We start from the raw sequence: 72,089 nt of genomic DNA, 5'->3' as shown, positions 1-72,089 counted from the left end.
ACAGTGGGGTTGCTTTGTGAAGTAATACTCACTACCATCTAAAAAGTGCTCACCCTCATAAGAATGTTAAGTCTATAATTACATAACTTTGCACGCTGATGTGATTTGTGCAGTAGTGGTAGGACCAGGTCGGCTCATCTGGAGTTGACTTGTGGTTTCCACCTGTAACAAGGTAAATGTCCACATCTCAATCATCTTACTGAAGGGGTGTATCAATACATTGTCCAACAACAGGGTGGTGGCTGAACAATAGACCCATCTGTGCTATTCATTTAAAGCACCAATATTCCACTTGAACAGCCATGGCTTCCCCATGGGAATTCTGGGAGCTGTAGTTTGATAAGGGTGCTGAGAGTTGCTAGGAGAGCCCTATTCCCTGCACAGAGCTACAGTTCTCAGAGTGATTTAACAATCAATCCCTTTTCCGAGGAAACTGGCACAGTGATCAGGCCTGGCTGTGGAGCCATCTCAGGATCCCATAGCTATATAGCTCAGTTGGTAGAGCATGAGACTCATCATCTCAGGGTTGCACTAGATGGTCCTTGTGCTCTCTTCCAGCTCTACAGTTCTATGACCCTGGGCTAGCTCCACAGGCTGCCAGCAGCAAATATTCTGCCAGTGACACCTGCACCCAGCTGCATATTTGGTGGACAGAATGAGGAGCTCCCTGCCAGCTGAGTGGTGCTAGTATCACTTCATGAGAGGAGGTTAGGAACGGAGGGAATCAGTTCAGTTTTCATTCAAAGAGAACCTACCTAATTCACACATTCCAAACAGTATGTGAAATGAAACACAGTCATCCTTCAAAATTCACATTTCTCCAAACTTTACAAAGCAGTGGCCCCAAACAAAGGTTAAATCCTGCAGTTGCCTGGCCTAGGTTTGGACTGTGCCATTAATTTCTGTGGGGCTGTTCTTAACATGACTTGACTAAGTTCTGGAATCAACTGATTACAATCTCAGGAGGTCATTGCATGTGAACTGCCTGCCATGGTGCCAGGGCAACACAGAAACTGGTCTTAGCTTAACAACCATTCCATGGATTTTGCAGAATGAGTAGGTAGAATATTGGACCATCACCACTTCAGACTGCAAATATTGTGAATAACAATATGATGCCAATTTTTTCCAGTGTACGTAAACAGATCCCAGTATCAGGTGAAATAGGACGTCAGGGTGAAGGCTATACTGAAGGTTTCTCTCTGAGGTACTTGTTTACTATATTAAGGGAAATTTGCACATGGGACAATTTACAGATACAACCCCAAGCTACAGTCTGAAATGGTGCAGTCTAGAATCCTGCCGTCTCAGTCTGCATGATGAGTAGTAGGGCTCTGAGTTGCTCTCAAACTGTGTGTGTGAGAGAGAATTCCATTGACTGCACTGCGGCCAAATATGAAAAAGGAAATGAACGGCTAGAGTGTTCCTGGAATTGTAATATGGATATGTGGATAGCAGCTGCAGTGTACATTTATTTTGATAAATGAGATTCTCTTTCTGGATTAATCTTCTCTTTACAAGGCTGAAGTGAATTGTTCCTCAGTGCTATCATGATTTTAGATGAGCAAATTAAAATTCCTTATTGAATCATTTATATTGGTCATTTTGTTTGAATTTGCAATAAAACCCTGTGTGGGCCTAATGTCAATTAATTGTTTTATTTTAGATGTATACCCTACAATATTCCCTCAGGCCCAAGGCTGGTCACAGCAAATTTTTGTTTGCTTTGCTTTCATAATACCTCTGAAAGACAGATCACTATTATTCTCATTTTACACACGGATCATAGCATCATAGAATTGTATAGTTGGGTGGGACTCTGAGGGTCTTCCAGTCCAATCCCCTGCAATGTAGGAATCTCAACGAATGCATTTATGACAGATGGCCATCCAAACTCTGCTTAAAAACCTTTAATGAAAGAGAGTCCACAGTCTCCCAAGGGAGTCCATTCCATTGCTGAACAGCTCTCACCATCAGAAAGTTCTTCCTGATGTTTAGTCACAGTCTCCTTTCTTGTAACCTGAATCCATTGGTTCAAGTCCTACCCTCTGGAGCAGGAGAAAACAAGCTTGCTGCATCCTCCATGTGACAACACTTTAGATATTGGAAGATGTTTATCATATCTCCTCTCAGTCTTCTCTTTTCCAGGCTAAAATACCCACCTCCTTCAACCATTCCTCATAATGGTTGGTTTCCAGACCTTTGGTCATTTTGGTCACCCTCCTCTTTAAATGTTGCAGCTTGTCAATAACTTCCTTAAATTGTGACACCAGAACTGGGCACAGTACTCCAAGTGTGGTCTGACCAAGGCAGAATAGAGCAGTACTATGACTTCTTTTGATCAGGATGCTATACTTCTGTTGATGCACCCTAGAATAGCATTAGCCCTTTTTTGCTGTTGCATCACACTGTTGACTCATGTTAAACATGTGGTCTACTAAGACTTCTAGATCCTTTTCACATGTACTACTGGTAAACCCCATATTATATTTGTGCATCTGGTTCTTCCTGCCTAAGTGGAGAACCTTACATTTGTCCCTATTAAAATTTATCTTGTTAGATTGGGCCCAGTTCTCCAATATGTTCAGGTCATATTGAATTCCAGTTCTGTCTTCTGCAGCATTAGCTACCCCTCCCAGTTTAGTGCCATCTGCAAATTTGATTAGCATCCCCTCCATTTCTTCACCTAAAGATGTTGAACTGAAAAAAAATGAATATGCTCCATGCCCACAACGAACATATGCGCAACATTATTCATCACAGACAAGAACAGGGAGGATGCATGCAGAGCAATTGAATCTGGTGAACTATAGGGAACACATGTCATACAACATTGGGCCCTGGACAGAACCCCGTGACACCCCACTTGTAACTTTTTTCCCATCATGATGAAGAACCATTTGTGAGCACTCTTTTTTTAATAACCTTTATTATTTTATTCACATAATATACATTCTTTACAACAAACAACTCCAAAATAAACAGACAACTCCAAAATAAAATCATATGTAGCAAAACCATAAGTCTCATGTTTTCATTTACATTGATCTCCTCTCCGATACATTTACTTGATATTTCTTGCTGTTTTCTGCTTTCCTTATAGAATCTTTATGAAAATTTAAATCTCTTAAATCCTATACCAATCTTTAACAATTTCAATTAATCCCTTCAGCTCCCTCCCCCACAGCCCAGTACTTCCCTCCACCTGTGTGCAATCTTCTTTACCTACTATTATTTTTGTTATTGCTGTGCTATTTACTTTATTTGTTATACCATCCTTAATATATTATTATCCTGTCTCCTTGCACCTTTTAAACTTTTGCATATTAATTTTTAAGCTCCAGCACTGACTTTTTGCATGTATTCCTTAACACATTCCCACTCTTTATTAATTGTTTGATTAGAGTAGCCTCTAATTGATGCTGTTAATTTTGCCATTGCCACGAATTCAAGAAATTTGGTTCTCCGTTCTAATAATTCTGCTGTTTTATCAGTTTCCTCATTTTTTGCCACTATAATTCTGGCTGCTGCAGTTGCGTAAAGGAATACATTCCTTTTATCCTTAGGGATGTCACTTGATACTAAACCCAGCAAAAATGCCTCTGGTTTTTTAAAGACTGAACTCCTAAATATCTTTTTAAGCTCTTCATGTATCATAATCCAGAACTGTTTTTTTGTGAGCACTCTTTGGGTTCAGTCAACCAACCAGCTACAATCTGCCTAACAGTTACCTCATCCAGCCCACATCTTACCAGATTCTTCAAGTTGCTGTAAAGTGGTGGTAGTGTTGATGGTTGTGGTAAGAATCATAGAATCTTAGCATTGGAAGGGACTAAAGAATCATCTAGTCCAACCCCCTGCAATGCAGAAATCTCCATTAAAGCATCCATGACTGATGGCCATCCAACCTCTGCTTAAACACCTCCAAGAAAGGAGAGTCCACAATCTTCTGAGGGAGACTGTTGTGCTGTTGAACAGCTCTTACTGTCAGAAAGTTCTTCCTGGTGTTTAGTCGGAATCTCCTTTCTTGCAACTTGAAGCCATTGGTTCGAGTCCTACCTTCCAGAGCAGGAGAATATACTGTCCAGAGCTCCTTGGAGAATAGGTAGGAGTTCTGATTTTTCAATGTAGTTTTGCAACTATAATCAGAACTCCTGTTAGAATAAATAAGTTCCGTTTTAAATACTGGAATACTAAATAAGATGGATAACAATGTGTAATAGAAAAAGAAGCATGAAATTAGGTTAAAGGTGTGTGAAAGAAAGTAATAGAAGTGGAAAGAAATTGCAATTGAGTAGATTGGAAGTCAAACACAAGGGTGGGGTGAGGGATGGTGATGGGAAAAGGAAGTATCTGTGGGATTGAGTGTGGGTATGTTTGAACATTTTTAAGGACTGTATGAAATATATGTTTGTATATTCGTAACATGTGTGTATTAATGCTGAATTATTTTAATAATAAAAACTTGTTGGGAAAGAAAGAAAGAAAGAAAGAAAGAAAGAAAGAAAGAAAGAGCTGTATGTCTTTCAATCTGTGAGTATGGTCCATGCACAAGTAGGCTGTGAGAGATTTATGTACATGCTTAACTCTCCCATTATTGTGTCCAAGTGCAGGGAAATATCCCCATCCTGCAGATGGCTTTTTATTAGCATAGCTCAGTGACCGACTATAAATAGAAAAGAAATAGACATGCAGACTGAGGAGAGCAGTCTGGGATTTTTCCCCGGCTCTTTCTTGCCTGTGATTTCCCCTCTCCCCCCACAATTGATAAATAGGTAAAAGCCAATTAGAATGTTAATTTGTTGTGCTAATGTGCTACAGTGGGATGCAAAGGAAAGACACATGGACTAATGCGGTGAGCCAGTCAATTTGAATTAACAGTTCAAGCTACCTAGGGAATTCTCTGGCACTGAGGGAAAAAGAGAGAGAGAAAGAAACACAATCAGTGTGTTATCAAGGTTGACATTGAAAACGATGCAATCACGTTCAAGTGTCCCTGAAGGACCAAAGCACTGAATAAAGATAAAAAGTCACACTCTACTCTTTCTTTTATCACTCGGGTCATTGAGAAGGGAGGTATATTAATAACCGATGTGTAAATTTCACTCCAGGGTCTTCTATTCTTGGTTTCCTGATGCTGTTTGCTTGCGTGTGTGTGTGTGTGCATTTTCCTCTGAGTTATGTAACAGCGCTGGGTAAACATAGAATAATATGTGCCTTTAGGGTACAAAAGGGTTTTTCAGTGCTGCCACAATGCAGATAAATCCATTTAACCGAACACAACTGGGACCTGCAACAAAATGTTACAGTGCGAAGTGTCCCAGTCAGCCAGCCACATCCTCCCCCACAACTCTCATCTCCATGCCCTCCTGTTTCTGTGCCCTCCACCTCAGTTGTCATTATTCCGTGGCCACTAAGAGAGCTCAGTGCTCATGGAGCTTTTGTGGGTTCCCCTCCTTAGGGTATATAACTTTTGTAAACCTTGAAGCTCCTCTTGTGGATGGGTGATTATATAACCATTTGAGATACATAAGGGTCCACACGCACCTCTGAACCTTGGAAACAGAGGGAACAAGTGAGGCGAGGCCCTGAAACAAAATGTTGAGTGTCAAGTGTTTCTGTTCAGTTGATTTTAAAAATACCTTCTCCTTGTACAAACTAGAAAATGGCTTGCACAGAAAATGAAATGGTTCTCTCTGCATTTTTATACCTATATGTGTCTTTTTCCATGTTTGCCTTCCAGCGACTACATTTCATTCCCCCTCCCATCTGGTGTACGGGGTTTCACCCCACTTCTTCCCCTTCCTTCCATGGGTATTGTGCATGATCAGTCCTCACTGGGCTGTTGCTGTGGACACCTCTCAGCTACAGAAGTTCTTCCCCATCTCTTCAAACCTCGGGGCCTCCTGAGTCTGCTGGTGCCTCCCTATTGTGAATTGCTGCTTCCATTTTGGCCACAGTGCATGACAGCTCTTGAATTGGGACTGGGACATGGGGTTGTGATGGTGTTGAAATGCAGCTGCCATCTTCACGATTCTCCGACCGTGCCATGGAAAATATGGGCAGAATATCACAGAAGGCAAAAACATTTAGCTCTTACTAAAAGCACATTCATGCTTCACTAAACTGAATGGGAGAAATCAATGGAACTTCCAATACTTCTCTTTGGCTGAATCCTGCCCTCTGCTTACCATCAGTTTAGGTGGGATTCTGCTTCCTTTTAAGTTCAAGGCCATTGTTGCGTGGTTCTTTTTTGTCATATTGATAACAGACTGCTGTATTTTCTTCTTTGTTTCATGTAGTGGAACCATATGAGTGATGGGGACGAGAGGAGACCATATGACTGCTTGCTAAAAATAAGCCACATCATAAGCCTAACGATGTACATTACATGCAGCTGCTTTCCCCCAGTTTTTCTTCTTCTTTTAAACCTATCACAAAGTTCAGTGAGTTAAATCAGATGATTATTTTGAGGGGCACTAATCTGTTTCTACACTTTGCAATGCTCCTATTTAAGTACTCAGTGGAAAGCCAGTTAAAACCAATCTATGTGTGTGGCTCCTACCATCATGCATTTAATGATGTAAGGATTTGCATTAAAAAATGAAAATACAGTAAAAACCAGCCCCCAAAGTCCAACTGAAGTCTACCATAAATGTAGATCCTCTGCTAAACATCCTGTAGGCACACCAAGTTATCTTTTTTCCTTTGCACTATAGTGGCATATTCTGGGGGGTAATGTTGAATCAAGCATTTTGTCCCTACCTTGAATATATTTCAACAAAGTTCACATTAAAAACCTGCATTATGGAGCCACCTTAGTATGTAAGCCAAATCAAAATTCCAAGTGTCCCCAAAAGGTTTCCAGATGAAGGGCTCTTCATTAATCAAGATTGTTGTGGTTTTTAAAAAGAGAAATGGGGAAAGCTTTTAACATCAATTTACAAGCAATTTAAAAGTCTCTTGTGGCTATTTAACATCACTTAGCAACACACAGTGGAAAGTATGCATAAAAGTGCCTAGAAAATAAAGGTGTAAAGTTTTAAAACTCCTTCATCTTTCCCACTGTGCACTGTAATGGTGGATCTCGAATAAAAGCTATCAGAATACTAGTTTTGCAAACTATTTTTTTTTAATGAAAATGTTTGAAATATTATGTGTCCTCATTTTGCTGCTGTGAGCTGTCTATGGTGCTGAAAACAGCAAGTATGTCAAATACTAAAAATGAAATTTGGAGTATGCAACAGATATTTTTTATTAGTGTAATAAACTGGTTTCTTTCTTTTTTAAAAAATCACATTAAGAGCACAACCATATACATTCCTTCAATGGGAATTATTCCCTGGAAAGTGGGTGCAGGACTGCAGTCAAGCTAATAAATCTTGTAAGTGTCTCCAAGATTTAAACAGGTAATTCTAATCTGTGTCAATAATTATGAAAAACAACCAGGGGCTATATCAATTCCAGATTAATTAGTTCATAACAAATGGCATGGCCTCTTGAGAATGCATCCAGATTTAGAATTCATCTGGACCTAATCCATCGTCTGCTGCTGTTCTCACAACATGTTTTAGCACCACCACTTCATACTTCAGTGCTGCTTCCCACATCCATAACATTTAGCTATTCTAGCCTAGTGGCTAAGTGACTGAACTGTGAATCAGGAAGCCCGCTGCTCAAATCTCACACCTGCCATAAACTGACAAGCTGATCCTGAGTTCACTTTGCAGTGAACGATTTCATATAATTCACTGCTTGCCTCTTGAAGACGCCAGAAGAATAAAACAACAACAACATCTTTCTGGGTGAGTCTGTAAAGGTCTTTAAGCTAGCCTCTTTTTAGGCTGAGGGTTGAGAAAGTATTTATTGTTTCACCCTTCTTTTTGTTCAGAAAAACAGGAGGGAGGGAGACTATTATTACTCTCATTTTTAACTCCTTCTGGACCGAAAATAGAAGTGAAACCCATAATTCTTTACATTTTGCTTTTGAAAATGCTTTTGTGGGTCTTTGGACCCAAATAAAGTTTATTTATTTATTTATTGAAATGGGATTTACCCTTTTGGTGGGAACTACTTCCTAACAAAAACACACAGGATTTCACTGTAAGGAGAACTGCCAATCTCAACAATGGAGCTGGCAAATGAGGCACTGGCTCACCAACCACAATCTGTGTTCTGCCAGCTGCTGCCTTCTTGCTCACAACCAGTTCAGAGGATAGCACTGCCTCATGTTCCTCCTCTTTGATCTAAGTGTTGCCCTTGTAGAACCCAGCAGTGGGGAGGACAGGGACAAAATAAGGACTAGTTGGCTCTGCCTGCCATTGCCTCTACTGTCAGGCTCCCTGCCTTCTGCCCTACCATTCCCCGGGGGGAGGGATCACCCCCCCACTGATGCTTAACTTACAGGGCTGTATCCAGCCCAACAGTTGCACTAGCACAGTGACTTATAACTGTGCAATGTACTGTATCTTCTCTACCCTCTCCTCTCCCTGTGGGCCCAACACACCCCACCTAATTCTGCTTCCAGGGTTCCCCAAACCTCATGGAGCTGATTTAGGGGGGCACATGGGGTGAAGAGGATGTGGGGAAAGTACATTGCAGAGCTAAAAGTTGTTGTGCTAACATAACTGTTGAGTTGGATGCTACCCATAATGATTTGGCTCATGTGTTTGCCTAGTGTTTCTTTGAACATTCCCTACAATAAAGAATCCCAAAGAATATTATTCAGGCCCTTCCTACGCATTACACAGAATAAGATGGTAACTGGAAGTGGTAGCATATGAGACTGAACCGATTCTGACTGCAGGTGGAGGCTCATATCCCTGCCCCACCCTCGGCTATCAAACATTTTTTTAAAAAATCTGCATGTAGTAGACAAGACAGAGTACAAATTATAAAATTAAATTTTGATGCCATGCCTGCCTAGAAGCATCAGAATGGGGTGACTATTCTTTTGACAAAAGACAAGATATTTTATATTACATTGGCCCCATATTTGTGAGGGACAACCCTAATGTTATTTCCATATGCTTTCTTTATAAAATTTGGCCTTCACTAGGTGGAAGTCAACTGAAATTTACTCAGAGTAGGCCCATTAAGTTTAATGGCTGTAACTTAGTCATGTCCGCTGTCATTTATTGACATATATTTTAGTACTCTATTTTTGTGCATTTAATTACATTGTAGTTGTAGGTGCATGCTGTCTAACAGAAATTCCAAACCTGCATAAATGTAAAAATCCTTTCAGGAAACCTGAACCCCACAAGTCTGGAAAAGGCTAATTTTCTATGTCCTGCTGGGACCTGGTGTGTTTTTCAAACGCTGCCCATAACTCTGCAGTATTGTGTGCATTTTCTGCATCACTAGTTAGTCAGATAGGCAGCAAATGGTGTCGGCTCTAGGTCAAAGAACATGAAAAGCTGCCTCCTGCTGTCCCCTAGTAAGGTAGGGTTATTGCATTGATCATCTTGTAATTGAAGAAATTAGCAGCCTAGAAAATAACCCAGAAGGGTTGTGTCAAAGAATCAACATAAGAAGAGATTTGGGAATTATCAAGATTTTTTTTAAAAAATCACTGGTTATCAGTGTGCTGGGGAAAATGAGGGGAGGCACTAAAGTTATAGGGCTGAATAGATATAGTTCATTGTGTTCAATATTTTTCAGGAAAGCACTTCTTCAGAAGCACTGTAAAACATAAAATCACATACCTTTAGGTAAATAATTTCAAGACTTTTAAAGAAGATATCTAGCTGAATTAAAATAAATTGAAACTGGAGATACTTGAAAATGCACCATGGATTAGTAACAGTAATGAAAAGCAGCATGTTATATATAGGACAAACTTGACCAGAAGTAGTTTTAAAAGAATGTAAAGTAACAAGAAAATTGTTTATATCATTCAAAAAGGAACATCAACCAAATTGACTAGGATCATCCCATCACTTCTAAGGACTGGTTGGTCTAGGTTTGCCTTCCGCAGAGTGGTGCCTTCTCAAAGTTTTGCAAAACAGTTGCCATCCTCCCTGGTCATGGGCTATGCTACTTGGGACCGATGAGAGTTGTAGTTTAAAACATCTGGAGGTCTCCAGGCTGGTGAATGTGTGAAATTGAGATTTATTTATTTGCTCTGACATGCATCACTTTACACATCAAATTGCATCTTCCATTTTAACTGCTATGAGTCCCATAGAGGTGGCATGGAGCTTGGTGGTGTGGAGTTGGTGACAGGAGGGCAGAGAGGAGGTGGTGTGGCACACAGTGGCGTAGCTAGCCGTTCAGGTGCCAGGGGCGGTGCGCGCATCCTGGAGCCAGGGGCGGGGTGAGTCGCCCATGGGGGCGGGGCGTGCTGCATGAAGCCTCTCCGCCACCTCCCCCTCAGCTGAGGGAAATGCAGAGGACAGATGCAAGTCCCATGCTGCCATTTCAGGGAGCGCAGAATGTGCAGGTGCCCAAGCCACCACATCACTCCCAGGAGAGACGCATGGCTTGGGCATGCTATAGGCCCTGTGGTAAGTGCTGGCCCCTGCGGTGTGGCGCCCAGTGCCAGCCATATTTCGTTACATTTGTTGACTGAACTAAAAAGTTTCGTGTGCCCAATTTTAAAAAATTCATATTTTTGTCATTTTGTCACCCCCTCAGTGATGACACCCGGGGCAGACCACACCCCCTTCCTCTGCCACTGGTGGCACATGTGAGGAGGAGGCAGTGGCAGGCAGTGGCAGGAGAGTGGATACAAAGGAGGCGGCCTCAATGGGCAGTCATTGAGGAGGAGGAGGTGGCAGTGGCAGACAGCACACTCACTGGCGGTCGGATTTGCCATCTGATATTGTCTCTCCTTGCTTTATAGGTATGGTGGCCCTGCATACATCACAATCCACTTTGAGAGAATGGTGGACCAGCTCGGTCTAATAAAACTTCAGTGGCAGACAGGAAGAATTCCTTCCAATGATATCCTCAATAGGAGTGTCTGAATTCTGAATTCCAACCTGATTTGTACTACCGTGTTCACTTTCAAGTCTTATAGATACAGGAGCTATTACCATGCAGAGCGGACAGGGGAAACAACCACACAAAGGGATTGATTTGATGGTGTCTCTTATCTAAGGAAGAAGGTTGGCAGTACTGGCTCCTCCTGGGGTCTTGCAGAGCAGGATAAAACAGATATGACGGTCTGTGTTGCATAAAGAAAGGAGATAACGCCAAAGAAAAAAAACACCTCCTTTGGTCTAAGTCCCTCATGACCTGCAATCTACATCATCACAGCCCTTTGCTAATGTACCTTTGGCAGTTACTCACAAAAACGCACACGTATAATAACAGAATAAAACATGTCTTTGAGGTTCCATTGGAAATACCATGCGTCAATTGTGTCTGATTCCTAAGGAAGCAATTGGAGCTTTGCTTTGTTGTTGTTTAATATCTCTTATATATTGGTCCCTAAGACAATAAAAGGCAAGGGATAAACACAGCAACCCTGCTGGCAACATTCATTCAAACAGCCTGAAGGATATAAAAAATGTCTGGATCACCAGGGGGACTAAAACCATGTCATTTTGTAGGGCTGCAAATTTTCGCTAGTTTATTTTGATCAATTAATCAACACAAGCTTAAGTTGATTAACTGGTAGGAATTGTATAGCAGTGAGTGCAATTTTTAATCAGTAGGCCTGGGGACTTCACAGAACTTTTAAAGGCTATAACATAAGCAACAGTTAGGAAAGGGGGGGAAAGGATTGTTTTTCTGTCTGACAATGAGTGATAGCTTTTGTTTATTAACTTGTAAGTTATATCACTCATTTTTTAATATCTTAAAAAGGAAACTAACTGAAGTCTGAATAATATGTCAGCATCTTTAAGTTTAATTGATTCATAATTCAAGTAAAATATGACTGATTAAATAATAAAATTTAAAAGCAAATTATTTATCATTGAAGCATTTTAACTGGCTGGCAAACAAACACTGTTTGGAAAACAAACAGTGAATAAAAACAGCCTTATGGAATTTATGGACACATCTACAGCAGCTTCTATAAAGCAACAACTAACTCACCAGCACAAAATCTCTACTGAATGGGCTTTGGCTGTAGATACAGCAGAGGCGGTTTTAGGGTTGTGCAACCAGTGCGATTTCACTGGGTGCTGTGCTACAGAGGATGCCAGAACAATGCAGTATAATGGAGCGTGAGAGACAGTGTGTGTGTGCGCCAAATTTTTACTGAAATTTGAGAGCTCAAAGTCTGCCACTGGATACAGGTATCTTCCTATCTCAGAGTGGCATGGGAGAACTTGGTACAGTGGTACCTCGGGTTAAGAACTTAATTCGTTCCGGAGGTCCATTCTTAACCTGAAACTGTTCTTAACCTGAAGTACCACTTCAGCTAATGGGGCCTCCTGCTGCCGCTGCCGCCGCGCTGCCGTAGCATGATTTCTGTTCTCATCCTGAAGCAAAGTTCTTAACCCGAGGTACTATTTCTGGGTTAGCAGAGTCTGTAACCTGAAGTGTCTGTAGACCGAGGTACCAATGTAATCTCTTTCACAGTCTATAATTGTGCACCCAAAGTCCAAAGTCCATCATACTGCATTGTTCTTTGCTGATTTCCCAGAGGTTCAAGGGCAGTGATTGTGGAGATCGAAGGTAGTGTGGGAGTTAGAGGGGGTTCTCTTTTTGGTTTTGGACTTGATGGAAGAAAAGAACCTTTGTGAGATATCCAAGTCCCTATATTTGTATGAAAGAAGTTGGAAAAGCCAGTGGTTTGTTAATATGCATTATCTCAGTTGTGTGCAATTTATTCACATTAAATTATCTTCATGGACATGGCATATGTCAAACAGCGGATAGTTGCAGCAGATGCTATCTTATTCTAAAATGTGTATTTTATGATGCGGGGAATTTGAAAAACCTTGACAGATGTGCTTAGAATGAATGACGGTTCAGACACATCTTGTAGCTGGACGTTTTGATTAGCCTCATTATTTCTGACATTTTACCATTTTTGTCCATGCATTGAAATTGATGTGAAACTCTTGGGTAGGGTGGAATATAAGTCCTAATAAATGCATATAATCTCTGGTTGTTCTTTTGAGATTGACTCTTAACGTGGTATCCTCAACATTAGATGTTTCAATTCCACTGAAGCCATTTCCGTTCAGCCAGGGTGCACACTTGCAATCCTGTTCTTTTTCAAAACACAGACTGGGAGCCCCAGGAATCATCAGAAAACCTCTGGGATCAGTAAGGTGCTCTGGAGAAGACCAATCACTATCACAAGGCACAGGTGGATTGCAATGAAAGTATCAAAGTGCATTTGTAAATTAATTTTAAAAAAAACAATAAAACAAGTCATCTTTAAGTACAGTGATATCAAAATGCCATTGCAACCCAGTCAGATGGGTGGGGTATTATTATTATTATTATTATTATTATTATTATTATTATTATATAAATTACAGCACCTGAACAGACTTTCTTATATTGCTTTTGAGAAAAGAAGGCCAGTAACTTGGGCAGGGTGCTTTTTTGAAAACCATGAGCCACCAATGAGAAAGCTTTAGATATGGTCGTTGCCTGACACACCTTGATTGGTGGAGGCACCTTCCCAGACCATGGTCTTCCCCTTCTTTAATAAGTTTATTGCACAGTAACAGAGATTGATCTGCTGAACTTATTCCCCCTGCATTTTAGATAGATGCGATTTAATTTGGCGCAACAGCTCAGCGGTAGATCACCTGCTTTGCAAGCTGAAGGTCATATGTTCAATTTCTGCATCTGCAGGTAGGGATGGGAATGCCTCCTGTCTGAAACAAATTCACAGAGCACAAGGCTATCAGTGGCTACTAACCATGATGGCTGTGTTTGACCTCCACTGTCAGAGGCAGTATACTTCTGAATTCCAGTTGCTGGGGGAAAGTGCTGCTTGTGGGCTTTCTGTAGGCATCTGGGTGGCCATTGTGGGAAGAGGATGGTGGGCTGGATGGACCTTTGGTCTGATCCAGCAGGACTCATATGTTCTAAACCTGGAGAACTACTTATGGTCAGTATGGACAATGCTGAACAAGATAGTCCAACTAGATTGTCACTATGAGATAGCTTCCATTATTTCTATGTCCCTAACCATTAGGATGTGTTTTTAAACAGCAAACATTGATTTCTCATTGCCAGTTTTTGCAGGAGCAAAGTGTGAAACATCCTCTATCAATGAACAGTGAACTTTGGATGGTGCTTCTGGGTGGCAGCCAATGTTCAAGCAAGTTATCAGACTTATATGCATATCCCTGTATAAATAGCAAAGCTTTGACAGTGACGTGCAATTAGACAAAGAGGGAAATTGTCCAACAATAACAAGACTATCCTCCGACTCCCATTCACCCTGCTCCCTTGTGGTGGTTATAGATTTAGATTGTGAAATAAAACTTTAATTCTTATAAAGCTCTGAAACAGACACAGGAGGGGCAAATATTTATTCTGCTACTGACCTTCTCCGGCAAATAGTGCATTAGGCTGTTATGGGGCTTGCGGTTTCACACTTCAGGGAAATGAGAGATCATTTTAAAAAGAAGGTGAGAAAGGGTTGAAGGGGGAAAACAGATTGCTCCAGAGGACTATAATGAATTCTGCAAAGGACTGCACTCTGAAAAGCCATTATCACAGTGAATATGGCTAAATAAAATCCTTGGGTTTTTAGAGTAACATCTGTCCAAACAAAGGCAACCTTTCCCTTACTGTGATGTCAACATTCCTGTCAAGTCTACTGAGTTGGGGAAATGATGAATGCCTGCTTTGAGCTGTATACGCATAGCTGCATGCCTAGTCAGGACTGTTCATGCAGCAGCAAATTCCTGGCCAGCTTTGACAGTGCTTTCCATCTTAGGGTAGTTACGGATAGGTAGCCGTGTTGGTCTGCCATAGTCAAAACAAACAAAAAAAATTTTTTTCCTTCCAGTAGCACCTTAAAGACCAACTAAGTTAGTTCTTGGTATGAGCTTTCGTGTGCATGCACACTTCTTCAGATACACTGAAACAGAAATTCCTTTGTAGTAATACAGCTAATCAAATGCCATCAAATGCCAACAGTGTCCTTCAGCTCTCTATATTGGACAAACAGGCCAAACCTTACGCCAAAGAATAAATGGACATAAATCGGACATCAAGAATCACAAGACAGAGAAACCTGTAGGAGAACACTTCAATCTCCCAGGACATTCTATACAAGATCTCAAAGTAGCTGTATTACTACAAAGGAATTTCAGAAATAGACTGGAAAGAGAAGCTGCTGAATTGCAACTCATTACCAAACTTAAAACCATGGAGAGACCTGGTCTGAACAAAGACATTGGATTCTTATCTCATTATACATGACAAAGCCATTTTTCACCTTCTCACCCCTTGCTTTTTCCTGTAAGACCTATTGCAGTCGTTAAGAGTCGTCAACAGGCTCATCACAGCTATCTGCCAATCACCCATTCCCACCACCTTTCTGAGTAATACCCCTCCCCACCTTCTCACTATATAGAAGGATCTGGCAACTTCTGTTTCAGTGTATCTGAAGAAGTGTGCATGCACACGAAAGCTCATACCAAGAACTAACTTAGTTGGTCTTTAAGGTGCTACTGGAAGGAAAAAAAAATTTTTTTTTTGTTTCATCTTAGGGTAGTACGAGGGCTCTGGATTCATGTCTTCCTCTTCCTCAAGAACACCCAAAGCCAACCATCAGCTGCAGAAGTACATGGATGCAGATCTTCATGCCCATAATTGCATGACAACATATAGGTTTTGTGGGCTGAAGTTCAATTCCTGGTGTTGCCAGTTGTGGAACCTGTGGCCCTACAAGATGTTGTTGGACAAAAGTCTCATCATCCCTGACCATGCTGGGTGGGAATTTGAATTCGCCAGCATGTGGAGGGCCACAGATTCCCTACCCCTGAATTAAATAATAATTTCTCTGCTTGAGAACTTGGAGAGTTGCTACCAGAGTAGACAAAGCTTTTATTTCTTTATTACATTTATGTATACCCCACCAAGGAGCTCAAGACAGCACTCATCATTCCCTGAATTTTATCATCACACAACCCTGTGAAGTAGATTAGGCTCAGAGGTAGTAATAGTCTCAATATCCTCCAGTCAGCTTCATGGCTGGGTAGAGATTTGAACCCTTGTCCATGCCTGGCACTCGAACCACAACACCATGTTGATTCCAGTAGCTTGGCTTAATATAAGACCACTTTATATGTTCAGTGTTCTACAGCCTCATCAAATAACCATTCCCTCTGTTTACTCTACCGGCACATTCACTTCTCCCAATAATATCAGAGTGTCAACAGAACATGTGGTTTCTGTGTTTATAATGCTGAGGCCCCTTGACAGAGTTTCTTTTAGGTCAAAATCTTCATTCTTTAACCAAACAGCCCTTTGACCCTTTTATCGTCACTCTATTAGCAGCTGCTGGTGGGATCTGGAAGCATCTCTAAGAGAGTGTGCATCAGAGAGATGATTGTTGCATGACAGGAGGTGGCAAGAAAGGTAAGTGGAAAGGAAACAACAATCCAAGTACTGAGATGCTTGTGTACACGATGGCTGAAATGTGCCCAGACTTTGTTCACACGCTTGAGTATCACCTTCACATCTGAATATTTGTCCTTTTAATAGCATATGATCGGGGTATGTACATGGAGAGGTTAATATGCATAATAACTGGCCATTGTGCACATTCACCACACTTCTCTAGGGCTGGTTATAGGGAACACATGACTCCATTGTTTGAACAGTTCCACCGGCTACCAGTCTATTTCCCGGCACAAAGTTGCTGGTTCAAAGTGCTGGTTATCACCTCTAAATCCCAACACAGCTCAGGTCCAAGCTAACTGAAAGACCATATTCCTGCATAGGAACCTACCTGGGTTTTGAGATCTTTGGGGGAATCACAGGCGTGCTTGGGAGGGATGCAGGAGAGGGTCTTCTCAATGGCTGCTCCCAGACTTAGGAACTCTCTCTCTAGAGAAGCTAGACTGGCTCCCTCCTTGCTGTCCTTCCATCAGCAGGTGAACACTTTCTTGTTCCAACCTGTTTTGGAAGGAATTAACTGCCTTTAGGGATGCGGGTGGTGCTGTGGGTTAAACCACAGAGCCTAGGACTTGCCGATCAGAAGGTCGGCGGTTTGAATCCCCATGATGGGGTGAGCTCCTGTTGCTTGGTCCCTGCTCCTGCCAACCTAGCAGTTCGAAAGCACCTCAAAGTACAAGTAGATAAATAGGTACCACCCCAGTGGGAAGGTAAATGGTGTTTCTGTGTGCTGCTCTGGTTCGCCAGAAGAGGCTTGTTTTGCAGGCTACATGTGCAACTTTAGTACCAGGTGAAATGGTTGAAGGCAATGGCCAGAACGACAAGGGTAGGGGGGTGGGCAACCTCTTCCAGTCAATACATAGTAAGCCAAAAAGACTGGGAGTAATTTAGATGCTTCCAGACTCTTCTTTTTTCTTAGGTTTCATCCTTGTCCAGTACTGCCTACGAGTAAGACACCATGGAGAAGCAAGAGCTTCAGGGTTTGTGTGAGAACCCAGCCCTATATAGTCAACCATTACAACACTTTCATTATCATGGACATAATACAGAACTATGTCTCGGTGGCATAAACAACCAAGGTAAAATCTGTCCAGAAATTGTAAAATCTGTATAGAAACAGAAGTAATAAGCAGCCCACTGCCATATATCAGATGAATAATATGCAGTCCAAAACTATATACCAGTAGAATAACATTTGTATTATGAAATGTGTTTTCATGTCATTACTTTAGCCTTTGGCTGATTGAACAATCTATGGCCTTTTAAACAGGGGGTGCTTTTATTACTATGTTGTGTATTTTTGTGGTTTTATATTGTAAACTGCCCTGTGATCCTTGGACAAAGGCATGGTATAGAAATTTAATAAATAATAATACTTCTTCAGAAATGACTAGATTGAATGGCAGCCAAGCATGACTCTCTCCAATATATCACCGTGGCCTTTAAAAAAAAAAATGAAAGGCAAAACTCCCCCCCCCAGGGTTAATTATCCAACCAATATGCCAAATGCTTTTAAAAATTTTTTTTAAGGGAACTAAAATTCCATAGGAGGTAATTTGATTCTGGTAGCCATATACATGCTAGTAACATGTGAAAAGGATTGAAGGTAGCTATTTCTCCATTCTAAAAACAGGTAGAAAAAGGTTACATCAAGGGAAGCTAACATTGTTGCCTCCAGATTGTTTGTTTGTTCATAAAAATATGTATAGACCACCCTCTCATAAAATATCATGGCAGTGTACAACTATATAAAAACATAGCCATTAAAAGCAGTACAGATTTCTGGACTGCAAGTCCCATCAACTCTAGCCAGCATAACCAATAGTGAGGGATGATGGGAGTTGTAGTCCAACAAGGAGTACAATGTTGGCTACCCCTATGTTACATTTTTATTTTTATTTTATATTTTGCTATAGTGAACTGTTCGCAGGTTGGAACCAGAACTTGTGCATGCATGTGCATTCTGGCACCCATGTACACTCCCAGCTAGTATCCTTAACAAGAATCGGAGGGTGAAGGTGTGCAGCAAGGAAAAGGCTACCATTTTTGGTGCCTGCATGAGACTCTGAAGGCATCCACATGAGTTGCTCTATGAACATCTATTCTACTGGCCTCTCTGAGACTGCCTAGTGTCAGTCAACATCACAGTTGCTGCACTGGGCAGAGATGATCGCCTCTATAATGATGCCATTCATGGCTAATTGTCCAGGATTGAAAATGAACTGTAGCTGCTGCGGCTTCAACCTCTGCCGCATAGCAACGAGGGCAGAAAGTCAATTAATTACCTTCTTTCTGGAATCCAGGGGCCCTTTCATCCTCCGCTCAGTCGAGTGTGTAATGGAAAAAGGGAGAGAAACAGACTGCACTTGGCCAATTGGGAATTGAATGACAAAGTGAAAGATGAGCATTGGGGAGAAAGAGGTGGGAGGAGCTGGGTGGGGAACCTGGTTCTATGTCATGGGGGGAGGAATTGCTCCTGATAACATGATTCAAACTATTCTAGTGCCTGTTTGTAGCCATTCTCACTGTTTTCTATTGTTTGCTTTGAAATCCCAGATGATCCATCCTTGCAGGTTTTTATGATGGTACCATAGTGGAGATATTATCATGGTAGTCTTTACCTTGACCTTGAAGACCTTATGGCTTGAAGCTGCTTGAACTTCCTGCTTACATCACCAGCTTGTTAGACTTCTTCTGTGACTCTCAGTGAGCCCAATCTTCTGAAGAGTTGCTGTCACTTATCATCCAACACTTCTCTTTCGTCTTTAGGCCAATTTCTCCCCTTGCCCATATCGTTCCTTTTGCCATTTTATGAGACTTCTATGATGCAAAATCATGCACGTAAATCATCTCATTGACTTTTGACTGGTCCCTGAGAGGCAAACAGAGGGAAATAATGTATGTGTTTGGGATGCAATGTCCACTGCCTTGCAGGATATATTCGGGAGAAGAAATGGCTAAGGAGTAAATTCGGAGTAGAGTCCCTAAGACGGTTGGATGGTGCCTTGTAAGCCTCCTTCCTGCAACTCCTGCAGCCAAGCTGGTGCCAAACATGTTGCTCTGTTTTCCTTTGGACCACAAGAGCCAGGCCAAGAGAGGGGTTGTGTTGTCTGGGCATCTCAGGGCCTGCATGCATCCAGCCAGTCCATGGCATTTATCTGTGAAGCCCTGTAGAACAATAGGTAGATAAATCCTGTGGAGAGATGTTCATGAAATGTAGAAATGTGCAGAAAAACAAAGTATTGAGAGTATGCTTCTTACATGTGACCTGGAGAAACCTTGCAAAACTATCCACCCTTCATGCATCCATTTCTACATTTCATGAATATTTGCCTATGGCTTACATCTCACCCTCATGAGTCAAATCTGACATAGATGGTACCATCATTTCTTCTTCCATCTTTGAGTGCAGGAACACATGCAACTCAAGGGACAGAAGATGTTACAGAGAACTCACTCTGCAGATATAAAATGCCAGGTACAAATAATAGTTTTACAAAATCATTTCAAGGGGCTCCTGTTAGCAGTTAGTGACAAGTGGCTTGGATGTAGATGAAAATCCCTGAAGCTCTAGGACAGGCTTCCTCAACCTTGGCCCTCCAGATGTTTTTGACCTACAACTCCCATGATCCCTAGCTAGCAGGATCAGTGGTCAGGGATGCTGGGAATTGTAGTCTCAAAACATCCAGAGGGCCGAGGTTGAGGAAGCCTGCTCTAGGAGAAGCATCTCCCACATGGACAACTGCCTTGCATGTAGGACTAATGATCCTGTGCAAACTAGCTTTTACACAGCAGAACAAATGGGGAAAACATTACCTGCCTACTAAATCTGTCCAAACGTCTTATAGCTTCTAATGGCGACAGACAATGTGTGTGTGATTAGGAACTCTATTATTTCCCCCCAGGTAGAGGAATCATGAATAAAGTCAGCAACCGGTCTCAGAAAAACTTACCAGCTGCAAGCAGACTCCTGCTGCCTTAAGAAGATGATCAAAAGTGACTAAGAGCAAACACCCACGTCTATCTCCAGCCTCACAGCAAGTCTTGCCATTTTCTTAACCAAGCCACAGATATGAATACGTCTAAATCTTCAAAGCACTTTTCATTGACTGATTAATCCTAACTTCATCCCTCAGTGATGGAAACTAGTATTACTGTCTCCATTTAGCTGATGGCTTAGATGGCTTTGCTTAAGATGGGATGGAGATAGAGATTTAGAGGGAAGAGGGGGGATTGAACTTGGCATTTTACAGAGTTCTTACTTTTCCTTAAAGACAACTTTCAGAAGGTCCCAAATTGTAAGGGTGTTTAGCTCTCATTCCCCAAAATGCTCTTTCAATCAGGCTTCCTCAACCTCGGCCCTCCAGATGTTTTTGGCCTACAACTCCCATGATCCCTAGCTAGCAGGACCAGTGGTCAGGGATGATGGGAGCTGTAGTCTCAAAATATCTGGAGGGCCGAGTTTGAGGAAGCCTGCTTCAAATAATGAATGGCTATCTACTTTGCTTTTGTATGGAGACCTCCATATCCATAGCACCAAACTGGAAATTCCAAGACGTATCATAAAATGTAAAGTTCAGAAATACCAAAGCAAAACGCACACATTAATGTCACACTTTAATCATAAGCAACACATTAAAATGCCCATTGCAGACTCATCACAGCACCAGGGCAAATAAAACCACAAACAAAGCAGCCATCACTGACAGTTAACAAGTGTGGTTTAATGCCTGTGCAGATCACAGAATGGAGAGGCCTCAACTTTAGGGAAGGCACTCCATACTTTCAGCACAGCAACTGAAAACTCCAACCTCTGTGTACACCAATCATATTTCCACTGGCAGCAGAACACCGAGTAGGGTCTCTGCAGTTTATCTTAACATACAGAAAGAACATAATTCAGGGCTGCAAAATCTTGGGGCTCCAGGCCAGTTCTGGCCTGCCAAGAGGTGTAATTTGGCCCTCCAATGCCATTATCCTGGGTAATGTTAGCAGACGGGTGGAGGGCAGAGCCCAGTCCTGCTTCCTGCAGGGGATGTGTTGATGAAACGCACACAGGTCAACTTTGACAGGTGGGTAGGACTAGCTACCTATCAATCACCTGACATCATCGTGATGTCAGATGGGTGACTGCCTCACCTGTCTAAGGTGGCCTATGGAGTGGGGGGAGATAAAGATCTGGCCTGATGGGTCAAAAAGGTTCTTCACCCCTGCCATAATGGAAAAGCTTGTTCATCAGATATCCAACTTTGAGATACATCCAGGGATTAACCCCGGAACTTTTAACTGAGCTCGGGAGCAAATAGATACTATGTTTGTGTGGTCAGCTTGTATATCACTTTATATTTCAAGAACTCTCTAGGTGGTTTACAAAACAGCCAAAAAATCAGTGTATATTATATAAAAATATAAATTCCACATTCAGAACTACTGCTACTACTAATGTGCACTATTTTAAGAAACACAGTTAAAAATGAACATTGTACATAAAATAACATAAATGAAAACAAAAGTGAATCATATACAAAAGAAAAAATAAGTCAGGACACAGCCACTTAATTACGATAGATTAAAAACCTCACATTTTACAAGAGAGAGAGAATGAGAGAGAAAGAGAGAGAGACAGATTATTTAATACATAACATCATAAATTCAGAAATATGGGCAACATTGCTGGGAAAATGAGAGGCTTTTTTTGCCTTATGGTGAACGAGATGCTGAAAACAGTTGACATAAAAAGATGTAAGCTTTTTTGTGGAAATTGCTGTACAATAACACTGTGGGACAGGCCCTGTGGGATGGTAATGAGTGGTTTGGCAAGTAGTGAGCATTTATTTACCTCTTGACCTAGGAGTTGCAACTACACACAAACTCCATCACTTTTGTAAATTGTTTCTGCCCTGCACAGAAATGATTTGCCTGAGGGAACAGCTCAGTAGGACATTATTCTTGTTGAGGTTTCCCTCATACATTGCACATATAAGCACATTGCAGCTGTTCCACTGAATTCAGTCCCACTGAATTCTGAATAACCATACCTATAATTGGACTGAAATCGAACCTCAGAGTTTTATGACAAGACAGGACAAATGTAAAGAATATCAGTATGCATATAATGTTCTTTACCCTTGTTCTGAGGAAGGAACAGGGAGAAGGTTGCCCAAGAAATACCGGTATAGTGTTTTATATTGTGGATTCGCAAACTGTTATGCTCATTTTGCCTTCAGTAAATAATTACTGGATTAAAACTGATTGTGTCTGGTCTATTATTATTATTTTTTTTGGAACCCTGCATCATGTTTACTCTGATAACTAACATTGAGGTTTGCTCTGGATCGTTATGGAGCAAAACAATGACATTTTATTTGTCTGTCTATCTGCTGAGGTATATTTAATTGGTTGTTTCATTTATCACTTGTTTTCCAAATAAAAAATTGCAGTATTTCCATTTATGGAAAAGAATTATTGAAAACGTCTTTAAACATTTGAGGAACACCTGTTCTGCAGCTGGGAAGGAGGCAGATCTGACCTCCAAAAAGCATTCTGCAGCCGTCTCTGTCACTGTGGCAGCAGTGGGCAACACATTCCTTGGAGGCTGGATCTGCTGCCCCTCTGGCTTCTGCCACCTGAGGTTGCCGCCTCACCTTGCCTCGTGGGTGAGCTGGTCGTGTACTGAGGTGAACCTATAACTTGTGTTTATTCATTCCAGTTTTTAAAATTGCTGTGAAACTTTTAATATGCTGTACAGCAGGAGTAGAGAACAGTTTTGGTCCAGCGGGCCAGATCATTACCTGTCCTCATCCCTAGGGCCAGCTGTAACAAGTGGGCAGAGCAACCCACCTGCCAATCATCTGGTGCCAATATGACACCAGATGACTGACAGGTGACTTGTTCCGCCCACCTTGCACAGTGCTTTCCAATCAAGCGAGCCATTAAGAAACACAGTGCAAGAGGCTGTTTGTTGTAGACAAGGTTGTTGTAAGGATTATAACATGATAATGTATGTGAAGCAATTTAAACATTTTAAACTATTCTATAAATGCTTAGTGTTACTATAAGAAGGTATAAGAAACAGGGATAGATTGGTTAAAGAGAATGAAGTCTGTCCCATCTTTGCATATGAATTCTAGGACAAGGTGCAATCAGAACAAATGAGGCATCAAAACAGCTTCAATATATACCCCTAAATCCTTTAATCTCACTCTGCTGGGATTCATTTAAATCACAAAGAAATCTTTTATCTTCCAAAATGCCCACTTTGAGTTTAGCAGGTGCAGAATGCAACTGTAAAGAAATAAGGTTTTCATGTGTGACATTAAAGTGATCCTGCTTTTATGTCTAATCCCATGAGATGTTGCATCTATGTTTTAAACCGCCAATGTGTCTGTGTAATCATGACACACTCAGTGCTCGTCATGTCACTGACCCAGCGCTATATGGGTAACTCTACTCCACTGCAAGCATCTGTTCATATCAGAAATGGTGGTGCTGTGATAATGGGGACTTCCAGGCAGCTGTCTATCATGGAATGAGTGCCCCCCATGAATGTCATTCTTGACACACACACCTCAAGCATCCACACAACTTAATTGGTATCAAAATACCAGCCCATGTTCCTTCTCTATATTATCCAAAGTTGTCCTTGGAAAAGTTTTCAGCACTCTTAACAAACTACAGCTCCCATAATTCTTTGGGGAAAGCCAACTAATATGCTTAAAGTGGCATCATAGCACTGTAGGGTGTGAGTGTGGCCTGAAACTATCTTATAGGCTCATTGTGACAATTGTGATGAGATCACACATGTGAAGCATTTTGAATACCCTGAAATACGTTTCCTGCTTGGCAGGGGGTTGGACTCGATGGCCCTTGTGGTCTCTTCCAACTCTATGATTCTATGATTCTATGATTCTATTCTTGTTATTATTGCCGTTTTCATGCTGACACACAGTAACGTTGTGCGGTGCCATGTGGCTGCAGCTTTGAATGGCCTTTAGTGTTTGCTAGTTTGGATTGTTTGGCTTAAAAAGCAGACAGCCCCCCTCACACACACATGCAAATGAATTGAGAAAATAAACAGATGTCCTGGCATAGTAAAACAGCATGACCTAGAACCCCATAGACGCCTTCTCTCCACAGAACCATATGTGAAATATCCTTCAACATACATACATGACGCCACATAAATGTTTCTGCCATGTTGTGAACACCATACCACATATGCACACACACCCCTCTCCACAAAAGTGCACTTTATTTCTTTTATATTCTCTTGAAATCCCCAGGTCCCTTCAGAGTTATTAACAAGGTCACAAGGCGGCTCCCAACCCAGCAGTTTACCTAATTGCCTTTTTATAGTGTTTCATGCAAGTCTTCATTATTCTGTCAGAATTCTGCTCCAAGGCTCAGTGAAAGGAGAAGGCGGGAGAGATTAGACGGAATGGATTCCCCACTAAGAACACACACATGCAGGATAAAGAAAAGGGATGGATGGGAGAAAGAGAGAAGCCTTAATCTGGGAATGTTCCCTTTCTTAACTACCAACAGGAGATGTCCTTTAGCTAACCAACCAGAGTAATCACCATCTACATTTTTTTTATTAAAAAAAAAGAGCTATATGTACTTGAACACAAAGCTGTGGGTTGTAGATTTCTTTTTCTTCTTCTTTTTAGTTCAAAAGATTAAAGATATCTTTAATCCCTGGCTGTTGATCCTCCTAGGTGGGGCTGATGGGAGATGGAGCTCAAAATGGAGAGACACAGTGGTGTAGATATTAGAGTGTGGTACTAGGACCTGGAAGAACAGGGTTCAAATCCCAACTCAGCTCTGATGCTTACGGGGTGACCTTGGGCCACTCACAGACTCTCAACCTAAGCCGCCTCGCAGGATTGTTGTGATGAAGGCAGCAGGGATAAACAATGGACACTGCTCTCAAGTCCTTGGGGAAAGAATAGGATAAAAGTGCAGGTGCTGGTAAGCCATGTATACATTGCATGTACCCGTATTGCATCCCACAACTTATGAGAAGAATACATTCCAGTTTTTACTATGAATTAGTTCTCCTAACATGTACACAGAGTGAAAGTGGTATGTAATATTCCTCTAAGACATTAAAGGGGATACTATGAATACTTATAGGGACACGGGCGGCGCTGTGGGTTAAACCACAGAGCCTAGGACTTGCCGATCAGAAGGTCGGCGGTTCGAACCCCCGCGACGGGGTGAGCTCCTGTTGCTTGATCCCTGCTCCTGCCAACCTAGCAGTTCAAAAGCACGTCAAAGTGCAAGTAGATAAATAGGTACCGCTCCAGCAGGAAGGTAAATGGCATTTCTGTGTGCTGCTCTGGTTTGCCAGAAGCAGCTTAGTCATGCTCCCTCAGCCAATAAAGCGAGATGAGCGCTGCAACCCCAGAGTCGGTCACGACTGGACCTAATGGTCAGGGGTCCCTTTACCTTTACCTTTATGAATACTTATACTAGATACACAATATACATTATAATTAATAATATATGTGATGATTAAGTTGTGAGGTGTCATTGAACCTGAATCATCTATCTTGTTAGTTAGGTCAGCAACCCCAACAGTATGAGTCTAGCACAGTGGTTTTCAACCATTGTGCCATGGCACCCTTGGGTGCCTTGAATGATGTTCAGGAGTGCCATGGGCAACATTGGCCTCTGTCCCTTTTTTCTTCCCTCCCTCCCTGGATGCCCTGTCACATCTCTGCCTCACAAAGGCTTGCACAGCTGTTTGTTGCAACCCTGGCTACAAGCTATGGTGCCTGGTGCTGGCCAGGGGGTGCTGGTTGCCAGAGCTGAGGTGGCATTGAAGCAAGCAAGCAAGCAAGCAAGCAAACAAACAAACAAACAAACAAACAAACAAATGGGCAGGGGAAGCCACCAGCCAGTCCACCAGCCCTTGCTGCTGGGAATGGACAGAGAAGTGGGAGGCCAGGCAGACAGGCAGGCATTGCACTGGCCTTTCTTGTGCTTGCTGAGTGTAATGCCTGCCTGGGTGCCCAGTGCTGAAGGGGAGCCTTTCCCCCATGCAGATCTGGCAGCACCCGCTGCTGTCACTGCTGCCTCCCAAGGTAAGGTGCTGGCCTTACATTCACCTTTGGCCATTCTCTGTTTGGCCACTAAGACTGGGGGCATCCTCTTCCCAGGCCCCTGTGGGGCAGTGTGAGGAAGCACCTCTCTTTGGGGCAGGGGGCGTGGCTCAGAGACCAGACGCTGCCTGGAGGACTCCCAAGGAGAGGAGTTTGAGGGAACACTCCACAAAGGAGGAAGTTCAAAAAAGGGTGAGAGGCTGCCAGCTCTGCAGGCAAAGGGTGACATAACTGGGCTCCTGACCCCCACAGGGGTGCCACAGAAAGAATGTAGTTGGTCAAGGGAGCCGTGGACTCAAAAAGGTTGAAAACTTCTGGTCTAGCATTTGAGGAAAGGTAAACTCAGGTAAGGTCAGAAAGACAGTCTCGGAAGCTTGGAGGCTCCCCTCGACTTTCTCCACGTGCAAACCCAACGTCTTCAGTGCAACATCTCCCAACACTTTGAATGTGTGCAGATTTCCTACTTCTAATTCATAAGTATAATAAATGCACTGTCACTATGATGCCAAAGCTGAACCTTTGCTGCACCTTCCTAGGACAGCACTCACTGAACATTTGTTAGCAATCATGAGAACTAGAAACTTGCCTTAAAAAGGAAATCTGATACTCTTGCTCAGTTGTAAAAAAGGGAGTTGTCGTTTTAAAGGAAAGCCGAAGAGGAAGCAGTGGACGTTCGGAGCGGCCTCAGGGGAGTTATCAAAACTGTCCTGGTCGAGTGTTGAAAGTCCAATATTTTGAGCTCAGGCTACCTCCTTATTCCCGTCGCCTCTATCCATCCTTTCTCCGTGAGAATCTGAGTGCTCGGTGGCTTTATTCTGCGGGGGTTGTTATTAATGCAGGTTGTGCAAAACGCTGCCTGTTCCGAGGAGATAAGGGTAAAGCCGTTTAACCCTTTGGACGGCAGCTTATCGCCCTGCCCTTTGCAACACGACGGCTCTCTGGCGGGGCTCGCAGGGGGATTTACCATTTCAAGAAGAAATGTCTGAGTCAGGGTGTTCTTCCCCGAACCCCTTCCAGGAATAAATACGCGAGCTCTGGATTTGTGAAAAACGTGACGTCCTCTTAAAGAGGGGGCGGGGGCGAGTGGGAAACGACGGGAAACGGCACATCTTTTTCCTTGACCTGGTTTAGGCTCCACAAAAAAGCCTCCAGCTATCTCGTGTCTAGGTACTCACAGCCCCCACCTCCCTGCTCTCTGACATACGCGGACGCGCGCGCGTCTCGCTGCTTGGGAAAGCAAAAGGGTTTGCAAGTGGGTCTTCGCCTGCCTGCCTCTCTCTCTCTCTCTCTCTCTCTCTCTCTCTCTCTCTCTCTCTCTCTCTCTCTAGCTCCATTCTGAAATTATTTGGCCATCAGAAGCATACGCTTCAGACCTGCTAACCTTTGGACAAGATTCGCATCCATCACCCTCCGTGGGAATAATTATTACCGCGCGTCAGTGACGCGGTGATCCATCCATCCGTCCGTCCGTCCGTCCGCTCGCTCGCTCGCTCCCTCGCCTCCCTCTCTCCGCTGTTTCAACCCCTCATTCCTTGTCCTCTTGCATATGGAACGATGGATCTGCAGGCAAAGATGAATCCTAGGTAACCGGCACGTTTCCCTCTCTGCTTCTCTATTCCTGATCCATTTCTCTCTCTCTCTCTCTTCCTAAATGCGCTCTTCCTTCTCCATCTTTCATCTATCCCTCTCTCCTTCTTTCCTTTTTAGTTTTCCCGCTCCCTCCCTCTCTTTCTCTCTTTCTCTCCTCCTGACCCGCTTTTCACGGGACATTTCCAGTGAAACGCTCTCGGTGAGATCAGGACCAAACGTATGTGTGAGAGAGCGCGTGCGTGTGATTTGACGATGACGGTGACCGCGTGTCACCGAAATCCATCGACAGAAGGGACCTCTTTTGCCGGCATCGGACTACCGGAAAGTTTCGCACTCTTGCGCGGGCGGGCAGGTACAGTATGAAAAGCGGCGGGGTGGCTAGGGGGCGGTACACTCTTCTTGGGGCGTTTTTGCTAGCTGCAACCCTGTCAAGCAGGAGATCGTCTCCCTCCCGCTCTCCCTCCCTTTTGTCCATGTGCTTCTGTGTTCAAAGGGGAACCAGTTCCTCCCCGCTCCCCTCTTTTTCCTTCTCTTTTTCTCAAAAGTCTGAAATGCTCTGGCTGCAGTCCTGGGCACACTTTCCCAGAGACCCAGCCCCACCGATTCAGAGCAAACGGGAGCATCGGGCAATCGAACAAGGCGCTTTCCCCGCTTCTCTCCTGAAATGCAGCCGGCAGAGGTGGCACGCGAGGCGGAATCCGCTGGAAGAGCCGCGCCGCGCCGTGGTCTTCCAGTGGAAGTCTGGCGCGCGGACTGCAGGCGCGTTATAAAGCTCTCCTTGTGTCGCGTGTGTGTTTGGCTGTCTCTGTGTTTGTGAGTGCGTGTGCATGTGCAGGAGGAGTCCTTGAGATATCTTGAATTTTAAAGAAGTCCTGGCTCTTCCTCTGGCCGTCGACAGGCCGAGGAACGCGCGGCAGCCGATGGACACCGGTCTAGTTTCGTGCGCCTCCGGGCGCACCGGCTTGGCCAATTTTAATCGCCGTACGAGGTCGACTGCTTCGCTGCCGAACTTGCTGAATTCCGACTCAAACCTTGCCTTCCCGGGAGGAGAGAAAAATCTTCAGGGGCTTTTTTTTGGGGGGGGGGCGTTTAAAAAGAAACCGATAAATGAAAAGCTGTTCCTATCTCTCCACCCGCCCTCTCCAAGTTGTTAAGGCTATAAAGTATGCACAGAGCGATATCTAGCTACACCTTACAAACTAACGCCCATAAGAAGACAACTTTTTGAGCAATTTATCTTCGGAGGGAAATACGCCTTTGGGGCGTCGAAATGGGGCGGGGCGTCTCGTCTCCTTCCCTGACTCCTTTCCCCGGCGCTGAGTTCAAAACGCGCGCGCTGAAAGATGGATTTCAGATCCCGTTGGATCCAAATAAAAGAAGAATCGTTTAGGGACCGGCACCATCCCATTTCAAACCCAGTTTGATTGGAAAGAACGCGTTAGTGATGTACCTCTCTCGTCGCTTGATTACTAGCCGCTGAACGTGTGAACTGCCTCCACTGGGGCGGGGGGACCCTTGTGCATCACAACGGATATGAATGAAAACACTTATCTGTGGGATCTGATTGGTGTGATTTGTGCTTCACACAGGCATCTCTCTGATGATATTTATGTATTTATTTATTTGGCGCCATCAATGTGCGTGGGCGCTTTGCAGATTCACAAACAAACAAAAAGGCAGTTCTCTGCCCCAGGGAGTTTACAGTATGAAAGAATGTGCAATCGGTTGTGGGAGACTCTGCGTATGTGGATTTGCTTTTGCTTTATTTTCGTTTAGGAGCGGGCTAAGGACATGATAATCTTGAAATGTGAACTCACCCCCAGATGTATTCTCAAGGGATGACAATGCGAAATCCTCTCGAATCCTTTTGAAGGCTATTAGGAGTGAGCAGTACTTCCGGATTAATTAATTCGGGAGAAACAGATTTATTAGTAAATTTGACATTTAGCTTTCCCCTTTCCCTTGTCAGCGTGGCGGTTTGCCCCCCAGCAACTTTTCTAGGTGATTGCAGCCAGTTAATCTCACTGGTTTCAGAAAGCGAATCAGGTGAAATCCAAATAAACATTTCACGTGTGTTTCGCGTGTGGATGGGGCCGGAGCAAAACCAGCAGAGGAAGACAACGATGCATCGATCCAAGCGTGCCTTTGAATGAATGCACTAATGAATAATGATTTCACAGGGACTAGATGTTTGCATCCAGCAAAGATCCTGAAATGACTGCAATCCACTGAAACAACTGGGTGTTAAAAAGAGAGACCTTTGGGGATTGTTTTTAGGATGAAATGTGGCAGATTAAATGCAAGATGTAATCCTGAAACCCATTCCAGGCTATATTGTGTCTTTTCATGCCGAGACGCTGGTCAGTATAGCTGTTTAAAGGACAACTATATAACTCTATTTAATTAGTGCAGGTGGCTGTACAAAATTCCGGAGGCTATGAAAGAGCTGTTGGAACGAAAAAACAGCCAGGAACCGGTTTGGTTGGACCTTGGTCTTGGGAATAGCGTTGCGAGGATGATATTGTGGGAGGTGGGATATCAGTGCACGCGAGAGCCGGGGCTCTTTGGGAGGAGGGACGAGGTTGGGGGACACCCACGTCATCAAAAACAAGAAAAGCTTAATGAAGACAATGGGGCTTCCCTCGTTTAGAATGTACGTCTCCGAGGAAGCCGGCCGACCATGACCTTTTCCAGACCAGACAAACAACAAAAAGGCTGCTCGTTGTTTGATCTGACTCCTTTTCGTCTCATTGAGAAAATCTCTGTTACGCCTTCGGGCGCCCATGTTTTAAGAAGGTCTATTTAAAGCGGCTCATATAAAATATTGCCTTTATAATGAAAATCACAATAATGTGCAGATCTTGCTAATTCTATCCAGAGTTTTTTGTGCAGAGGGTCAGAATTTTGTTTCCTTTGCTGAGATGCAAAGCAAGCGAGCAAGATATATCTATCTATTCCAAAAGGGAGTTAAAATGGCATTCATTCTGGTCTGTTTAGTAGCCTAAGAAGCGGGGGATGTTCAGTTGGCTAGTTCGGTGCTCATGATAGTGCTCTGGTTTTGCCCGTTAGGGTTTATCCCACACGTCCCTGTTGAGGTTCATCCGGGCTCTTCAGTGTTACTTTGTATGAGAATCAGTTGTAAAACACACGACAGCGACAAACCAAACCTCCGGGGATTTTGCTTCAAAGAGATCGGCTGGATAGATACAGACAAATGGTGGGGAAAGGGTACGGAAGGTAGCAGTGTAGTGTAGTGTAGTGGTTAGAGTGCTGTACTAGGACCTGGGAGAACAGGGTTCAAATCGTCACGGTTATAAAGCTGGCAGGGTGACCTTGAGCCGTTCACTGCCTCTCAGACTAACCTACCTCACAAGGTTGTTATGAAGATTAATTCAGGAGGAGGAGGACCATTTTCGCCACCTTGAGCTCCTTCGAAAAGAAGTTAGGATTTAAATGCAGCTACAGCAGCAACGCCTCAAGCGCTTTAAGGATCTTTCTTTGGGTTCCAAGTAAACTTGAGTCCCAGGCAGGTGTGTGGATGTGCGCGCGCGCGCTGTGAGCTGGGAGACATTACCTTCCGTGTGTGTTTTCTGCAAGAGAAATTAAAACCTGGCTGCGATTTGATCCTTCCTTTTTGCCAGACGCATGTTGTATGTTTCTAAATATGGAGCGAGGGGGGCGGGCAACTCGAGGGCTTGTCTTTCTCGACCTACTTGTGCAACGATATGTGATAATTCCTTCTCCAAAGCCAGGATGAAGCCTGATTTTGCTAAACAGCGGAGCTCGGCTTCGAAATTGGGGTGTGTGTGTGTGTAAGTATGTGTAATTTTGGCAAGAAAGGGATCATTTTGACCTTCCTCGCTCACAACATTGGCGACAGAGGCCGCTTCCTTTAGCGCAAAATAAACCCACCGATTTAAGATTTGTAGTTAGAAGCTCCATCTTTACTTCGAAGTCTTTTCTCTTTCTTTCTTTTTTCAAGCCACCACCGGGATTTGTGTCTGCGCAAAAGCTCTCCGAATTCTGCTAGGAATGCCGGCTCTTTTGAACCCCAGACAAGGTAACATAGTTGGGCTGCGATTTCCTGCGACTATAATAAACCTCTTTCGAGAAACGTCACAGCCTTGTTCGTCCTCCTTTCCTCCAGCTTCCTTCTGGTTTTACAATGCGATTTAGATCCGCTGTAAAAGAAAATTCGGGGACGATTCGGATCACGCAAAGGAAACAGCAAATAAAATTCAGAAAGAGCATTACGTCAGTACTACAGGCGAGATGCTATTTTAGGAACATTTAACAGCCATATTAAATGAAGAGTGAGTGGTGGGACAGCGGGGTGGGGGAGTCGGACCAATCAAACGAGAAACCAGAGTTTGCTGAACAACACGACTTTGTAAAAGTGCTTGGCTGGGATCGACATTTCCCTTTTCCTCCCCTGTAAGCTAGCAAATCGGCGAAGCTTGCTGCCTCATTCTAAAGGTGCTAGGGGCTCTCTAAACATCGGGCAAAAAGAAATGGCGTCTCAGTTTTTCATCCTATGGTATCAGATTACCAGGTAATAAAATTATGAGACCATCATTTGTGGTTCCCAAAGAGGAACATATTTGTAGATCTAACAGACATACCGAAAAGAAATGAATTAGGTATATGAACGTGAAGGCTTCCCTTGTATCTATTCTGTAATAGCAACAGGCTTTTTGAAAAACAAACAAATCTATTCCATTTTGGGGTTTACACTCTCTTTACACGTCATAGAAGCAAAAGGATGAGCAGGTGCCATCCTACGCTTGTCGACTACGAATGAAGTCCTATGGAATTCAATGGGCCTTGCTATCAGTTACAGGATTGCAGCGAAAATCTCTCTGTCTCTCCTTCTCTGTGCGTAATAAATTCTCCATTTTTTTAGGCCTGACTTTCTGTCCTTACTCCCCGTACCTCTTGCCTCACGTTTTGGCACTGTTAATCTGCGGGGGGTGGGGGCAGAGATGTGTGTGTGTGTGTGTGTGTGCGTGCCTGTGCAAGTGGGGGGGGGGGCTGAGCGAGAGAGATGATCCACAAATATTGGGCGGAGGGAGAGATAAATCTGTCCAGCGAGTTGAGAAGATCCTTTCCCTAGGAATATCCATCATGGATATGATTGCCTTTTGTTGGTGGGTGAAGGTGGGCGGCAGGAGGGGGGGAGAGAAGAGGGGCTCCCTAGACTGGGTTTTGTGGCATTCTGAGAACCAGGCTTGGAACGGAACAGAAACACCATGTAGAATTTAAATCGTGTCCCCCTCCTTTCCATCCGCAGTGTTTCTGAGGCGTGGGTGTTGCTGTTGGAGTAGGAAAAGGGGTGGGGGGAGTAGATTTTGGTGGAGACTTGCAGTACCTCCCCCAGAAATGCAGCAAACCTTTCCTCATCCCGCTGCCCCCCTCCCCTTCCTCCTGATAGATGAACGCGTGGGGATGGATACGTGTTGTGCACAGCAAAAGGCTTGCGTTGGCAATCTGGTGATCATCGCACGTCCCTCTTCTTCTCTCTCTTTCCCTTTCTCTCTCTCTCCCTTCGTCCCTCCCTCCCCCCACCCCCAGGCTTCTCTGCATTGCATTGGCACCGCTAAGGCTGGAGAGACAACCCACCCGCCTCTCTCCTGCTTAGGAGGAGGAGGAAGAAGAAGAAGAAGAAGAAGTAGAAGAAGAAGAAGTAGAGGGAGGAGGAGGCTGGGGGAGAGAGGAAGACGAGGAGATTTCTTGGGAGAGGCGAGCCGGGCATCAAAGCAGCAGACATCCCCACGACCACCCCGCAGCCCTGCCTGCCTTGCCCTCCCCTCATGCACCAGGTAGAAGGCGACAGGCTCATATGGAGGCGCCAAGGTGGACCCTCTGAGTGGTGTCATGGTCCAAGGGACACTGCGGAGGAGGAGAAGGTCCAATTCCATCCGGGAGTGGAGATAGCGCCCTGCTAAAACGCGTCGCCACCGTCGGCAAGAGCGCACGAGCGGAGCCTGGATCGTGCTTGGCGCAGAATTCCACCAACCCTTTTTTAAAAATTTAAACTTAAAATTTTCAACTCCCCCTACTTTTTGGGAGCGTGTTGATTCTCTCCCCGCCCCCAACACACACACACACACACACACACACACACACACCCGATTGAGGCGCAGCCAGAGCCAGCATCATGGCGACGCTAATCCGCAGCAAGATCTCCAATGTGGCCACCTCGGTTTCGAACAAGTCTCAGGCGAAAGTCAGCGGGGTGTTCGCCCGCTTGGGCTTCCAGGCGGCGACGGACGAGGAGGCGGTGGGCTTCGTGCACTGCGATGACCTGGACTACGAGCACCGGCAAGGGCTGCAGATGGACATCTTGAAATCCGAGGGCAGCGAGGAAGGAGGGGAGCCGCCCTTGGAAGGGGACATCCACTACCAGCGGGACGGCACCGGGCCCCTGCCTCCGTCCGCTTCCAAGGATGAAGGCGTCTGCTCCGAGCTGTCCGGCCAAGGGAAGCCCAGGATCACAGCCTGGGAAGCCGGCTGGAATGTCACCAACGCCATCCAGGTAACGCAACCGCCCCCCTCAATTCCATTGCTCTTCATTCGGTGGGGCGGGGTCCTGGCTCCCTTGGAACCAGCGGCAGAGCCTGGCCACTGCCTTGCAGAGAGCCAGGACGCCCCCCCACCTCCTTCATAGGGGCCCGTGCCCATCATGGTTCGCCCTGGAGCGAATTCCGTAGCAGATGCGGCTCAGCTGCGCCCTGCCCTCACGCTCCCTGCCCTCATAGGACCTTAGAGGCGGTGGAGGAACCTCCAACAGACCACCTATGGCAAAGCACTTCTCCTAGGAACGTGTGGACTCCCGAGACCACGTCGCACATGGGTGGTTGCACATAACATAACTGGGGCCGGGACATTCAAGGATTAGGGGTTAAGTCGCGATTTGGGAGCACATACTTAAGATCGCATCAACAGCCAACAACTTCTCTTTTTAGGTCAGTTAAAAGAATGGCCAAATAATTCTCTCCCCACTTCAGTCTCTGTCTCTCTGTCCCTCTCTTTTCTCTCTCTCTTCCCCCCTCCCTCTCCCCACCTCAATTCGGTCCATCTTATTCCTGCAGTGATGATGTTAATCCATGTTTCTCATGTTGAGAAATCAAAACGCAGACATTGTTACGGAACACAGAAGACTGTGGTGTCGGGTATGCACCTCGAAATCCGAATGGCCCTTCTGTCTCTTCTTTCTTTCCTCCTCAATTCGGTGTTTTTTTGTTTTGTTTTGGTGCATAGCACCGCTTCTGGCTCGACTCCGCACCTCGACATAACCAAGGCAACAGATGGTCCAAACAGGAGAGCCTGTTCCCTCCTCCCCTAGGCGTTTCAGAGTCTGTATTAATTTTCCTCTGCCCATTCAGCTAATAAAAAGAGAAAGCCGCGCATTTGGAATGTGACTCGCCTAAGGAGTAAATGGAAAAACACACAGAGACACTATACATTAACCTCTTTTTGCATCGTAGTACTTAAACTGACGGTTCCTGGTTTTAATCTCTCAAACCAAACTGCACAATCTCACTGAGTCCCCCCCGCCCCTTCCTTTAAAGAGTTAATTTTGTGTGTTCAAAAGTGCAGGTGCATAAAGCCAAGAAGTCCTGTTACAGACAATAAAAAAATGCGATGTAACGAAATGACATCCCGGTGTTATTCGGTTTCAATCGGATATGCTTCAGATCCGAAAGGAGGAAAGTACTAATTGATCAGGAAATGCTTCTTACGAAGATAAAGTTGCATTTCCATACTTGTGATCGATTTTCGTTTGGTATTAAAAGGCTGGAAACGGAATGCGAGACTCCCCAAGACTGTCAATTGATATTTTAAAATATTTCCCTGTCCAATTTATTGCCAGGTTTGATAAAATTCAATTTAATTTACAGCCAAATCGAATTTTTGTAAAAAAATGTTTTCTTATTTGAAAATGTGGCGGAGTTTTTTGATACCTAGAGGGATCTTCGATTATCAAGACTGCTTCAAAAAATGCCCTCTGTAACGATTCACCAATATGGCTTACAAACCAGTCCAGCCATAGGACTGGATTCATTTGGTTGAACTGGTTTTCAGTTTGCATAAGGAACCTAAGGGAAATGTCTTCTGTCTTAAACCAGGGCATTTTACATTTGCGACAATGAATTAACGAATGTTTCATTGCAGAATCGCATATTTGGGAGGGGGGAGGAGAGGAAAGGAATTGTTCTGATCCTCAGATTATAACTCCAAGCAGTTTGAAACACCAAAACTTTATTATTGTGTTTGATATTGCACCAGGTACTATGTACAATTTATTTATTTATTTTAAAAGAGCAGCAAATTGAGCCAGCTCCTTACAGACTTAACAAGATACAAAGGGGAAGGGGAAGAGTTACGAATATTTGTGTTCGCTACTGATTCAAAACATATCCTTCCAATTTTCAAAGAAGAGAATGAATTTGAGAGCTGCCAGCCACTTCTTTGTGTGAGATATTTTCAATATTGCTTCAATGCTTTGGATCTTAAAAAACCAAAACCCAGTCAAACGAAAAAGGGTCAATAGTCATTTAAAGAAATGCAGTGAATCCAATGCATTCTCACCTAGAGGTAAATCCTATAGTGTTCAATGGGGCTTACTGCCTTGCAAGTGTGTTAGGGATTGCAGTCTTAATGTGAGTTTAAAGAAACAAAAAACCTCTGCAAGCAAGGACGATGATTTATTGAAATTTATTCCAATACATTTTGATTACTTAACTGGGTTTTTAAAGCTTTGAAATATTTAACTATTTATGCTTTCCCTCCCTTTCTCCAAAGCATACAACTTTTTCTTTTTAAAAAAGAAAGAAACCACAGACCTTAAATGACAGAATCCCCACCACCGCCACCTTAAATAAAGATTTTGTGATTATGTTCAAACATTTAAGAGTTATTACATGCAGAAAAAGTGAAGTATGTCATCTCTTTCTGGGGTCTGTCCTGATTTTTATTTCATTCTATGGAAGATTGGAGGGGTGGGGGTGGGTAACAGGCCCTTGCATTTTGTTTCTGCCCCTTCCACCTCCTCCCCCCCCCCCGGGTTGTCATGTGCTAAGTAAAACTGAGCAACACAGTCTCCATTTTGTCTCTTTTTAGGGGATGTTTGTCCTTGGCCTGCCCTATGCTATACTCCATGGTGGATACCTAGGACTCTTTTTAATTATTTTTGCAGCAGTGGTTTGCTGCTACACTGGGAAAATCCTCATTGCCTGTCTCTATGAAGAGAACGAAGACGGGGAGATAGTCAGGGTGAGAGACTCCTATGTGGACATTGCCAATGCTTGCTGTGCTCCCAGGTTCCCCTCGCTTGGGGGCAGGATTGTGAATGTGGCTCAGATCATAGAGTTGGTCATGACCTGCATCCTCTATGTGGTGGTCAGTGGCAACCTGATGTACAACAGCTTCCCAACCTTGCCGGTCTCTCAGAAATCATGGTCCATCATTGCCACAGCTGTGCTCCTCCCTTGTGCTTTCTTGAAGAACCTCAAGGCTGTTTCCAAGTTCAGCTTGCTCTGCACCTTGGCCCATTTTGTGATCAACATTTTAGTCATCGCCTACTGCCTCTCCAGAGCCCGCGACTGGGCGTGGGACAAAGTCAAGTTTTACATTGACGTGAAGAAGTTCCCCATCTCCATCGGCATCATTGTCTTCAGCTACACCTCTCAGATCTTTCTGCCTTCCTTAGAAGGGAACATGCAGAACCCTAAGGAGTTCCACTGCATGATGAACTGGACTCACATAGCTGCTTGCATCCTGAAGGGACTCTTTGCCTTGGTTGCCTACCTGACTTGGGCCGACGAGACAAAGGAAGTCATCACAGATAACTTGCCATCCACCATTAGGGCCGTCGTCAACCTTTTCTTGGTGGCCAAAGCTTTGCTGTCCTACCCATTGCCGTTCTTTGCAGCTGTGGAGGTCCTGGAGAGATCCCTCTTCCAAGATGGAGCCAGGGCCTTCTTCCCTAATTGCTATGGAGGTGATGGCAGGATCAAATCCTGGGGACTCACCCTCAGGTGTGCCCTTGTAGTTTTTACCTTGTTGATGGCCATTTATGTCCCTCATTTTGCCCTCCTGATGGGCCTGACCGGGAGCCTCACAGGTGCAGGCCTCTGTTTCCTCCTCCCCAGCCTCTTCCACCTCAAGCTCTTGTGGAGGAAGCTCTTGTGGCACCATGTCTTCTTTGATGTGGCCATTTTTGTAATAGGGGGTATATGCAGTGTGTCTGGGTTCATTCACTCTTTAGAAGGCCTCATCGAGGCTTATAGAACCAATACAGAAGACTAAAGGATGAGTTGAGCTGGTTGCACTTAAAGGGAGGGATTGCGAGAGAATCACACAGAACATCCACATAGTCAAATGATTATGCATCCTCATCAAAGGAGAAATGTTGTTCTTTCTTTTTTTGTTTTAGTTAAGTACACCCAAGAAATTCTATCACAGAACGTTAAGCAAAGTTTCCAGATCAAACGCTTAGCCCAGCAGACTTTTTAAATAAACTTAAGAAGACTCATATATATATATATATATATATATTTAGATATTATCAGAGAGAAAATATTTGAAATATTTCCTTGTCCTGTTCATTCACTAGTCTAAAAACTCTTATCTTTATAAGGAAGATGAAAATCTGTATTTGGAATTAATGAGAGGTTTGCTGGTAATATTTCTGCAAGTATTATGCAATTCAGTCTTGTTTTTTTAAAAAAGAAAAGGCACCCAAGTCTCTTGGGATCCTTGTGCTGGGACACTGGGCAACATAATGACCTGATGAAACTTAATGCAAGATTTAGATTGTATGAGCAACTAGTTGAAATGGTTTCAGTGACCAATGATGAGGCACAAAAGCTGTAGTGTTTACATTGTATATTAAAACAACTAGTAAGGACTGCTTAATACTTCCATACAAACTCATGTCCAATACCAGCGCTTCCCATTTTGACCTTCCTTGACCTCCATCTGAGATCAGAGACTTGGGAGTTCACTTCTGGATTGGGTCATTTTTATTTCTAAATTGCAAAATAAAATAAAATCAAGTTGTTTGATTTGAAAAAAAGTATTCTGGATACGAAACAAAACACACACAAAAAAACCATTCTGTGCAACTACCAGATCTGTGGAGCTGTTTCCAATGTATGTGTGGTGTAATTGTGGTAAAAAAGATGAAAAATGTATATCAGAAAATCTATCTTTAACATATAATGTGGTACATAAATATATCAAACAATAAAGAGAAACCATAAGAACTTTGGCTGGCATGGTTTGTTCTAGGGACTGTAATCTGGGAGCACACTGGGCTGCATCCAGACTGAGACTGCATGGCTCAGAAGTAAGCTGCATTGAATTCAATGGGGCTTATTCCCAGGTAATTGAGGTTAGTATTGTAGCCAAGGCTGCAGTCACTTACCTGGGAATAAGTCTCATTGCATACCATAGGACTTCCAAATAGACATGGTTAGGATTGCTTGGTTGGGTATTTGAACTTAAGTTCCATTGAAATCAATGGGACAAGCTGGTCATTACAACTAACTTGGTATGAACGATAGCATCCTACTGTGCTCAAACCTAGCATTTCACAAACATTATCTCATGGCAACAAACCATTAAGGTAGGTCAGTATCGGTACATTATTACAGATCTGGGGGAGAGGCTGTGAGACAAAGACTTGTCTAAGATTGCAATCCTCAATGGGACCTACCTCTGAGTAGGATTGTGCTGTTAACTATGTAGTGGGGTCATGGCAGGTACAAGGTTTGACTTGACAGCTCCTTGACTCACGTGGCACATAATGTGATTTCTATGGGACCAATTCCTGGTCACAGAATTATGGTCCAAGTTTCTTCACTGCTATGTTACATTAGCTGTCCTCTAACCAATACAAAGTCTATCATTTGTGATCGAGCCAATGCACGATGAGGATTATGTTTTAGGATACAGTTGCCTTGGCTCCTCCCATCTCAGTTTATGTGAGTGTGGCTCAGGAAGGGAGACTAAAATAAGGTTTGGGTGTGTGCCTCTGAATTTTGCTGATTGTGTCTCTGCGTTTTCAGTTCCTCAACCCACTAATAATTGTTGCTGTTATTTAATTCATGCACCATTTTTAATGTAAAAAGCATTTCTTTCCATAGCATATCTGCGCAACAGCAGCATGCCAAAAGTGACTAGTATTATCATTTTACAGATGGGAAGTTGAGGCTGAGCTCAGCTTTTACTGAGATGGGAATTAAACCCCAGAGTCTGACAAGTCTAAAAAGCTAAATACACATTCAGAACCATCCTATGGTACAACTCTTTCTGGACTGTACCATTTCAGATTATGGGTAGGGGAAAATCACATGAATGAGTTTCCCCCCATATAAAATAATCCTTCCTGTGTGTAGTAAGATAGCATGTAAGGGTAAAGATTGCAAAATGTAGCCTTCTTTCTGATATTCTAGTTTATTTTTCTTCATTTTTTTAAAATAGAGTAATTAAAACACACTTTTTGAAGTGAGACAGTCCTGACAGGGCCATGCCACATTATAGCTGAATGTGTAGCTGGACTTGTATAGTGCAGAACTGAAATGAAACAGTGAGGAAATTTCTCATTTATATGTTTTCATTCCCCTACCCTCCCTGCCTTGTTATGCAAATCCTCAAATATCAAATTTGCATGTCAATATTTGAAATATCTGAATAGCTCATCTTGATATCTGAATTTTCAACTTCTTATCTGGGATTTAGGTTATTTGTGGGTTTTCAGTGTAATTATAGCTTTGGTGGCAAAAGCTGATGTTCAGCAAAGAAGAGATATTTTATATCACATTTCCTTGCTCTTAAATGTATTCTGAAGAATTAGATTTGTGTAGTATTTTAAACTCTTTTATGTATCTGATGAGGAAGAAAATTATGCCAGTGATTTCTTAAATGTGATTTACCAAATATTCCAAAATTTGAATTAGTGGCAGTTTTGAAATTTGTCAGATTTAAGCAAATTTGTCATTCAATTATAGTAATCCATGCAGCCCTTGATAGTTCCTGGATATTGAAATTCATGCCAGATTCCATCCACTGCAGTAGGAAAGAAAGTATTTTATTCAAGCCTACAGAGTACAAGATGTTGGTGCTCACGTTTCCTTTAAAGAATGTATCATCCTAGTTCTAAACTGTTATTGTGCTGGAGGCAGCATAAAACGTCAGAAGTGAACAGTCCTTTTTTAAAAGCAATCTTCTTACCCACCCATCTATTTCCCCCTATCTTAACTGGCTGCTTTTCATTGTATTAATTTTGGAATTAGGAAATTCCAAATAGCGCCTCCTTGTGGGCAGATAAGGTTTATTTTTCGCAGTACTCCAAGCGAATAGCATTGTTTGAAGCTTCTAGAATATCGAATGCTTAGAGATCTTGTATAACAGAGCAATCGTCGAAGTAGTAAGCTGCTTCGCAAAGCGTTCTACATAGAAATAACCTAGGAATATGTGTAACGGGTGGGAAATGTTTCAACATTTTCTCTTCCGTTTTTCGTAAATAATCCGTTCAAAGAGAGCACGATGTCTCATATATATCTAATATTAACTCCTGCAATTTTCCAGCAGAGAAGAAGCAAGGCAGAATTTTCTCCTTGAAAGGGAAAAGGGCAGAAATATAAAGTATGTCGTCGTTTGCATTGCTCATCTGTCCATCTGAAATACGCGAATGGCCAAACTGAAATAGCTTTACTGTATATATCTAATGTATGCCGCAACAAGAAGTATGCGATCCTATGCATACTTTCCTTGGAGTTAATAAGGCCCAGTGGATACAGTGGGACTTACTTCCGAGTAAGTGCATAGGCTAGTGTTGTTTATTAGTGTCGCATATATTTTAGATTCCATTATGTTACACGTTTTTGTTTTTAAAAATACTGTATTATAATTCATTCACATGGCTTTTAAGTCAGAGGAAGGAAAATGAGCTATAATCTTCCCCCGCACAACGTCACACTGTGACGCAGAATTGCATCATCACTTCTTTCCCAAGCCTGCAGCTGATGAATTTGTTTTTTATTTTCTTCTGGAGGCGACATCTCTAGTTGGAGGCGTAATAATCATAATCTGCACCATCGAATAATCGTAATTGATGCTGAAATATAATTCGGATAAACAGTAACATGATTTGATTCGCTTGTGTTACTTCGTAAAACAGGGGAAACCGTTCTCTGCTGAAAGGTAGACACCTTCCAAATTAATAAAGCCTATGAAAAATTTAAGGGCGAGGATACTGGCAAGTCGTTTTTTTAGACAGGTAAGTAAAATGTTATGAAAAATGTGTCCTGAACTACCCTCGACCCCGGAGATGAGGGTTTGCCTTTTATTCTAACTACCCAGAGCCAAGAACTGGGCACTCCATCAGCGCAATTAACAGAGAATTCTCGGGCCATTGATTCTTCTCGTAGATTTAATTCTCAAATCCACTTACATTAACAACACAATCGTAGCCACGCGATCTTATTCATGGGAAGGAAAGCCGCGCGGTGATGCAGCCAGAAATGAATGCGCTCTTCGGCACTCGCGCGCAATTCAAGCCTTTTCGTGGCAGCTGATGAGGATTATTTTTTTAAAGAAACTATTGATGTTGAGAACATCCTGTACACGCCTACGCAGAAAGTCCCATTGAGTCCAGTGGTCCTACTCCTAGATCGGTGGGGATAGGGTTAAACTAAGTCAGGCCAGTCAATTAGACACAGGTCTCCGGAAAGGAAATCTGCATGAGAATCGAATGGCCCTTTCCTGAGCATCTATGTGCGCACGTGTTCGGCTTAGGAAAGCATGTTCTTCTTGCGGAGTTTTCTGTTTGCCAATAGGTCTGCAATGCAGGAAAGAGAGAGGGAGAGGGAGAGGGAGACGGCGAGGAAGGGGAAGAACTGGGTTACGAAAAAAGGAGGCAACGGGAAAGAACCAAGAGGCAGTGAGAGGGTGAATCACCGCAGCGCAGACTCCTTCCTGAAGTAACCCTGAAAGGGCCTCAAGATCACCCCGCAGGTTATTAAGTCGGCTAAGCCCTCAATTCGAGATCGTGGGGACGTTTAGCCGCAGAAGTCCACGGTAGGGCAGTGGCTCCGCGGTAGGGCGTCTGCTTTACGCGTAGGTTAGTCCCCAGCATCTCCGGGTAGGCCTGGGGAGAAGGTGCCCTTTCTGAATCCCTGGCGACCAGCTGCCAGCCAGCGGAGACAGCCCTCAGCTTATCAGGACGGTCTGGACCCATGTTGGTCTGACTTGGTATATGAGGCCCCTTCCACCGCCAGACTCCCAATGCACCGCTCATGTGGCCAGCTTGGTTGCCTGCAGGGAAGTGCCCGCTTATAAAGCGTTAATAATATAGTAAGCTTCATTTAGGAAACACGAGCCCTCAAGCGAACGAAGCCTCCCCAACCTAAGAGCTGGCGATCGCGCGCGTGCGTCAAATTGAGCGATTTAGAAGCCCTTCCTTCTAAATCTCAAGACAGCCAGACAGCTCCTTTTGCTCGTCGTTGTGCTTTTTTTGTTTGTGCGTTTGAGGGGATGTTAAGGCGTTTGTAGAGACCTATTGGATGACTTGACTGACAGCCCCTTATTCCTCTTGCCCTCCCCAATATTTTTTATTTTTATTTTACATCTAGCCCTATAGAGAATTCTTTTTTTTTTGTATATAAATTTTATTAAGTTTTCTGTTTTACAGTTTAAAATACTCATTTTCCATCCTGAAGATATCAATGACTTCCCTTCTTTTCCATGGTTCATTTTACATTTCATAAATTTTACATATTTTACAAAAAACCATACCATTCAGAATTCCAGCACTGCTTCCATCAAAACTTGTTTACACTGTTGAATTTATCTTAATGTTGCCAGCATTTTCAGCTGTACACAATTATTTCCCATATATTCAATAAATGTTTTCCAATCTTCTTTAAATGTATGTTCTTCTTGTTCTCTTATTCTATATGTTAAGTCTGTGAGTTGTGCATATTCTGTCAACTTAAGTTGCATTCTTCTTTAGTCGGGACCTTGCTTGTTTTCCATTTTAGGGCTAACAAAACACAGGCCACAGTAGTAGCATACATAAATAACCTTTGTTGATTCCTAGGAATTTAGTCTGAATTATTCCCAACAGAACAGATTCTGCTTTTTTGGGGGAAAGTACTTTAAAACATTTTTTTTTGGCAATTCGTTATGGATCATTTCCCAATTCTCTTTTACCCTTTTACATATTTGAAAGAATGTTCCTTCCACCGATCGAGAATTCTGAGGCACTAGAAAGGTTGCACATTATTCAATGACATTTTGGGTGGTCTAAGAAAGACGTTGCCCAAATAGAGACTTTGGGATTTTTTTCTTATGGGCCAAGACAGCTACCTTTGCTCTCAATATGCACCACCCTCTCATTCTCCTTAGCCTCTCTGCCTCCTAGTTTCTTGCACATGGATTTTCACTTTGTATGTGATGTATCGTTTTCTGAAAGTTGTCCAAAACCATCACATTGAGAACATGGACTTCTAAGCATGTAAGTGGTGATTTGGAGGAGTGTGGGGTATGTTCATGGGCAGATACATTTGATACATAAGTAAATTAAAAAAATAATAATAAAGATTAGGCAATCACCACCAAATATTTTATCATCTGACCTAAAAATTGCTGTTCTGGATAATACTAATGATGTACTATCCATGGGAAGGATCAATCAGATACTCAGTTTGTTGCAGCTCTTTCCTCCCCATCCACATTCCTGTGGAATGTATCATCACTGAAGCAGTCAAGTACAAAATTTTCCTGTTGCCTAGAGTGGACACACAGGGGATTGTGACTCCAGACAGGGAGGACTTCCTGTCATACCTGTTCTGGAGCCTCCTCCCCTTGTGTGTGACCAGGTAGATGGGCATGATCCTAGCAGACCCTGTAAAAGGGCTAGCCCAGGGGTTGGGAATTTTTTTTTAGCCACGGGCTGGTCCACTGTCCCTTAGACCTTGTGGTGGGCTGGAGAAGCGGCACTTGGGGGAGAGTAGTCCTCCTCCCCCCCAGCCCCAGCAGCTGTGCTTACCTTCCCTGGGGCTGCTGCTGCCGCCGCCGCCACCGCTGCTGCTTCTGCTTCTCATGGGTAGGCAGAGCGAGCTCGTCCGCTCCACTCTCTGGCCCACAGGAGCACCAGGGTGGCGATGGAGGGAAGAGCGGCGCAAAAGGGCTGGCTCCAGAGAGGGGCTGCCTAAAATGGCACTCAGCCAGCTTAGCCCAGCTCCCTTCCTCCTCTAGGCAGGGTGAGGAGAAGCCAGGAGGAGGGAGGGAGGAGGTGCCGCCACGATGTGTGTGGGTAGAGGGGGGAATGGAATGGCGCAGAAAAAAATGGTGCAGCCCAAACGAACAGAATCCCCATGCCGATCTACAGACAGTCTGCAGGCCTGATCCTGAAGGCAATTGGGCCTGATTTGGCCTGCGGACCTTAGTTTGCCGACCCCTGGGCTAGCCATACATCCATCTTCCCATTTTTCCATTTTCTCCTTTTGGACTTCTTTCTTGGACCTCCTCTTCTGGCTCTTAGCCAGCACATGACTCATCCTCACAGAGGATGGAAGCCACAAGGTAGAAAGTCTGAGGCCCAGTTCAGACTTCTTTTCTCTACAAATATAACTGTAACCACAAGAGAAAGCCTGCCTTCAGATTACTGCTGTGAACTGAATGTAAGTAAACTTTACTCTTACTTTTAAAGACTGTTGTGTTATTATTATTTTAAGAGGGAAATAAAAGGAGAAACTTCCAGGAACAATCCAGACTGGACAGGCCAGACTGAATTGCTGAATTTAAATGATTCTGACGAATCCGTCAACTTGCTTCCAGCAGTCTGCAAGGGAATGTCCTCTGCTGCTTGCCCACTAGCATGAGTGAGGAGGGATAATATTGAATCAATATATCCTCTCCTACCTTTCTCAACATTCCCATAATTCCTTCAGTGATCTTCAAAGTATATTCCTTCCAGCTAGGTAGTTTCAGACTTATGGCTGAATGGTCTTATGGATTTCTCCTCGTAAAATATTATTATTATTACAGTGGAATCTCGCCTTTCCACTAAGAACCTCAAGGTAGCCTGCAGAACTTTGCTCTTTCTCTCCCTCTCCATGTTATCCTCACAACAACCCTGTGAGGTAGGTTAGGTTGAGAGATAGTGATGGGTTCAAGGCCATGCAGTGAGCTTCATGGCTGAGTGGGTGTTTAAACCCTGGTCTCCCAGGTCCGAGCCCAACACTCAAACTGCTGTGCCATACTTGATGGCCATCAACTTCGATGGCTTTCAATGAGGATGAGATAAATTCATGATGGCTATGTTCTCCCTCCACTGTTGGAGACTGTCTGCCCCAGAGAATCAGTTGCTGGTGAGTGCAAGTGGAGACGGTGCTGTTGTGCTCACATCCTGCTTGTGGACTTCCTACATTGATTGGCCCCTGTAAGAACAGGCTTGTGGACTAGATGGGTCTTGGCCTGCTCCAGCAGACTCTTCTCATGTTCTTCAAAATGTGGCTGCCAGTCCTATTGTGTTTGGAGGCCTTCCTGCTTATTCTGAAGACTGGGCCTTTGGACTTCTCTTCTAAGTTCCTAGCCTGACAGTACTCATTGTCCCCTTCTTCTTCACTCGGTTCTGTTGTTGAATGAAGGGCAACCAAAGGACATTCTGAATCCATTTTCCTGATCCATAGTAGGAAGGTTGTAAACAGAAGCTCAGGAGTTGCACAACTGCATCACCACCAGACCTCTGGCAAAGACTTGCTTGATGTTGAACACATCTCACACTGTTTCCCTTTCTTACTTCCACACAAGTTTCCTTGGGTCCTGCAGTGATCTCAGCATCCAAGCCTTGCTCATGGTTTTGAAGTGTCAGCTATAAAACTAGCTATCTTAAACATCCTCTGGATGTTGTCCTCAACAAACAGGATCTTGTTATAATCCTTACAACATCACTGCAAGGTAGGTCACTATATTTTTACCCCATATTGCAGTGGTGTGTGGGTGTGTGAGAGAGAGGGTGAATCTAAACACAGGGGGGAAACCACTATAAATAAGCCAGAAATTAGATTGTTTAAACAAAAGGGGGGAAAAAATCCCTATGGGAAATCATGTTTTTAAATTCCCTGCTCTCTGGCGCAATCTGATGTTGCATGTTTATAGTGCATTCAAATTGTTGGTTCTTTACTAATGTAGCTGAGTCCAGAGTTTTTTTTAAAATATTTATATTTTATTAAGGTGATTTCAGTTAAAAGAAATAAAGTAATACAGAAAAAAGAAGGAAAAGTGAGAGGGAGAAAAAAACCAACAACAAAGATACATATAAAATCAAAATTATGCAAACCCCCCCCCCAAAAAAAAACCAGTACTGCCATACCTTGGATCCTGAACGCCTTGCGACTCAAAGGTTTTGGCTCTTGAATGCCACAAACCCAGAAGTAAATGTTTCAGTTTGCAAACGTTCTTTGGACTCCGAATGTCTGACATGGCTTCTGATTGAGTGCAGGAAGCTCCTGCAGCCAATTGGAAGCTGCGCCTTGGTTGTCGAACGTTTTCGGAAGTCGATCAGACTTCCAGAATGGATTCCATTTGGCAACCAAGGTACGACTGTATACAATATTTATATATTATATTATACATTCTTGTATAAATTGGTATAGTGTTATTGTCCTAGTGCTTATGAAAATGCTAGTAGCCTACTACATTTTGTATAAACTCATTCCAAATATTATCGTATTTATCCATACAGAGTCTACATCTGTAAGCAGTCTGTTCATAAATTGCCAGGGATGCCATACTGTCAGTTCATTGATTGAAAGTTAAAGGTAAAGGGACCCCTAACCATTATGTCCAGTCATGGATGACTCTGGGGTTGCGGCACTCATTTCGCTTTACTGGCCAAGGGAGCGGGCATTTGTCCGCAGACAGCTTCAGGGTCATGTGGCCAGCATGACAAAGCCACTTCTGGCAAACCAGAGCAGCGCACGGAAACGCCGTTTACCTTCCCGCCGGAGCAGTGCCTATTTATCTACTTGCACTTGACGTGTTTTCGAACTGCTAGGTTGGCAGGAGCAGGGACCGAGCAATGGGAGCTCACCCCATGGCGGGGATTCGAACCTCCGACCTTCTGATCGGCAAGACCTAGGCTCTGTGGTTTAGACCACAGCGCCACCCGCTGTGAGTACCATATCTTTATTTTTCCAGTTCCTCAATATCAATCTATTGGCCACCATTTCTGTTGTCCCGTTGATAATTTCCATACTGCAGTTATATAGTTTAATAAAATATTCTCCGGTGAAATATTTAACTTTTTCTGCGCAGTTATAGTTACACAGTCCATCACTTTCTCCCAAAACTTGTTAAGTAAAGAACACTGTGCAAACATGAGTTTCAGAGAGGCGTTGTTCTTGCCATATCTCCAACATTATCTTAGCTAACCCTTTTTTATACAACCATAAAGGAGTCTAAAAACTCTAAATATTATTTTCTGTTGTATTAGTCTTAGTTTTAAATCTTATGACCTGACTTAGTGTAAGGCAGTTCCCGATGTTCCTATGCACTTCCATAGAGTGGTACTTGTCCCAAATTTAAAAGAGGGAGCTGGTGTTTGGAGGTGTATAGTGAAGAGACCACATTGCCCCAGCTGAAAAAGCCATGCATGGTTCAAAGGAAATGCAGGAGAACCCAACATTCCCTAAGATTACCCCATAAAGTTCTGGTCAAAAGGAGCTCCTCTTTGTTAGACCTTAGGAGGGCAGCTTAAGAAGAGGGCAGAAGAGATTTAAGTACAGTGGTACCTCGGGTTACATACGCTTCAGGTTACAGACGCTTCAGGTTACAGACTCCACTAACCCCGAAATATTACCTTGGGTTAAGAACTTTGCTTCAGGATGAGAACAGAAATTGTGCAGTGGCGGCGCAGCGGCAGCAGGAGGCCCCATTAGCTAAAGTGGTGCTTCAGGTTAAGAACAGTTTCAGGTTAAGAACAGACCTCAAGAACGAATTAAGTTCTTAACCCAAGGTACCACTGTACATGATATTATCAGCTATGACCAGATTTTTTTTGTTTCTGGGTGTGGCTACTGGATCCACCCAGTGAGAGCTAATAGATTAGTGAGGACCAGGGATGGAGCCTTCTCTGTAGTGGCCCTTTTGGTAGTATGCCCTCTACAGTGGCCTTTCTCAACCTAGCTAGCAGGACCAATGGTCAGGGATGATGTGAGTTGTAGTCCAATGGTATCTGGGGAGGTAAGTATTGCTCCCTCTTTGTTGCATTCACAGATTTTCCTCTCTGGAGAATGCCAGTATTAGGTTCCATGTTTCAGTTGTCTTTAGTTAATCAAAATACCTATTGTCAGCAAATGGTCATTCAATTCTATTAGCAAATCATCATTCATTTGTTAAGGGCGATTACTGCATCATATTTTCTTAAGGAAATCATTTGATCGCAGCTTTTTAGAGTCACAGCTGATAATAAATACAGTGGTACCTCGGGTTGAGTACTTAATTCGTTCCGGAGGTCCATTCTTAACCTGAAACTGTTCTTAACCTGAAGCACCACTTTAGCTAATGGGGCCTCCTGCTGCTGCCGCGCCACCGGAGCATGATTTCTGTTCTTATCCTGAAGCAAAGTTCTTAACCTGAAGCACTGTTTCTGGCTTAGTGGAGTGTGAAACCTGAAGCGTATGTAACCTGAAGCGTATGTAACCCGAGGTACCACTGTACTGAAATGTGCAAGGCAGCACAGCAGGGACAGCTGCTATTGACATATATATTATGTGAGGCCCATTCATGGAAGGATGGATTTTGGAGGAGAGAGTATTTCCCCCTAGTTTCCCTCAGGAATTTGGCAAAGGAAAAGCATGCTTCAAGGAAATTGATCGCTTTCACCTCCCCAGTTTTGGGAGCCCACCTCCTGCATACTACTTTCTGGTGAGAGTTCAAACCACCTGGAATATGTCTGGACTGAGCTTCTCTGGGAGCACTGGTCAATCAACAGAGCTGCTATCTTCTCAGCAACAAAGAGTAACTGCTCTTCAGAGTATCTGTTTCCACATAACACCTGGTTTATTGATGGAGCCCTCCTGTAAGCCAGTTAGCCACTCTGCATCATATTAAATACAACCAGACCCAAACCTTAAGCATGTCTTTTTCTGTAGTGCCATCTTATGGCCATATAAAATACTATATGCTTTAAGAGCCAGAACAGAACTTCAGTGTTGCGTAACATTACCTACTTTGACTAATGAGATCTATTCCCTTAAATTTCCCAATTATGTTTTATGTTAAATAAAACATCTCCTTTAGAATAGTGTGCTGCATTCCAGTATGCTGAAATATGTGGGGAACATCTGAAATGGATTCTTCTTTATCTTTTGTTTTTGTTGTTTAGTTGTTTAGTCATGTCCGACTCTTCAAGAAGAGCAAATATACACAGGAGAGACCATAGCTCTTGCATGTTGTTGTTGTTGTTTAGTCGTGTCCGACTCTTCGTGACCCCATGGACCAGAGCACGCCAGGCACTTCTGTCTTCCACTGCCTCCCGCAGTTTGGTCAAACTCATGCTGGTAGCTTCGAGAACACTGTCCAACCGTCTTGTCCTCTGTCGTCCCCTTCTCCTTGTGCCCTTCATCTTTCCCAACATCAGGGTGTTTTCCAGGGAGTCTTCTCTTCTCATGATGTGGCCAAAGTATTGGAGCCTCAGCTTCAGGATCTGTCCTTCCAGTGAGCACTCAGGGCTGATTTCCTTAAGAATGGATAGGTTTGATCTTCTTGCAGTCCATGGGACTCTCAAGAGTCTCCTCCAGCACCATAATTCCAAAGCATCAATTCTTTGGCGATCAGCCTTCTTTATGGTCCAGCTCTCACTTCCATACATCACTACTGGGAAAACCATAGCTTTACTGCTGGGCAAAGAATTTAGATAATGCCACTCTTTATAGGACTTTTTCAGCACCTTCATATGTACAAATATAAGAAGCATGAATGGGTCGCAATTCTTGCAATCGCATATATAATTAACACTCACATGCGACAGTGCATTTGAATGTTCTGCCTCCAGCATAGCATAGTGGTTAGTGTTGAACCTTGGAAACCATGGTTTGAATCCCTATTCAGCCATGAAGCTCACTGGGTGACCTTGGGCCAGTCACTGCCTCTCAGTCCTACCTCACAGGGTTGTTGTGGGGATTAAATGAGGAGGTAAGAACCATGTACACCACTTTGAGCTCCTTGGAGAAAAAGGTGAATATTAATGCAATAGACAAGCAAATGTGGGCATGCCCGATCGCACAGCTCTTTCCCAAAGAATTGGCATTCTCGCAAATTAATCACACAATCAGTCCCTTATTGTTTCTGTTACTTCCTGGAAAAGGGTAGCTGTGACTGTGCAAAGCATACCAGCCATATGTACCAAGCATTTGTTCTAATTTACTCTCAATTAATGAGCTTAGCACCTGAGTGTATGAATAATTGGGGGGGGGGGGAAAGATGGGAGCCTAGATTAACAAATCCAAACTCTAGCTGTTAAAAAAAGAAGATTTATTATTATTATTATTTATTTATTTATTTATTTATTTATTTATTTATTTATACCCCGTCCATCTGGCTGTGTTTCCCCAGCCACTCTGGAAAAGAAAAGAAAAAAAAGAAAAGGGTAAACCTCAAGATGTGGGCTAATATAAGCTGGTACTTTACCCAAGGCTTTTTTTCAGCCATAACTCTCAGGAACTCAGTTCCAGCACCTCTCAGGTGGTCTCCATTGGTGAGTTCTGGCACCTCTTTTTTTTTTTAAATAGCACTGTCTTTACCTACTTTTCTTTTGTGTGTGTGTTTTACTTCCGATGTAGTAATATATGAATCACAATCAAGTTTATTACATGGATGCCCTCTTGTGGAACAGCGTGTTTGTGCAAGAGAAAGAGAAAGTCTCAGTTTTATAAACACTTGTCATATTTCTGATATTCACAGAAACGTGAAAGCATATGTGGGTAGGGATGGGAAAGAACAATGTCGAGTAGTTTTCTCAAATCATTTTTTTATATTTGTAGAAGTAATAAAAGATTAGAGGTGCAAGCTGACCCGCTCTGTTTCATCAGCTGAAGAACCTGAAGATGGCTCCTCATGCCACTGGAGGTGAAGAACCACCAACCGTGCTGAAATGGAGTTGTGGATGGACTATGGCTTGGCACTAAAGCATCTGTTTTCCACACATAAGGTTCAATCCCTAAAATTTCCAGTTAGGGCAGAAGGACGAGATGGAGAGCTACTGCCAGTTAGTGTAGGACAATACTGAGAGAGATGAAGCAGGGGTCTGACTCAGGATAAGACAGTTTTCCTGTTAGGGGAAAATCCTTGGCCTCACTTGGATTGCTAAACAAAGACACCAGCCAAGAATATAGGAGCAAAACAGCAGCCTGTAGGCCTGATCTTTAGTGCTGCAACAAGGCTTCCAGCCACAACATGGAAGAAGCAGGAAGAAGCCCTGAACTAAGGTTGGTTTCCCTTTTTACCCACAGCACCCTTAGTGAAGCATCATGCATACATCACGGATACATCATAGTTATGTCACAAACAGGGAGGGGTCTTCTGGCAGAAACTTGATCATCAGGTTTGCCCCCACCTCTTGCTTGCTCTCCACCTCACACCCATCAAGTGATACAAAAAAATTATTTACAAGTTCCTGTTTCCCGCTCAAGATAATCACACTCTTTTATTCTGAACGAGAACCGGATGTCCAACTCCAAGAGACTGCAATCTACTCCTGGGAAAAAAAACAAAACTGGCAGTGATCTACCCATTTTTTTTGGAGGGAGGCAGACCAAAGTGTTAGAATTCCTGCTCCGTGATTGCAGTCATGGGATTGTTGTCTATCACATGATGGTGTATGTTTTGACTCCACAGAGTGGGAAGTGATGGAGACAGGATGTTTATGTTACTGTGTTCCATGATGTGGGACTATTGTCCTTTGTTCTTTTTCTCTTTGCTGTCTGATGCTAGAGAGAGAGAGAGAGAGAGACATGTTGCAGTGTTCCGTGTGTGTTTATATGTAAATAAAGTAGATTAGCCAAAATGCTGAGTTGCTGAGGTCTGTTACGCAAACTGCGAAGACTCTGCGGACCCCTAAGTGTGCTGGTGTCGGTCGCTGTGATGTTCGAGCTGAACAAAGCTTTTGAAGCTCCTGAACAAATGACCAGGAGGGAGAGAACATGCCAGTCAGGCATGTGTCTCTACCAGGGTCCTACTCGAGTGTAGGATGAGCTCCTGATGCAAAGTTGTTGAGCTCTTTTGAGGGCTTCCCATAGTTGTTTAGCTTTTTTTAAACAGCAAGTGTACAGAATTAATTTAAATCACTCACCAACAACACAGCTGCTAGCAGACAGACCCAGCGCTACAGCAGACAACAAAGGAACGCACACTGAACACAACACAGGGAAAGACCAAGGGGGGCGGAGACAGGATTCTAAACAACACAAACCATAAGGATTCCACGATCATGGTCAACCAGTTGGACACCCCTGGTCTATGGGATGGCCTCCTTTTTGGCACCCATCTGCCAGGATACCAGTGATTATCTCTTGTGCAAGAGGCAGCTGAGTACATGGTCTCAAGGTTCAGGAATTATGGCTGCCCCAGCCCACATCCCAGACTCCCCGCATGGTAGCCATTCCTTTCCTGAACAGAACAAAGTTGGAATGGCACAAAATCTGACACTGGAGTGATTTTATATGACTTTCTAAAGTTTCCCCATTCAGTCAGTACATAGATGCATTTATCAGTGAATTGTTACATTCGGTAATGTGCAGCAGAGGCCCTTTGAATAGAGATGGGGGGAAAACCCTGTGTAATGAAGTGTTTTGTGTGGACATTTGCACGAGTGATTGTAATGATTTTGGTAGTCGGGTGGGGTGGGGTGGGGTGTGTATGATGTCTGCTGGAAGGGCAGCCCCACCAACTTTTACATAAATTCTGGTAACACTATGGACATGGATGTTGCCCCCCCCCAAAGCACAAAACTCCATTTTGCCCATAGTGAAACATGATAACTATGGGATGGTAAAGTTTGTCTTGCAATCTTGTGTGCTGCCAGTGCATTTTTTAAAGGTGTGCCACACAAGTACAGAAATAGGCATGCCCAGAACAGGGAAGGGAAGTGGAGCGTGGGGCAGGCCCCACTCCACAGAAAACAGTATGGGGATATTCTGACAAGGACCAGATATTGAGTGTGTGCATGGTTGCATGCCAGTAGTGTATGCAGGATAATAATAATAATAATAATAATAATAATAATAATAATAATAATAATAATAATTTTTTATTTATACCCCGCCCTTCCCAGTTCAGGAAACCGGGCTCAGGGCAGCTAACAACAAATTTAAAACACTTAATTGATGCTACAAAAAAACCAAAAAAGCATAAAATACAGTATAAAGTGTAAATAATGATAAAATCAAGAACCAAAAATCAATTTAGGGGGAAAATCCATCCAATAAACATTAGATGATCACCAGGGCTAGCTGGCTAAATTAGTCCCATTTGGGCCAGTGAGGAGACCAGGGGAGAACCAGCTGTGGGATCCCAGAGATCTGAATCTCCAATTGTGGGAACCAGCTGTGGGATCCCAAATCAGATCTGAATGGTCCATTTGTGAACTAAAGCCAGCAGCAGGATGCTCTCTACAAAGAGGAGGGAGTTAGCTTCTTTGCTGTACAGGAGGCATACACAAGCACACCTTTCCAAAGAATGATTGGTCTGATGCTGGTTGCCTGCAGCTAGCCAAAGGCTGGTGTGGGAGGCTAGTTTAAAGGCTCAACTGGGCCCCATGGAGATTTCTTTCCCCCACCCCCCAGCAGGCCACACAGGGAAGGACAGATTGTGCCTCTCAGTTTCAAACAGGTCCTTCCAGAAAATTATTCTCCCATCTCTAACTGCTGCATGGAAGCTCTGCCAGTGGCGTAGCGTGGGTTGTCAGAACCCGGGGCAAGGCAAGTAATTTGCACCCCTAACCCGTGGATTTGCGCCCCCTAACCCATGGATTTGCGCTCCCTAACCCTAACCCCCAGATGTTGCGCCCGGTGCGGCCGGCCCCCCCTGCACCCCCCACGCTACGCCACTGAGCTCTGCTCCTGAAACCTGCAAGAGAAATTGGGGCTGTTCTCGCCTTCCATTATGTAAAAGCCATTTCAAAAGGTCACAAGGTCTGAAAACATAAGAAAGGGAAATGCTGATTCTCATTGCTCAAAAGAAACCTAACCTACATAAGTTCTGCGGACTGGATTCAAAAGAGCTGCAAGTGGTAATAAATCTGAAACCTTCCAATTCAATACTGGAGGAAAGAGTCTTTAATCAAGCCCCTGTGTGGAGGACTTTCATCCTCCTGGCCAGGGGGTCTAAGATTTCTCATGACACACTTTACCTTCATTGGCTCTCTCCAGCGCTGTGTTTTTAAAAGGACTCTCTTATTAAGATAGACGTTCCTAGGGTGCCTCCAGACTGTCAGGATTCCGAGGAAGAGATTGAAGCACACATCAGAATTTTAGGTTTGTGCATTTAAAGTGGATCCAAGAGCTCTGCTGCCCTAGTGCAACAAATGTACTTTAAACACAACAACAGGGTGGGCATTCAATTAAGCTTAATGAAAGGGAAATGCATTGAAAGGCATGGGATGAATGAAGGACTAACAGGAAGATGTGTCCCACAAGCAAACCAGGAATAAATTTCCATTGCCATATACCATATTTTTCGCTCCATAAGACGCACCTAGTTTTTAGAAGGGGAATGCAAGAAAAAATATATTTTTAAATGGAGCGCTGAGCAGAGCCTGTATGCATCCCAGGCTCTGCTCTGCGCTCCCTTTCACGAGCTGCGTGGAGCGTGTGTGCTGCGCTTGCAGGCTTTTCCCCAAGAAAAAGCCCCCAAGGGGACTTCCGGTTAGCGCCAGCGCTTAATGGCGGACCTCACCCGGAGCTCCGGGAGAGGTCTACTTCGTAGGTTCGGGTCCTGTCAGCTACGGCGGAGCGGGGACCCTTAAAAATCACAGGCGCGTTGCCTGTGAACCGGAGACTCGGCGGGCACCTTTGCGCCCCCCCGACGCTGTGAAATAGCCTTTTTAAAGGCTGCGGATCAGCGGAGGGGGTGAGAAGCGGTGCTGAGAGTCGTTCTTACCCAGCCTGCGAGGAGAAGCCGCGTCGCCATTAGCGGAGAGCGCTGATTTCTTCCGGCGAAATTGGACTAAAAAACAACTATCCGTGAGTAGGATTGACCGCTAAAATATAATTGGATATCAAAATTAAAGAAATTGGGCACCGAGACGGACAAGCACTAAAAAGGAAGTCTGCTTTCCGTTCTGTAGCAAGATCAAAGCGAAAGGCATTCCAGCTGTAACTGCTTGAGAGGAAATTTGTGGGAGCTAAGAAATTCATCACCAAAGCAAAGAACTCCCTCCCCGAAGGGCAGAAGGGGGGGGGAGAAGATTTTAAAGTGTCTTTCTGCCAATTTTAAAGAATTGAGTCAAATACCGTTGTTCTTATACCTGGGATCGGACGCTCGGAGGAAAGGAACCGGCTAAAGACTGTTGCTATAAGAAGGTTAAAAAGTATCTTTAATTGACTTGGGTTACTCTCAACTTGAAATATTTACTTTGTTGCACTGCAAAGCTACTTACAGGACACTATTGATTTTAGACCCCACAGAAAGAGAAAATAACAATTGGAAGGGATTAGGAAAGTTTTGTTTACTTTTAGGAGAGTGTGGGTTTACTTGGAGAAGTAAAAATTGACTCTGCGCCCTCTGGTGGATCTACAAATTGTTACAGCAACGAGTGAAATCTATGAGAACTTTTGTTTGACGGCTCAAGAGTCTGGGAATGACCTTGACTAAAAGACTTTGTTATGGCAGACGGTAAAGAGAAAGAGGATTTACAGGAAACAACTTTGAGATCTGGCAAACAATATAAAATTGACTCTTTTATGCAGAGAAGGGCTTCAGTATCAGGAGCCTCTGGAATTACAGCTGTTCCAAAGGCAAGAGTGAAAACAATGTCTACAGAAGAATCATTTGCCAAGGTATTGGAGAAGATAAATGACTCTCTGGAGGAACTTAAAAAACAAGGTGCAGAAACTAAAGCACAAGTTGCTGAAACTAAAGTACAAGTTGCTGAAACAAATAAGAAAATTGAAGAAATCTCTGGGAAAATTGACTCAAATACAAAAAGTATAACTGACCTTGGGAATAAAGTGAATTCAAATACAGAAGCAATTGGGCAAATATTGCAAGAATCATCTACAACAAGAAAAATAGCTGAGGAAGCCAAAGAAATTGCAACTGCTGCGGAGGCAAAGTTTCCACCAGTGTTTAAGAAACTAGATGAATATGAACTGGCACTTTCTATGCAGGATATGCAACGCAAGGAGAGAAATCTAAGGATCAGACTTGTGCCGGAAAAGGAAGAAGATAACCTGGTGGACTATTTGACAAAAGAATTTTCTGACTTTTGGAAGCAGGAGCTGGGCAAAGAAGAATTTAAGATAGAAAGTGCTTTCAGATTGGGAGCAAGGCAGAGGAAGAATCGACCCAGAGATTGTCTTATAACTTTAAGATCAAAGGAGGAGCGAGATAAAATATTGAACCTGCATTATCAAACAACCCTTCGAATCGAAGACTTTTATATCGAGATCTTCAAAGACATTCCTAAGAGTATCTTGGACGCAAGAGGACATTACAAGGACCTGGTGATACTGCTGAGAAAGAACTACATACCATTCAGGTGGGAGTTCCCCCAAGGCCTGTCTTTTAAATACAAGGGAAAGAAGAGAAGAATAAAGACCGTGAGTGATAAAGACAAGTTTATGGGAGAACACGAAGAAGACCTACAGAAAGAGACTTATCCAGGACAAGGGCATCCTTCATTAGATACGGAAAAGGAATTACCGACAAACGAGGAACAAAAATTGGGAGCTGTAGGAGGAAAGTGCAAGTAACCCCATCATGGCTCTGCAACTTCTAACTTGGAATTGTAACGGTTTGAACATCCCTAGAAGGAGAAAAAATATATTTCATGCTTTGAAGAAAGATCAATTAGACTTAATTTGTTTACAAGAGACCCATGTGACAAGAGCTCATAGAAAGTTACTAGTAAATAAGAAATTGGGACAAGAATTTATATCTTCAGACAGAGTAAAAAAGAGAGGAGTGGTGATTTATGCAAAGGAGAAGCTCCAACCGAAACAAATCTTTAAAGATGACCAAGGAAGATATTTGGCAATTGAAATTCAATTTCAAGGAGAGAAGTATTTGATAGTGGGAATTTATGCACCAAATGAAGGGAAAGCTGAATTTTTTAAGAAGTTGCATGAGATTTTGATGGACCACATGGATTGTAAACTAATCATGATGGGAGACATGAATGGAGTAGTTTCAACAAATATGGACAAAGCACAAAGACAGGTAGTAACAAAAGATGGAAGACTACCAAAGACTTTTTTTGAAATGACTGACAATATGGACTTGATTGACATATGGAGAACAAAACACCCACTAGAAAGAGAGGGAACCTTCTTTTCTGAAGCCAAAATGACATGGACAAGGATCGACCAAATTTGGGTAACTAGCAGTATGGCGCAAAACATAAAGAGAGTGGAAATCTGCCCAAAAACTTTCTCCGACCACAATGCAGTGAAGATGGTGATGAGGCAAACAACAACTGGCTCCTTCAGATGGAGAATGAATGACACCTTATTTAGAGATGAGGAGATTTGTAAGAAGGCCCAAAAAACCTTGACAGACTATTTTGAAATTAATCTAAGGACTAAAGTAGAAAAAAGAATAATATGGGACGCAAGCAAAGCCGTGATGAGAGGGTTCTTGATACAACAAAATACATTAAAGAAAAGGAAACAAAACGAGAGGAAGGAAAAAATTCTGGAAAAAATAAAAGAAGGGGAAAGGAAACTAAGATCGAAGCCAAAATCACAAGAGATCTTAAGAGAAATCAAACTTTATCAAACACAATATATGGAACTGACGAATCAAGAACTAGAGTGGAAAATTAAGCAAATGAGACAAAAGACTTTTGAATCGGCTGACAAATGTGGCAAGCTATTGGCTTGGCAAATAAAGAAGAGACAAAAACTCAACACGGTAACAAATTTAGAAGTGGAAGGAAAGAACATAAGCAACCCAGCGGAAATTAGGAATTGTTTTCAGAACTACTTTAGACAACTCTACACACAAGGGCCGCAAAAACAAACAGATATACAACAATTCCTCGAGAAAAATGGGCTGAAAGAGATTTCACAGGAAAGTAAGACAATTTTGAATCAGGAAATATCAGCACAGGAAATAGAAGATGTCATTCAAAACATGACGTTGGGCAAATCACCTGGACCGGATGGACTGACTTCCAAATATTATAAAGTCTTAAAGGCAGGGCTTATATAACCTTTGAAGGAAGTCTGCAATGAGATCATGGAGGGGAGGAAGGCACCCGATACGTGGAGAGAGGCCTATATTACACTTATACCAAAGACAGAGACTGAAAAGACTCAACTTAAGAACTACCGACCCATCTCGTTACTAAATGTGGATTACAAAATCTTTGCTGATGTTTTAGCAAGGAGACTGAAAAGAACTTTGATGGAGGAGATTCATGGGGACCAAGCGGGCTTTCTCCCGAAAAGGCACTTGTCGGATAATGTAAGGAATATAATTGACATTTTGGAGAAGTTGGAAGTGAACATAAACACTAAGGCAGTTTTGATATTTGTGGACGCCGAGAAAGCCTTTGACAACATTTCTTGGAGTTTTATGTTGAAGAACCTCCGGGGGATGGGGGTAGGCCAAGGGTTTGAGAATGGTATAGGTGCAATATACTCTGAACAGAAAGCTAAACTAATTGTAAATAATGTGGTCACAGAAGAATTCAAGATTGAAAAAGGGACACGCCAGGGGTGCCCTATCTCCCCATTACTTTTTATATCGGTCCTGGAGGTTTTGCTTAATATGATCAGGAGGGACCAGTTGGTTAAGGGGATCCAGGTCGGAGCTAAACAATACAAACTGAGAGCATTTGCAGATGACCTAGTACTTACATTGCAAGAGCCAGAAGCTAGTACGAAAAGAGTTTTGGAAATAATCCAAGAGTTTGGTCAATTGGCAGGATTTAAATTGAATAAGTCAAAAACAAAGGTATTGGAGAAAAATCTAACACAGGTGGAAAAAGAAAGGTTTCAGAATGAGACAGGGTTGACTGTGGTTAAAAAAGTGAAATATTTGGGTATAAACATGACAGCTAAGAATGTGAATTTATTTAAAGATAATTATGAAAAAACTTGGACAGAAGTGAAAAAAGACTTGGAGATTTGGTCAAATTTAAAGCTTTCCTTGTTAGGTCGAATTGCAGTCATAAAGATGAATGTATTGCCAAGAATGTTGTTTTTGTTTCAAGCACTGCAAATAATGGACAAAATGGATTGTTTCAAGAAGTGGCAGAAAGATATATCTAAATTTGTCTGGCAGGGCAAAAAGCCCAGAATTAAATTTAAGATATTAACGGACTCAAAGGAAAGAGGAGGGTTTGCCCTGCCAGACTTTAAACTTTACTATGAAGCGGCAGCTTTCTGCTGGCTGAAAGAATGGCTGCTTCTTGAAAACACAGACATTTTGGATTTGGAAGGTTTTAATAACATTTTTGGGTGGCATGCATACTTGTGGTATGACAAGGTTAAAGCACATAAAAGTTTTAAAAATCATATTGTCAGAAAAGCACTATTAAATGTTTGGGTCAGATACAAAGATTTGCTGGAAAATAAAACTCCAAGGTGGCTGTCGCCAATGGAGGCTAAGGCAGTTAAAAAGTTAAATATGGAGTCCAAGTGGCCAAGATATTGGGAAATTTTGGAAAAGGAGGGGGACAAAATGAGATTGCAGAGTTTTGAGAAACTAAAAGGGAAGGTGAGAGATTGGCTGCATTACCATCAAATAAATGAAGCGTTCAAATTGGATAGCAAAATTGGCTTCCAGGTGGAAAAATCAAAACTGGAGACAGAATTGCTAGAACCCAGTACTAAGAATTTGTCAAAAATGTACAACTTGCTGCTGAAATGGAATACAGAAGATGAAACGGTTAAATCAGCTATGATCAAATGGGCTCAGGACATTGGTCATAATATTTTGTTTGCTGACTGGGAAAAGTTGTGGACCACTGGGATGAAATTTACGGCATGTAATGCCTTAAGAGAAAATATTATGAAAATGATCTATAGGTGGTACATAACCCCAGTCAAGCTTGCAAAGATTTACCATTTGCCTGACAATAAATGTTGGAAATGTAAAGAAAAGGAAGGTACATTTTTTCACCTTTGGTGGACGTGCCCAAAGATTAAGGCATTCTGGGAAATGATCTATAATGAACTTAAAAAGGTATTTAAATATACTTTCACCAAGAAACCAGAGGCCTTTCTCTTGGGTATTGTCGGCCAAGGGGTGTTAAAGAAAGATATAACTTTTTTCATGTATGCTACAACAGCAGCTAGAATACTCATCGCGAAGTACTGGAAGACGCAAGATCTACCCACACTGGAAGAATGGCAGATGAAGGTGATAGACTACATGGGTTTGGCAGAAATGACGAGCAGAATCCGAAACCAGGGAAGAGAAACAGCGCAAGAAGAGTGGAAAAAATTCAAGGACTATTTAAAGAAATATTATAAAGTTAATGAAAGTTAGAATGATGTTGGATTAGAAAGTAAATGGTTACTATTAGTAATGGTTAAGACAAGGAGAATAAGGAAGATTAGTCTAAACTTTAACTAAAATAAGGGAAGATTTGCTGAACAATTGATAAGAATTTGGAATACAGAAATGGGAGGTATGAGGAAGTCGGGGAAGGAAGGTATAAGAAATTAGGATACGAAATGGTACATGTTTTTTGTTTCGTTTTGTTTTTGTATGTCTATGTATGTCGTGTTTATATGGAAAAACTTTTGAATAAAAATATTTTTTAAAAAAAAAAAGAAAAAGCCCCCAAGAGCCACACACGTGCTCCACGCGGCTCGTGAAAGGGAGTGTGGCTCTCGGGGGCTTTTCCATGAGGTGGGGGAAGGGACTGAGGGGCTGCCCTCTGTCCCTTCCCTCACCTCCCACAACAGCCAGCAAGAGCCGTGTGCTCTTTAAAGGATGCACGGCTCCTGCGGGCTTTTCCCTGAGGAAGGAGAAGGGACTGACGCGGCCAGTCAGTCCCTTCTCCCTCCTCGGGAAAAAGCCTGCAAGAGCCGCAAGGACAATGTGTGTGTCTCTTGGGGGCTTTTCCCACCTGCCTCCCGCCTGCATTCACTCCATAAGACGCACACACATTTCCCCTTACTTTTTAGGAGGGAAAAAGTGTGTCTTATGGAGCGAAAAATACAGTAACTGCGCTGTACACAAATCTGAATGAATACTCAGTGAGGACAAAATACAGGAGGGGTGGGGGGAAATCTTCCAGCCTAGGGACCACATTCCATCTTGGACATTATCACAGTTCAAGGATATATTCCAGCCAGGTAAAATCACTAGAGGACACAAAATGAATGCTCAATAAATCAATGTCATATAACACCCCTGCAAACTTTGTGCAGACAGATCACGATGAATGCTCAATAAACAGGTCATCTGGAAGCAACCTTAATATCATCAAAATTGCAGTTTGCTTTCTCCCTGTGTCTGTGGAATCGGGGTGATTCAGCTCTTCTTCTTCTTCTTCTTCTTCTTCTTCTTCTTCTTCTTCTTCTTCTTCTTCTTTTCTTTCAGTTTAAAATTACATTTATTGTTCAAAATGGCACTACACATTACAAAGCACCAATCTTTTTCTGTTCCGGTTCTTTTAGATGGCGACGAATTATTAGTTCACCTGCACTGTTCTTCTTCAGATGGAATTCCGTGGGGCAGCTTTAATGGTTTTATGCTTATTAGATGTTTAATTACTTTCAGTTTTTCATTCACAGAAGGGATGTTTTTATGCACTTTTAGCTCATATCTTTTTTGCAATCCAAGAAATTTGATGATCTCTTTTCCCCAATAAGGACTCCTTCTTCCACTTCTGACTCTGGTCACAAGGTGCAGTTTATGGGGCTGCTGTGGATCACCCCCATATTTTTCATGATCACCAGGCCACAGCTGAAATACTGATTCAGGAATTCTTGACCTTGCAAATTTCTGCCTGATCCACACCCTCCAGGTGATTGGTTCCACTTGTATTTTGCAAGACTCTGCCAGGCAGCACCCACAACTCTGCCCAGCCACGCCGCCATGTTCAAACCCCGTGAGTCAGCACTTCTGAGCATCACTTGGCCTTCTCACAGCAGCCCAGTCCTCATCATGTTTACTCTGAAGTAAGCCCTATTGAATTCAATGAGGTTTACTTTCAGGTAACCAGGGTTAAGGACTGCAGCCTTCGATCTCTCAGAGACCCATCAGCAGGTCATCATGGGCTACCAATACACCTTAGTTAAGTCAGGGTATTGTCTCAGGATAATCTACAATGGTAAGCCTAATGGTAAATCGTTATTAGCACAAAGAGGGTCCTGGAATTTTGGAATGTTCAACACCCTTGGCAATTGCCATTTCTTGCCCCCATGGCAACAGGCAAAGAATGCTTTGTTTTGCCAAGCTTGGTAGAGTTATACCTTTCCAGTTGTTGCAGAATATATCTAAGGACCAAACTAGACATGATTCAGATTTGCAAATAGTTATCTCCCACTTTTAAAACACTTCTAGTAGCTGTGGATCAGGACAATGGAAGTGAGGGAGGAGCAATTAATCCTTCCTCCCAGAATGCTTTCCCAAGCTATTTGCCCAGAAGGAGGAAACCTACTGTTATGTACTAAGTGGAATAGGATCCAAAATGCAGCAGTCTGATTGGTCCTAGAACAATGGGATTCAGAATACAGCAGTCTGATTGGTCCTAGAACAATAGGACCCAGAATGCAGCAGTCTGATTGGTCCACAGGAGCCACCCAATCCAGCTCCAGGTGGAAGTGAATCCACAACCTGATTGGCCTGCAGGAGAATCCCGGAATTAGCGAATCACGTGGGGCCCATTGTGTAAATAATGTATATAAAGCAGACATTCTGGGGGAACTTCCATTCCTCTTCACCACTATGAGCTGAATAAAGAGCATGAAATCTGCTCTCAACTCCGAGTATATTTCACCTACAGAACCATGTTCCCAACCCAAATTTTGTACAATCACTTTATTACATGTAGCAAACATTGGTTTCTTGCTTGTTGCAACTGAGGCACAGATCCCTTCCTTTCTACCCCAGATCTGGTCTTCGGATCTGGTGATGTTGTGTTTGCAGAGCCCTCTTCATTGTTGTATGACAGATGGTTGTGTGAGTGTTATGGGCCCTCTCTTCAGTATTGTTTTGTGAAATGATGCAGGATGGATGATACAACTCTCTACATCCCAACGCCTATGCTATTTTCTGAACTTTTTGTTACTTTAAAGTGCCTAATTATCATTCATCTGGAGAAGCCTCTCAGTTGTAACACTTACCGGAGCCCTTACCATCTGCAGTGCCAACACTCAGCAGGGTTCGGGAGATTTATTTCTACATTTATTTGGAACTTTGCTTTGGAAGCAGAAGCCAAGAAATGGCTTTCTTTTTCTTTTTTATAAATAAAAAAGAAGTATTTATGGCTGCAAGGTCATATCACAGCGGGATCAGGTCTTTACTGTTTTTATTTCTCCCTCTTTTGATTATAATTACAAGCCTGGAATGCTGCAACACAAATTCCACTGTTGGGTGCTAGATTCCTGCCCAGAAACTGAGTTCATACATGCATATCTGTTCTACCAGTCCAATTTATGCAATTATATCCACACAAATGAATACACAATCAAGGGAGTAGATCAACCCCCCCCAACACACTGACCTTTAACAGGGCCAGGCCCAAGACCCACCCCTGACTCCCAACTTGTAACCTGGTATGCATTTTCACAGAGATACCCCATACAGTGGTACCTCGGGTCAAGTACTTAATTCGTTCCGGAGGTCTGTTCTTAACCTGAAACTGTTCTTAACCTGAGGTACCACTTTAGCTAATGTGGCTTCCTGCTGCTGCCGTGCCGCCGGAGCACAATTTCTGTTCTCATCCTGAAGCAAAGTTCTTAACCCAAGGTACTATTTCTGGGTTGGCGGAGTCTGTAACCTGAAGCGTATGTAACCTGAGGTACCACTGTATATGGATTTTCCTCTATGATAACAATAACAATAACAATAACAATAACAATAACAATAACAATAACAATAACAATAACAATAACAATAACAATAACAACAATAATAATTTATTTGTACCCCGTCCATCTGACTGGGTTTCCCCAGCCACTCTGGGCAGCTTCCAGCAAAATATTAAAATACAGTAGTCCGTCAAACATTAAAAGCTTCCCTAAATAGGGCTGCCTTCATATGTCTTCTAAAAGTCTGGTAGTTGTTTTTCTCTTTGACATCTGGTGGGAGGGCGTTCCACAGAGTGGGTGCCACTACCAAGAAGGTCCTCTGCCTGGTTCCCTGTAACTTGGCTTCTCGCAGTGAGGGAACCGCCAGAAGGCCCTCGGAGCTAGACCTCAGTGTCCAGGCAGAATGATGGGGGTGGAGACGCTCCTTCAGGTATACTGGACTGAGGCCGTTTAGGGCTTTAAAGGTCAGCACCAACACTTTGAATTGTGCTCAGAAATGTACTGGGAGCCAATGTAGGTCTTCCAAGACCGGTGTTATGTGGTCTCGGCGGCTGCTCCCAGTCACCAGTCTAGCTTCCACTTTCCGGATTAGTTGTAGTTTCTGGGTCACCTTCAAAGGTAGCCCCACATAGAGCGCATTGCAGTAGTCCAAGCGGGAGATAACTAGAGCATGCACCACTCTGGCAAGACAGTCTGCAGGTAGCTAGGGTCTCAGCCTGCGTACCAGGTGGAGCTGATAAACAGCTGCCCTGGACACAGAATTGACCTGCACCTCCATGGACAGCTGCGAGTCCAAAATGACTCCCAGGCTGCGCACCTGTTCCTTCAGGGGCCCAGTTACCCCATTCAGGACCAGGGAGTCCTCCACACCTGCCCGCCTCCTGTCCCCCCCAAACAGTACTTCTGTCTTGTCAGGATTCAGCCTCAATCTGTTAGCCGTCATCCATCCGCCAATGAACTTTTCCCCTGACACAGTCCTATTTCAAGTTGCTGGGGTGAGGATGATGTGCAATTCCATCTCCCGAGAACTGTCTCCTCTCAAAGCCACCAGACCCCTGCCATCACTTCCTAGGGCCCCATCACTGCCGTGATGGCTTACCAAGCTACCCCAGCACAGCTGACACTTCTCCATGCTAGTTCCCAGCAAAATTCCATTGCAGGAGAAGCCCAGAAAGCTAGAGGAATAGACTAGAAAGCAGACAGAATGCCCCTGCTCCATAGAGAGCTCTCACACTACAGGCATAGCTGTAGAAAAGCAGAAACATCTTGCTGAAAAAGGCTGATTCCTTTCATCCGCCATGTTGCTGCACTCATGGTAAATTGAAAAAATGAGTGTCTCACTGGCAGAATGCATCCTAGCTGAAACATGGCACACGGTCCTCCTTTAGCTAGGGACAAGGTGGAAATTATAGTGACCCACCTAGGATGGTGCTGCAACCCACCTGTGTGTGGGTCTTCAACTCACTGGTTGAAGATCTGTACCCTGAGAAGAAAAGTTACACTGTTTGGTGCTTTTTAGTTGGGTGGGGGGGCACTATGGGGTTGTTCTGCTCCTGGGCAGTTCTTATTTTTGATTCAGAGGCAATAAGAGACATGTACAGAGCTGTGCAGGTGTCAGCAATCGGTCGCAAACCTCTTTTTGTGACCCACTTGGTGTCTTTACCTGCCCCACACCTGATGGCAAATATGATATCAGGTCGAGACTAAGTGAGCAGCCTCAAGTGGTCTCAGCAGCCTCGTGGGCTTGTTGTTGTTTAGCCGTTTAGTCGTGTCCGACTCTTCGTGACCCCATGGACCAGAGCACGCCAGGCACTCCTATCTTCCACTGCCTCCTGCAGTTTGGTCAAGCTCATGCTGGTAGCTTCGCGAACACTGTCCAACCATCTCATCCTCTGTCTTCCCCTTCTCCTTGTGCCCTCCATCTTTCCCAACATCAGGGTCTTTTCCAGGGAGTCTTCTCTTCTCATGAGGTGGCCAAAGTATTGGAGCCTCAGCTTCAGGATCTGTCCTTCCAGTGAGCACTCAGGGCTGATTTCCTTCAGAATGGATAGGTTTGATCTTCTTGCAGTCTATGGTACTCTCAAGAGTCTCCTCCAGCACCATAATTCAAAAGCATCAATTCTTCGGCGATCAGCCTTCTTTATGGTCCAGCTCTCACTTCCACACATCACTACTAGGAAACTCGTGGGCTTAGTTAGGTCTATAGGTTGGCAGCTTACCAATGTGAAGGAAAACTCAACCCTTCTTTCCCCTTGTAACTTTTCCATGGCATCCCACCCTCTCTGTAATTGAGGTGACTGGTGATAAACTTCTATTATGATGTTACTTATTGCTTGTAAAAAAAGAGAGAGAGCCTCCCTTGCATTAAAAACAATCAATCAATAGTATTTAAAAAGAACACACACTACTTTTCAATGGAAGAATTTGACCGATTTGGTTGTAAATAAATAAATAAACATCTTTAAAGCCAGGTGCATAAGAAGCTGCTTTATAATGGGTAAAATTATTATTGCATCTAGCTTAGTATCAGATACACTGACTGGCAGTGGCTTGCTAAGGTTTCAGGCAGGGAGTCTTTTGTCTGGGCTCATCATGGAACTATCTGCATAGAAAGCATGTCCTGCCAGCCACCGAACCTCAGTCATCCTCTGTCTGTGTTAGGGCAATGTCTTTACTGGGACCAAAGAAATCTTTGTGACTTGGTTAAACCCAGGTTGCTGATTAATCAAGTGCTGCTGGGATTTGCAATGTTAGGCAGGAATTTTGCACTGTTTCCCCCCCCCCCCACACACTATTGTAGTAACTTTTGGAACATCCCACAAGGTGGCGATGTTGCATTGGATTACCGCTCACTGCATTGCCATATAAATAAATAAGGAAAACTGAAGCTAACACTGGAAGAATACGTGCATACCTGAAGTGGTCACTCAAAGCTCATCTGTTTCCCATGCTAGGAACGGGCATGAATAAAATGGCAAGGTTGCAAGGCTCCCCAAGGCATCTGGTTGCAGGGGTGGAGGAAGGGGGGTGGTGGGGGCATGTCGCCCTGGGTGTCACCACTGAGAGGGGTGACAAAATGCCAGGCGGCACCCATTGTGGGGCCTGCAGTGCGCCCGAGCCACGCATCTCTCCTGGGAGTGACACAGTGGCTTGGGCACCCATAGGCTCTGCACTGCCCCAAATGTTCCGCCTGCTGCCTCCCCCTCAGCTGTAGGATGGCTTAGTGGGAGGAGGCAGGCAGACTCCTCGGAGGTCTTGCGGAGTGTCCTGCCCTGGCTGGCCCCGCCCCATGGGTGGCTGGCCCCGCCCCTGGGCACAGGGCATGTGCGGCGCCCCAGGCGCCCAATCAGCTTGCTCCCCTGCTATCTGGTTGGTCACTGTGAGAAGTGGTTGCCAGACTAGATACGATATCTTTTTTGTCATTGTTCCATACAGAACAACGGAATTGAAATGGGCTGGTAGTTGGAGCCCACATGTTCTTAAAGCAACTGAGCATGTGCAGAGTGTCTCTCCTTCAGCAGTGAATCCAGCCAGCTCCAACATTTAGGCTGCAGTCTTGGGCATGCATACTATGGAGTAAACCTTATTGAGAAAGTGTTCATAAACATATACTGTTGGATTTAGAAGCGCTACCAGTATGGTAAATACAGGATCTGGTTTCTAAGTCAGTTTCCTTCTTAGAAATCAAGAAACAGGTGTGAATGTACAGGCATGTTGACCAACTTTGCTGTTAAATTAGGGATAATGCTGGCTCATTTCAAGATAGCTTTTCTCTGCACTCTACCTTGATTACAGCAGCGAGATATATCTTGAATGTTGTGCTGGATTTATTATATATAGCTATGTTTTTACCTACCTACACGAAAGCCTTGGTAATCAAAGCTGTCTTTCACTGTCAAGTGTAAATGTACATTTTGTACCGAACCTAACTCATTCTGATGGGAATGCTTTGGCAGATCCACTTCCTTGTATTCATTTGTATTTATTTATTTTAAAAATTATCTCACAGAGCCTGTCAATTTAATGTCTCGTGATGGCTTTCCAGATTTGGAAACATTCAAGCATTTATCCACACTGTAAACCCAGGCTGTAAATTTTCCTGCATGCTTAAATTTCCGAGGCAAATATGTGCATAGAAAACGGACATCTCAAGAGAGTAGCAAGTGCAGTTTTGTGTATTCAGGTGATAGTCTCCAGTTTATTCCTCTGTTTGCGCACCGTCGGTGTCTTCATCAGCATCAGCACTGGGGCTTAGCAGAATTCTGGAAGGGTTTTCATTTCTTGGTTAGCTCAAACAGAATTTATCCACAAGGATTAACCTACTTCAGAAACAGCTTTATTTTGCTTTTGATCAGAACCAAAATAAAGACCTAGCCTATGTACACATTACCGTTTACTCCAGCTCCAGCGTGCTGCTACAGCTGGTGTTTGAAGCTGCATACACAGGACCATAAGCCAAAATCCACATGTGTCCTGTAGTTTCTTGAGAAATGGGACGTGGGTGGTGCTGTGGTCTAAAACACTGAGCCTCTTGGGCCTGCTGATCAAGTTGGTCAGCGGTTCAAATGTGTGTGATGGGGTGAGCTCCTGTTGCTTCTGCCAGCCTAGCAGTTTGAAAGCACACCAGTGCAAGTAGATAAATAGGTACTGCTGTGGCAGGAAGGTAAACAGTGTTTCTGTGCGCTCTGACACTCACCAAGGTGTCCAGTTACACCAGAAGGGGGTTAGGCATGCTGGCCACATAACCCAGAAAGCTATCCATGGACAAATGCTGGCTCCCTTGGCCTGAAAGCAGAGATGAGCATTGTACCCCATAGTCAAATTCGACTGGACTTAGCCATCCAGGGGTCCTTTACCTTTTAACTCTTGAGAAATATCGCTGTTTGATGTCTTTCCCCTCAAACCTGCTTCCAACTGTTTTGAAAACATGCAGTTAAGCTGAGGTGTGTTCATTTATTTTATTTTTTTAAAATAATATTTATTGAAATTTTTTAAAAAATTATAAAAAAGAAAAAACAAAGAAAGACAAAACAGAAAAATAGAAAGAAAAAATACATCCATCATTCTCAAATTTTCAACTTTCATTACCTTCTTTCTTTGACCTCCTCCTCCTCCCCTTTCTTGTATCCTGGTTAATAATTATCACAGCAAATCCTTTCCATAGTTCATAATATTTTGTCCTTACATTACCTTAATCTATTTTCATCTTGTCTTATAGCAAACCTTAAAACTTAAAACTTAAATCTTATTTTTACCAACTTCTCATAACCATATCATTAACCTAATTCTTTAAACATTTTTACTAGAACCAATTAGTTCCATTTCAACATTTTTCTAACATTCATCAATTTTTTAGTACAGTCCTAATGATAGAAGAAAAAAAAAAGTAAAACAATCCAATCTTCATCCAGCGTCCCTTCCTCCTGGTCCCGGATTTTGTCAGTCCTTTTTATCCCATTAATCTAGCGCATTAACCTGGTATCCTTATATCCGAGGCCCTCAAGTCTCTTCCATGTCCCTTCCGTGACTCTTCTTCATATTTTCCTTTCACTCATGGGAACTCCAGCTTAGTAATGTTTTTGACCCTTTTCAGCAGATCAGCCCCATTTCCATAGTCCAGACTAAACTCCATGTGATATTTAAACACCTGTTTCAGATTCCCTCCAAAATTAAGAGCCCCCACAGCTCCAAACATCTGACGGCCCATTACCAGACTCAGAAAGTCCAAACATCTCTGCATGGGAGGGTCAATCCAACCCCCCATTTCCAAACCAAACCAAACTTTATCTTTCCAAATCTGGTTTTTTCCAAATTCATTTATCAAATCCAAAGGCTCATGTTCCTGCAGGGGCGCAACTCCCTCCATTTCTGGCACCCAAGATTCAGCAGCATAGCACACTCCTGTTTTAGTTCCTGGGTAGGCTCCATGTATTTTCCTGCTGCCTGTTCAAAAATTCTGGCCGCATTAGTCATCAAATCCGTCTTCTGGCTTAACTGATCCAATAGGGCATTTATTTTACAGAAAGCACCCAACAGAGCTTCTGAAAACATTGTCCTACAAGGTCACAAGTCCTTTCCCACGATTGTAATCTGTAGCAGCTGCAAGCTCCTGAAATTGGTTACAATTTCACAGTCTCCCTCTAGCGGGAAAGCTTCTGTTTATTCTTGCTTTTAAGAACAATAGCAACAAAGTCTCTTTTTTAAGATATTCTGTCAATATTTGTTCCTTTGAAATGCGAAAGGAAACAATGGAATCACTATGTTACTTTTCTTTTAGCTATCTGTCAAAAACATTTGTCTCTGGTCAATGAGCTTCAAACGTCAGTCCTGACACTCCGCTCCAGGATCAGGACGGTGGAAAGTTACTTTACTTTAAACTCACTTCTGCAGGTTAAAACAGTCCAAAAAGAGATCCCCCTTCTTCTTCTGCTACCGAAGGGGGGTTCCACGATTTTAGATGATGAAAGCCAATCCTTTAAAAGTAGTTTTCTGAGCTCTAGTTTACGTTGTCTTTGCTTTATTCTGACTACAAAGAAACGGAAGGCTGACTTCCTGTTTAGACCTTCCCGTTTCAGTACCAAATTGAAATAAATTTTGAGTCCAATTCCTC

The 72,089-nt window shown here is 43.3% G+C and overlaps 1 protein-coding gene and 1 pseudogene across 5 annotated transcripts; one reads left to right on the top strand and one right to left on the bottom strand.

Moving 5' to 3' along the window:
• Positions 1–27,976: 27,976 nt before the first annotated feature.
• SLC32A1 (solute carrier family 32 member 1) lies at positions 27,977–39,520 on the top strand. Of its 4 annotated transcripts, XM_083620145.1 has the most exons (4): positions 27,977–28,243; positions 32,233–32,310; positions 33,822–34,785; positions 37,374–39,520. In XM_083620145.1, exons 3-4 carry the CDS (start codon positions 34,408–34,410, stop codon positions 38,559–38,561), a joined length of 1,566 nt encoding a protein of 521 aa, XP_083476271.1. In that variant the 5' UTR covers positions 27,977–28,243; positions 32,233–32,310; positions 33,822–34,407; the 3' UTR covers positions 38,562–39,520. The 4 variants fall into 4 exon arrangements, with proteins under 4 accessions (XP_083476271.1, XP_083476272.1, XP_083476273.1 ...); XM_083620146.1 differs by lacking the exon at positions 32,233–32,310; XM_083620147.1 differs by lacking the exons at positions 27,977–28,243; positions 32,233–32,310 and adding an exon at positions 28,494–28,602.
• Positions 39,521–63,067: 23,547 nt separating this feature from the next.
• On the bottom strand, positions 63,068–63,544 carry LOC310764954 (large ribosomal subunit protein uL30m-like; annotated as a pseudogene). Its single transcript has one exon. The product of its transcript is annotated as a large ribosomal subunit protein uL30m-like (transcript).
• Between the last annotated feature and the right edge of the window lie 8,545 nt (positions 63,545–72,089).

The sequence above is a fragment of the Podarcis filfolensis genome (assembly GCF_964270895.1).
Source record: "Podarcis filfolensis genome assembly, chromosome: 6".
Taxonomy (NCBI): domain Eukaryota; kingdom Metazoa; phylum Chordata; class Lepidosauria; order Squamata; family Lacertidae; genus Podarcis; species Podarcis filfolensis.
The sequence above is the reverse complement of the archived record's forward strand: the minus strand, read 5'-3'. Positions and strand labels throughout refer to the sequence as shown.

What these genes read in the sequence shown, in the direction of transcription:
- SLC32A1 (XM_083620146.1), top strand. Translation starts at nt 34,408, where the DNA reads ATGGCGACGCTAATCCGCAGCAAGATCTCCAATGTGGCCACCTCGGTT. An exon ending in ATGTCACCAACGCCATCCAG is followed by an intron (nt 34,786 to 37,373) that starts GTAACGCAACCG and finishes GTCTCTTTTTAG; the next exon opens with GGGATGTTTGTCCTTGGCCT.